The sequence below is a fragment of the Electrophorus electricus genome, chromosome 19, assembly GCF_041902795.1.
Source record: "Electrophorus electricus isolate QZ-2024a chromosome 19, ASM4190279v1, whole genome shotgun sequence".
Lineage (NCBI taxonomy): Eukaryota > Metazoa > Chordata > Actinopteri > Gymnotiformes > Gymnotidae > Electrophorus > Electrophorus electricus.
Genome location: NC_137515.1, coordinates 17,540,001 through 17,597,500, shown reverse-complemented (window position 1 = coordinate 17,597,500; position 57,500 = coordinate 17,540,001). Strand labels below are relative to the sequence as shown.

The 57,500-nt window shown below is 41.4% G+C and overlaps 5 protein-coding genes across 11 annotated transcripts in view; 3 read left to right on the top strand and 2 right to left on the bottom strand.

Annotated features, from left to right (window-relative positions):
- The first annotated feature begins 3,058 nt into the window (after positions 1 to 3,058).
- ovca2 (OVCA2 serine hydrolase domain containing) lies at positions 3,059 to 4,642 on the top strand. Its single transcript, XM_027006495.3, has 2 exons — positions 3,059 to 3,434; positions 3,936 to 4,642. Exons 1-2 carry the CDS (start codon positions 3,266 to 3,268, stop codon positions 4,454 to 4,456), a joined length of 690 nt encoding a protein of 229 aa, XP_026862296.2. The 5' UTR covers positions 3,059 to 3,265; the 3' UTR covers positions 4,457 to 4,642.
- A 10,466-nt stretch (positions 4,643 to 15,108) lies between these two features.
- Positions 15,109 to 31,515, top strand: smg6 (SMG6 nonsense mediated mRNA decay factor). Of its 2 annotated transcripts, none has more exons than XM_027006434.3 (19): positions 15,109 to 18,187; positions 19,101 to 21,441; positions 21,712 to 21,904; positions 22,078 to 22,188; positions 23,000 to 23,106; positions 23,203 to 23,281; positions 23,771 to 23,881; positions 24,186 to 24,398; positions 25,968 to 26,029; positions 26,422 to 26,567; positions 26,666 to 26,782; positions 27,002 to 27,173; positions 27,345 to 27,561; positions 27,807 to 27,986; positions 28,088 to 28,243; positions 28,444 to 28,588; positions 28,718 to 28,932; positions 29,565 to 29,646; positions 29,858 to 31,515. In XM_027006434.3, exons 1-19 carry the CDS (start codon positions 18,028 to 18,030, stop codon positions 29,986 to 29,988), a joined length of 4,938 nt encoding a protein of 1,645 aa, XP_026862235.3. In that variant the 5' UTR covers positions 15,109 to 18,027; the 3' UTR covers positions 29,989 to 31,515. The 2 variants fall into 2 exon arrangements, with proteins under 2 accessions (XP_026862235.3, XP_026862234.3); XM_027006433.3 differs by having other exon boundaries at positions 15,110 to 18,187; positions 28,085 to 28,243.
- Positions 31,516 to 32,227: 712 nt separating this feature from the next.
- On the bottom strand, positions 32,228 to 43,794 carry zdhhc20a (zDHHC palmitoyltransferase 20a). 2 transcript variants are annotated; one of them, XM_027006435.3, is made up of 14 exons: positions 43,672 to 43,794; positions 43,342 to 43,511; positions 42,243 to 42,269; positions 41,937 to 42,031; positions 41,265 to 41,385; positions 41,056 to 41,125; positions 40,921 to 40,953; positions 38,469 to 38,589; positions 37,495 to 37,627; positions 36,880 to 37,006; positions 36,392 to 36,475; positions 36,082 to 36,188; positions 35,759 to 35,806; positions 32,228 to 34,973 (listed from the first exon to the last, which is right to left on the bottom strand). In XM_027006435.3, the coding sequence occupies exons 2-13, from the start codon at positions 43,457 to 43,459 to the stop codon at positions 35,763 to 35,765; spliced, it is 1,080 nt and encodes a 359-aa protein (XP_026862236.1). In that variant the 5' UTR covers positions 43,460 to 43,511; positions 43,672 to 43,794; the 3' UTR covers positions 32,228 to 34,973; positions 35,759 to 35,762. The 2 variants fall into 2 exon arrangements, with proteins under 2 accessions (XP_026862236.1, XP_081558004.1); XM_081701878.1 differs by having other exon boundaries at positions 32,228 to 34,842.
- A 2,615-nt stretch (positions 43,795 to 46,409) lies between these two features.
- On the top strand, positions 46,410 to 50,426 carry si:ch211-244c8.4 (uncharacterized). Its single transcript, XM_027006426.3, has one exon. The coding sequence runs from the start codon at positions 46,642 to 46,644 to the stop codon at positions 49,153 to 49,155; it is 2,514 nt and encodes an 837-aa protein (XP_026862227.2). The 5' UTR covers positions 46,410 to 46,641; the 3' UTR covers positions 49,156 to 50,426.
- Positions 50,427 to 53,758: 3,332 nt separating this feature from the next.
- Positions 53,759 to 57,500, bottom strand: part of phldb2a (pleckstrin homology-like domain, family B, member 2a) — a 22,580-nt gene continuing 18,838 nt past the window's right edge. For all 5 annotated transcript variants that reach the window (XM_027006469.3, XM_027006471.3, XM_027006470.3 and 2 more), the window contains 2 exons: positions 55,759 to 55,844; positions 53,759 to 55,514 (listed from right to left, as the gene is read on the bottom strand). In XM_027006469.3, coding sequence (XP_026862270.2) covers positions 55,374 to 55,514; positions 55,759 to 55,844 — 227 coding nt within the window. In that variant the 3' untranslated portion in view covers positions 53,759 to 55,373. The remainder of the gene's footprint in view (positions 55,515 to 55,758; positions 55,845 to 57,500) is intronic.

The following is a 57,500-nucleotide window of genomic DNA, read 5'->3' as shown; positions in this document are numbered from 1 at the left end:
TTAAGAGCAGCTCATAAACTCTGTTTGAAATAGCATGCTTCATACTGTATACTGCATATTGCAGTCAGTATATACTGGATACTGGTCTCCGTAGTAGTATGCAGTATATCCAGTATGAGACAAATGTAAACCATACAATGAGTTTGTGTGAACATATGAAGGTTCCACCCACTTGAGGAAGGTTTTCTGCCACCATTGCATGAGGGGATGCAGGTTTCTTTTGCATACTGGAAAATGTTATTTTGGTCACATACTGCATATTGTATATTGATTTGTGGCTCAAATAGTATGTGTGTACAATGTAGGAGACTATTTCAAACACAGTCTTAGGCCTCCATGTGCTCAGTCTTTGATCAGTGTTCTAGCAAAAGAAAAGGTAGAGAGCTCAAGAGCTGTCTCCCAGGTCTCTTTCTCTCTTGCTCTTCAAGCTTCTCCAAAAAGCTTTGAGGTGCAACTTTCCCTGTTCAAGTTCCCTCAACCCATTGTCAGAGTTTTCCAAGCATTTGGGAGTTACCCAAGTCCAGCTAGTGCTAGTTCTGGGTTGGACCTTGTGTTTTTCCTGGTTTTGTTTCCTTTTAGTTTTTTGAGCCTCACACCTGAAGACCCGGGGGGAATTTGACCCCACCTTGGGGTGAGTCCCCCCTTGATTTTTTATATGAAATATGAGAGTGAATCCAGGTTCTAGCAGTAATTATAATGCATGTTTTTTTGTTTTCAATGAGCATGCTGATTTGCTTCAAAACTGTACTTAATTATTGCTAAGAGCATATGTTCAGTGTCAATCTCTCTCTCTCTCTCTCACACACACACACACACACACACACACACACACACACACACATGCATGCACTTGCATGCATCTCAAGCAGCCCTAATACTTGGATTTTGTATATGGTCTGAACACCTAAATGCAGAAGCCCTTCTGAATGGAAAGCTTAAATGCTATTTGGCAGCAGTTGTGTCATATGGAGCAAGAGATAGCTCTGTCAAAGCTGGAAGAAAGATTCCATCTAGGGGTTGGCTTCTATCAGTCATTTACAGGCAGCATGCCTACCAATATCCTTGTCTCATCTATAACAAGAAAATGTAAAAAAAAAAAAAAAAAAAAAAAGGGAGACCAGCTCTCAGACCAGCACCAGTGCACTTAGTCTCTTAGTCATCCTGCAATGGAAAACATCTTGAATCATACAAACTTTGTTATACTGGGATTAGCAGCATCCATCCTTCAGGGTACTTATATATTTTTAGCTTAATTCTAAAGTGCTCAAGAAGCAGAATCATACTGGGAAACTCAACAACAATGTCAACATGAAAAAGTAATCCGAAAAACGGAATTATGAGCTCTTCCCTTAGGAAAGCTTGCAACTGGGATGCATGCAGATGTAATGATGCATGCAAATGTAAAGATTTTTACCTTCACATTGCCTCTAGTCCTCCTTTTTCTTATGCAAACATTCTGAACTGTACATAAAGCATATCCCTCACATTTCCTTGAGTAATTATGAAAAGCTTTCTGACACCATTTCTGCTTGAAAGACTTTAGCATTTACATTTAAGTTATTCCTTTTATTTTTCATCCAGTAGGCTCAAGCCCACACACCTTCACAGCTCAGTTGCTTTCCAGGGCAACTGCAAATTTTCAGTCTAGATACTAATTAGTAAGTTTGTCCTTCCACCTTTAGCCTCAATCTCTCTCAATTCTACAACTACTCTCCTTCCTCCTTTCCTCTTCTGTCCACCAAGCTGATATGTGGGGTAGGTCCTCTGAGACTGGCCAGTATTTGCAACCAGCTCTCCTTAACTCATCTGCATTCACTTTTTCTGGTTTATGAGAAGCAGACTGCCCTTCTACTGCTTTATTTCTCCCTCATTCCTTTAAACTTGCCATTTCTTGTTGTTCGGCCTACTTTGATACATTTTTTGAATGCAAGCCAACACATATTTAAAGACATCAATGACTCTGTAAGGCTCTTCATAAAGATAACATATTCCTGCTGCCTGATGCAACCTTCACATGTGTGACAAATATAACATGTGTATCAGGAAAACATTAGTGATTTTAAAGTGACAGGCCATTTTAGTATATAATGCAACTAACATTTAAAGGTATGGGATGCACCCTAGTGAATTAATAATGTAAGTGCAAGGGGTTTTTTTGTTTGTTTGTTTTGGGTTTTTTTTGTTTTGTTTTGTTTTTTTGTTTGTTTTTTGTTTGTTTTTTTTGTTGTGTGTGTGTTTTGTTTTGGTTTCTTTTTTTTGGGTGGTTAGGTTTCTTTAGCCACACAATAATAAAAAGTTCATTCTCACAAAAGCATAGTTTACAGAGTGAATTTTAAATAATTCTGCTAAATGACTGCTATTTTAGGTGTTTTTCTTTTAATTTGACAGTATAGCATAACATTGCACATTGCTATAGGCTCTAGAGCTATAGCCTGTATTATTACTTTGACTAAGACCACTAACAATTAGGTTGACTTATTTACAAGCTGAAAACATCTGACCAATAACTGTGATTTCATTTTATAGATTAAATTATGGATCTTTAAACCTAAAAGGCAATTACATTTTTCTTGTTAGCATTAGTAATGTATCGAGGATGATAACTGCTTGTTGCCTATATACGTAATTAATTAGATGGATAGCCAATTTAACACATGCTAAAATAAACTCCTTTCTGTCAACCAGTAGACATGTAGCTAAATGAACTAGGCCCCATTCCAAACAAAAAAAAAATCTACATGTAGTATACTGGCTCCCTCAGTCTAGGTTGCCAGTTTCCCTATCGGACTAACTCCCGCAACTCCAGCAAATCATGGTGGAAACAGCAGCATTTGACTAAGTGGGAAGCTACACTTGTGGCATTGCTATGTAAAACAACGCAGATAAATGTATTGGTAGAGACGTGACGTTCCTATAAAAAACAAAATATATGCCTACACTTAAAATCTAAATTAGAAAGTCTGATCTGTTAGGCTCTAGCTAGTAAGGCTCTCACAAAGGAACTTTGTAAGAGGAACCTTATCACTTATCAATGTTTTCTCACGGGTCCAGAAACCAAACGTACATATAGGAAACGCGAGCTATTTTACCTGTATTAGAAAATATCGGAAACGATTCCTTTTGGCTAAGATTTTTGGACTTTGTTTATTCGGTGAATTATTTGCACTTTATAGGCTATGTGCTGTGCGTCTTAGCTGAAACTTTATATTGAGTCGTAGTTCATATAACGATTATTAGGAGTCAACACAACAAAGCAGCGTCTTTGATGATCATGTCCAAAGACGCTGTACTACCGCTAAGAATCCTCTGTATTCACGGTTATCGGCAGAACAGCAGCTCTTTCCGAGAGAAAACTGGAGCTTTGCGAAAACTTCTCAAAAAACAAGTCGAATTTTTGTATATTAATGCTCCACATCAACTTCCCCCTATTAGCAGTAAGTAATTTTACTAACGTTTTGGCCGTGACCGCCTCTGTCCTGGCAGCATACTTGCTTTTCTTTACTCTCTAGCGAACTAATGATGAAGCAGAGTTAGAAATTTGTTAGCTTAATGAATTTCCCAATACAATGTTACACTCTTAACTCTTTCAAAGTCTTGTAAATGTAAAGCAATTACGCTACTAGCTATATATTTTATGTAAGTAGCAAGGCGGTTTAACCTAAGTTGTTGGCTAAAAGATATCAGTTTGAATCAGTTAGTTCATTTTAAATATACATTAAGCTTCCAAGACAAGCCTGTGCCTTCTATCAGATAAGCCATTCCCACACAACAGCTTTTGTGTATTAAATGAGCAGTCTTTTTTAACATAACTATCCAAATGTTGCTTTAATAAAACTTAAGGTCAATAAGCTTGGATATTTTGCAGCTTTCACACTTGTTTCCTGTTCTGGTAGTATTGTGCAGCACCTCACTCACTAATACAATGGTTCCACTAGACTCACAGGAGCAAGAGAAACCCGCCAGTGCAGGTGATGAAGATCAGAGGGGCTGGTGGTTTTCCAATGTCCAGGCACGCAGTTTTGACGCCAGGCAGGAGTGTGAGAGCAGCTTGGGCCTGGAGGAGAGTGTGGAGGCCGTCCGAGTGGCTCTGAAGGACCAGGGCCCCTTTGACGGCATTCTGGGCTTCAGTCAAGGCGCTGCTCTGGTGGCCATGCTGTGTGCTCTGCAGGAACGGAAACTGGAGCCTATATTTAACTTCCGCTTCGCTGTCCTTGTGGCAGGCTTCCTCAGTGCCTGCGCCCAGCACCAACACTTCTATGAGAACCTGAACATCACCTTGCCTTCTCTGCATGTATTCGGACAGGAAGACAAAGTAATTCCAGAGCAAATGAGCCGAGAACTGCTGCCCATGTTCCCCAGAGCACATGTCCTCTCCCACCCAGGTGGACATTTTATCCCTGCAGCCTCAGCACACAGACCGATCTACCAAGAGTTCCTACAAAGGTTCCAGCAGTAGGGAGACAATTAAGAAGAGGCCATTTACCTTATATTCACCATTTTTCTCGAATTTATATACAGTACAGTTGCAAATCTTCTATGATGCATTTAAAATGTTACATGACTACAAGTCTGGAACAGTGAATACTATATTGTACTACACTTCTCAGGGTACATATACTTGAATAAAGAAAGTTTTAATTGATCATATGTTTTATTTCTGTCTTTTTAAATAAATAATATGAACACGAACAGAATCCCTTCTGTCTGCATGGATTAGCACATGCAGTATTCATTAGGTGTTTATAAAGTGAAAAGTGCAATACTAATGTTGAACACTTGGGGTATTGGTGAGCCAAAAATAAGTTTTCTGGCAGAAACACTGAGTTTGCTAATGCACAAGCATGTGGGAACTTTGTGTTCTTTTGTAGTTTATGTGAGCTTGAGTTCCAGTGCTGCAGTCGTGACCGCTTCCAGATGTTTGAGGATTGTGCCCTTTTTTCTTTCTCCTTTTTCTGTAGCCAGTGTCCCCTCACCTTCTCTAATTTTCTATCTCTACCTCCCTTCATCCCCAAGCATTGTAACTCTGGTGGCCAGCTGTGAAACCGTTAGGAAGGGCCTTTATGTCTGGGTGGAATACAGGGCCCTGAGCACCACGCTTGGTTACATTATATCCTTGTTCATGTTTGCGGATCGTTGTGTGTTAGTTGGGATGGATTGTTTGCTTGGTTGTTCTGAGGCTGCCTTCCAGATGAGCGGTTTGAATGAAGCAAGGCCGGCTGCGTGATGTGGTCGGCGATTTATTTTTCGGCTGGAGGAAATGCTCCACCACAAACCCACATCCCTGCACTCAACCTCTTCCCTCCCGTTCTGTTTGTTCTTTGTGGAAACAGACTGTCATCAGTCCGCGTTATTGTCATACTAGTGCTTATCTTTGGATGTTTGTTGTTGTTTTTTTAAGGTAGCTATAGCTTCCTTGTTAAACAATAATTCCTGCTTTAATAATAATCTGGCCAGTCTCTGCACTGATCTGTTGGAGTCTTCGTTCTCTTTTTTGACCATCTGGTTCCTCGGAGTTGCCCTTCTCCATCCTTCCCAGAGCTCTCTCACTGTGTTTGCTTTTCTTACCTTTCCTCTCATCTGTGGCATGGCTGTCCTTCTCCACACAAACACATGGTTTTGATAAGAGTCAGAGAGCTAGTGGAGAGAGTAGAAGAGAAAAAGAAAGCCCCTCTTGCCAATAAGTTTTACAACAGGGTCGTGACTCCCTTTCTCAGGAATCTTTCCTATTGCACAACAGCATCTAGGCAGGGAGTGAGTGACTGGGAGAGAGAGGCTGATGGGAAGAGTTGGGTAAGTTTGGGGAACTGTCGCTCTGGAGGAGGGAGAGGGGAAAGTGCGTCACTGGGTCTGTTTTGATTCAAGGAGAGCTGAAACAGACGGCATAAAGGTGCTGTAGACTCATCTAGGATGGAGGCCTCTGGAGGTGGAGTTTCAAGACTTGAGGTGGAGTTTTAAGACGTGGTGGGAGGTATAACTTCCATCTGTCTGTATAAGAGTAGTGGAGACTTCAAAGTCTCATCTGGGTTTTTAGAACTATATTCTGGCATATTACATTTTTTTTCTTTTCTTTATTCTCACAGTTGGATTGTGTCTTGATCATCACCATTACTGATGACTGGAATTACTGAACTATTCAGATTTCATGTCTTTTTGAACGAGTCTGGTTTGTGCTGGTGTTTCGGTTTGTATTGTACCTTGAAGTGCTGCCTAAACATAAGGTATGAGCAGGTGATGTTTGCATCTCTTGAACTTTTTATTGCCAATATCTGAACACTTTTGCAGATCTTGTGTATGTTTTGTACTTTTTGTTCTTTTCCCGAAATGCAACTAGCCTAACACAACTAATGGTTTGTCAAGAGAGACAAAGAGAGAGTCGCGCCAGCTGTTTTAACTGAACTAAGCTGTTCACTTCAGACTCCTTATGCTGGATTCATAGAAAGAAGGCAGGGTGGGCCTCATCATCATCAGGAACGTGATGCTGACCCAGCGGAGCTCCCGAGAGGACGCATCTCAAACAGTGAGCCAATAACAGAGGCTGGAGAGGCAAGGGGACCACTCTAGATCCTGTGGCAAGCAGACGTTCTCTATTGGAACATCTCCATTGTCCTCTGACACACATGTTCGGTATTTACCAACAGAGGGAGAGGCGGAGGCGAGAGTCAGAGGATGGAATGGGTGGTGAGCTCTGTGAACCACAGTGAAAAAAAAACGTAGTGGAACATATGAATGAAGTAAGTAGAGAACTGGGAACTACATAAGGACACCAAGAGTAGAGATTAGAGTATGAGGGAGGCACAGGTTAATTAAATTATTATGGAATGCAATTTGATGCTAGATATGGAAAAGGGATTTGACTTAATCACTTTATGATGAAAGGCTATGTATCTGTTGCGCAATCATGTTCAATTGTGTTTATTTGTCTCCTGTGTATCTTTTCATAGACCAGATTTCCAGTAGGTTAGCTGGATTAAGGTAAGAAATCTGTTAGCCTATTTGTGAGGTTTTTGGTTATTTTTACTGTCTTAAAAATATATTGCTGTGGGTGCAGAAGGCAATGAAATACAACTTTGTTTATGAAAGAAATTTCTCTGAGTGTGGCTAGAGATGCCCATTATTCAATTCCAGGCCAAACACTCGCAGACGGACACACTCCTACTTGGTGGTTTTCCTGTTTATGTGGACTGGGCATACCGTTGCCAGAGCCAGGACTCGCACATCCTGTCTCCTCTCATTCTCTTCAGCAGGTTTCTTGACATCTGTTTGAAATGTTGACTCCCATACTTTCATCTCTCCTTTATAAATAACTCTCATTCTCTGTCTTTCACTGTTTGTGTGTGCATCCGACTCTTTGTATCCCTTGCTCACAATATTTAATAACTGAAACGTTTTTGAGGTGTGGTCGAAAAATTTCTTGTGGGTTGGCTGGCCTTACAGGTGTCTTTTTGAGAGTGCAGATTTGAGTCACTTGAAAGGAAAGTGGGTCTGCTCTCTGACTCAGTTAAATTCCATTCTGTTCCCAAACTCATGTCAGTATTCTTCATGCAAATGAGTTTCTCAGATAGAGGGCACTGTCAGTTGCTTACTTCTAACTATAACAGCTGGTCCTACTAATATTTGTTTGCTCCATCATATGCTCTCTACCCTAAACAGTAAGAGTTTATGTGCTGGCAGTGCAATATCAGCACATATTCTCTTACAGTGTAGGGAGGGGAGACTCCATCTCCCAGTGGCAGTACACATGCTAAAAAAGGCACTGTTTTAAATCTGGCTCTGTTTGTCTTTGGAAAGGAATGTGATAAATTCATGAGTCAGCAAAGGCTCATTTTAGGCAGATTTTTTTAACTTTATTATTTCTTTAACAGACATGTCAAATCCATGAAATGTTAAGTTGCCTGTAAAAGAACTTTCATTGGAAACTGGGCCTGGTCCCCAAATGTGTAGCAAAAAGTTGATATGGTTACAAGAATGAAACAAGGGTTAGGATAATCACAACACTGATGCTTTTGGTAGTTCTAACAATTTACTTTCACAAACCTCATTACATTGAAATCTGCAGATATATTCTTTCACCTCCAGAGGGCAGTATGTTACCACATAACACTGAGACACCTGCTGTATAACTTGTTTTCCCATGATCTGGGGCATGTCCTGGAAGATAGAGGGGGAAATTATAGGGTGTATCATCCAAAGCATTTTCTAAAGATTGATTTTTTAAAAAAATAAATAATAGAATGCTTTTTTTCTTGGTATTCCTCTCAAAGTTTTGTCATATTAATGACAACAATCACTTCATTTTCACTATCACACATTTTCTTTCATGAGATTTTTCTTTCTTTCTTCAGTGGCAGGTGTGTTATATGCTGAAATACACTTAACTGTGTTACCACTTTAATCAGGTTGTTACAGGAGTTATAGCCAGACAGACAGACTCATTAGCATTGTTTCAGTGTAACACAGAACTGTTATTGTCCTCACTGCAATGAATTCCTCCAACGGAGATGTTCCTGCTTCATCAGGTAGTATGTAAGATCTGCTGCATACTCAGTGATATGTTACACAGAAAAATAAAAAATGAAAAATTAATGGACAGTTTCAGGATTGGAGTCTTAATAACAATGTGGTGGACACACTATAGACAGATTAGCATTCTTGTTCTTGTAACGGATCTGCTAGCCCGAGTGCCGATGGGCGTGGAGCAGGACACACAGAATCCCTCCATACAATGAAACATTTAATGAAAGTCACAAACAACACTGGTGGCACTCATACACAATACTAACAAAAGGCATGACTTCCATAGTCAACACAACACATTACACAATAACACTTATCAATGACTACATACGTGTTTAACATATAACAGCAGACTATCAATAACCAACACCATACACACACTAGCGGAGATTTAAATAGACACGACATTAAACCCCGTGCAGCTGCACGGAATCACAAAGGGCATAGCCACAAACAAGGTGAACCCCCGTGCACGCGGCAGGCCGCACCACGGGACTCGTGGGGGGGAGCATCCTGTGACAGTTCTGCAGTGCTTGCTAAACATGGATCAATATATTAAATGCACATTTTTCAGTTTGATGTGGATAATTACTTTTTTAACTTGGCAGTGCTTTCTGTTCTATAGATTTCATTATCCGTACTATGTTTAAGCTGTTGTAAGAGAATTTAATTCTATTCATGTGAATAAAAGTGACAGATGAAAATGTCTTTTTCTTGATTTTTTTTATAAATTAAATACCTGTTAATATTTCCCATTATATCCAAAGAATTGGCTATACAATTTTCAATGAGTATTATATCCTAATCATATTTTTTTTTAAACTAAATTGTCCTAAATTATGTGGCCTATTGTCCTATCTATGAATAAAATACAAGTCAGATTCAGCTGGGAGGGAAGGTTAGGGGAGAAAAAAAGTGCGAATAAAAAACAAGGACTTTGGCCTACTTTGAAGCATCAGCTGATTCCGTTCAAAACAAGTTTTAGTAAACCTAATAAGTGCTGCTCCAGCAGTTATAAATTAAGTCAGATGAAAAATTAGCTCCTCATTTAAAACATGTCGTTCACCATGCTGTTATTACACCTGCCCCTTAGCGACCATGGCTGTAGACTGTTACCACGTGCCGTTGCTACAGTAACAATCTAAAGCCACGGTCACCACGGAGACAGCAGAGGCAGGGAGGAGAGAGAGTTGGCATGGTAACTGCACATAGTGCAGTCTGATTGGCTAGCTAGATGAAACGCCAAACTTCCATAGCTCAGGACTCCCCCAATACAGTCCCACTCATACAGTTCTGTTTTCTGTCACACTACAGCAATCTGATCTAGTGCATGCACATGCATGTGGGTGTCCACCATCACACTGTTCACCTGGCAGTCACTGATCTTTGTGCATTTTAAAGTACTTGATCACTTTTAACTTAAATTAGAATGATTCCTTACAGCATTACAATGAGGAGAAATCTGAGAACAAATACATAAACATTTGAACATAACTTTGATTTCTGAGCAGGAGAATTTGACTTGGCAATCTGATCATCCTGCGTCACACCTATAAACCAGTATGATTATATACAATTATCTTGCCTTTCACAGACTGATTTCAGAGTCTTAATTAGGTCAATCACACATTTCAGAAGCAGAGAGAGAGAGAGAGAGATGAGGACTGTAACCAGACTTCAGTAGCCATGACTGTAGACTGTTACTGTGCTGTTAGACTCCATAAGCAGTAAGCAGTCTAGAGCCAAGGTCATGATGTACTGGCTCACAAGGCATCGGCTCCCAGTACTGCCCTATTGGGACAGTCAAGACTGTGCTGAGTTCCTCGGCTACTAAGGAGTTCTAAGGGCAACAGTGAAAAGCATGATACGTTGTTTTCACCTGCAATCGGACATAAATATAGAGATCTCCATAGCGACTTAGATTATATTTCTGCTAGTTCTGTTATCTACTAAATAAAGACATACGAGGCAAGAAAAATACTGTTTAGTCCCCATAACTTATCAGAACTCTTAATTCCTGATATGTACTATTTTAAGATTCATGTAACTGTTATCAGGACATTGCTCACTGGGTTCAGTGCTTACAGGCAACGTGCTCGCGGAATAGCGATTCCCACGAGTCCGGTGTGGTTGACTCGATGACGTGGGGACTAGATATCCGCTTACGTAATTCAGAAGTAGAACGAGTCCAAAGTTTTCATCTCCTTGCATATATCGCCATGTTTTCTCTGTGCCTTATTGGAACGGCTACCACGGACAGCTCGCTTTGCACATCACAGCTTTGCTAAGTTTTAAGATGATTAGTTCGTGAGTGTAGGTTTGAGGAAGAAGAGCGCGCGACCGCCGCTGTCCGTGGTGCTGAAGAGGTGCTCGGTTTCATTTGGACAATTATTCTAAACGTATATAACAATACTACAGAAGGGGGAAAAAAAACATTATTGCTGAAAATTTAGTAGGATTGTAACATAACCCACGTAATGGGTGTGTCGAAGTTCCATAGGTTTTCAATGTAGCTGTCTTGATTTCAGGTTTACAGGCTGGTATACATCGAAAAGATGACTCACGAGGGGGCAGCATGCTCTTTCCGATCTCTGAACTGTGATCATGGTTTAAGGCTGTAAAATTGCGTTTGGTGCCATTCAAAAGTAAGTCACAGATTTAATAAAAATTTCATTACACTTGACTGAAAGACTAACGCCCACTCCCACTAAGAACACCCACACTCGATGAAAATTAACTAGAGGGGTATACCGCAGTCAGTGTGTGTAGTCGACACGCGCTGTCTCTTTAAAGGGTTACAGTGGGTGACTGCGAATCATCTGCAAAGTGCGCAAGAGTGACGCAGAACTGACTTCAATGCTTGAAGCACGTCACAGAATTTGTATAGAAAAAAAATGCCAAACGGAAACGGCAGGTGGGAAAGTCGCACGCTCAAGAGGAGATGGAAACGGAGGTGATCAGAATTTCTAATGTGTATCAGTATCAGTATTAGTAATCAAAGGACAGTGGCGGTAGGGCAAAGCAGGTAACGGCCGGAAAGAAATGAAATTATATCCACCGCAAATCTATCGGTATCGCGAATTGGCAGGAGTAGGCTACAGTTAAAAGCGGCGGGGTGGGGTGCTTCGTATAATAAAACGCTAGCATATAAACCAATAAAATGACAATTAATGAACATGACTACTCCTTTTATCCTTTTTAAAAAGATTAAGGGCACAACCACTCATCTCACAAATTTCCAATATCAAAAATGCTATAGGTAAGATCGTTAATATTGCATGCATCATATAACAAAGACATCAGTTTCTCCATCATGGTAAGCTACCAATCTGGCATTTGGGAACGAAGTCGTTACTATTCTGTGTAGTGTCACTGGCGAACGAAAAAAAAAACAAAACTGCTGTACGGACACACAGATGTAAATTGCACTGGACCCTAGTCACCTATTCACCGTCCTGTTTAAAGAGACTACATGCTGCCCACGTGCGAGAAAAGTGACTCACACTGCAGTAACTTTTAAGTCATCCGCAATATGCCGTAAAATCCATAAAAGACACGCATGAAAAAACAGCAGGGTTGAAATACATAGAAGTTTGCGTTTTTAAGTTCATGCTTTTTTTGCTTGGAAACAGTAAAGACAATTCACAAAATCCTTTTTAGCACCTTTGGCAACATTTCTATTCTATCAAGGTAAAAATACACTTACCTCGGAACACCCCATTCCTGCCACAAACGTGTTCAGTTACTGGAGATGACAGTTCCTCTTGGATTTCTTCATTCCTCCGAGAGGGGACAGGCGCATTTATTATTGGGACACAAACTGTGCGTGGTGAAGTTAAGCACGACGGATGTCTCTTACCTAAATGTCTCCATATGGGCCACTGTCTACTGTTGTTATCCTCGTCTCCTTTTCCTCGTGGAAACTAGCAGCTCTCCGATCTAGCCATCTACAGTGCGCTTTTTATAGAGATCTCATAGTACTAGTAAGCTGGGGAGGGAGGAGTACTCATTCACTAAAAAGCATCACCTACACAACTACGTGTATGTACTACGTCATTGACGGAATGTTGTCAGCGGGACTTCTATTTATAAAGGCCAGACTTGTGTCTGGCATGGAATGGACTCCGCGTTCTCGTGTGCGGACGCACATCTGATTTTCTGATAGTAACAATAACCACTATAAGAATAAATAGATACTAAATATAATTTCTAACATTTTGTCATTTGGTACTTATCAGTTTTATTTTGTTGATTTACTTAAGTGTCATGATTTCCGTTTCAGGATTGACTTTGTTTTACATTAATTCGTCTCGAGCCATGATCAACAACCGCAAACAATTTCGCACAGGCAAAAAGAACGATCACGATACTGATGGGTGACATTAATGAACCAAACAGGTCTGATGACATATTTGCCTACTATTTGCCATTATAATATTTCTATAGCTTTGTCGTTACATAGAGTATAGACTACCTATTGACCGTTGATGTCCTGTTTAGAAAACTAAAGCAAAGGCTGTTTTATTATCAGTGCAATTTGTTATCGATGCAGTTAAAGGTTCTCGAAGCGTACTCGGTAACTTTACCTCACCCGTGATTAAGATCAACTTTTCAGTGTAAAGAATAGCAGTTCACACGATCAGATCACTCATCTGATCATTTCCCTGATTAATCAAGCAGGATAGTTCGCCTTAGTTATTTAGTGGTAAGCGTCACTGGTACGTTGACTAGGTAGATGTATTAAAGCAATCCGTTTCGGAGGGATGGGGTGGGGTGGGGGGACACGTAGGGGCACAGGGATGTAAACCGGTAGTTTACGTCTTCATGCCCATTTCTAGCTCATGATTGGGGGAACCCAATAACGTAATACACGTGTCAGGGCTGGCGGACAGCCTGCTCGTAGTCCCTTCTCCTAAAAGTGTTAGTACGGAGACCACGGAATGCACCGCAGGCGTCCGCAAAGGGCACGTCCCCAGCAAATCTAGAGGATTCCAATTTTTCGTGGATTCTTAACTGTCGTCTGTCGCATTCAAAAAAGCTGTTTAATTCAGTGGAGCATTTATGAATGTTTTGCGAACTGCGGAAAAATGAAAAGTAGGGGAAGTATTCCACCTGGCTTTAAACCTATATATTTCCAAGCGCTTATTATGTATACAGCTAAATTATTTTTCAAAGTATCAAAGAGTCCTGTAATCGGCCAGAGTATTTGTTTTATATTGTTTTCTTAGTCATTAGTAGTTTGCTGTGAATTACTTGATCGGTTAAAAACTTTCATTGTATCAAATATCATGAGCTTATGCAGAATTTTTTTTTTTTCCTATAGGTGCTGTAAAGGGCAATGGAGTCCTAAGCCCTAAATGAAGAAAAAAGGCCATTTGCTTCACAACACACAAGTTTCTCTCTGTTTTTCCCTGTTCAATCCTCATATTCTAAAGCCAGTAGACCGCCGGTGTCCTGACACAGCCATATCAGTCTGTACTGCAAATCTGTGCTGGTATCCCAAGCTTTTCAAACACCATGCAATATAGATCTTTCCTAAAGAGTAAGACAGAGGATGTTCTCCCTGCTGAGACCAGAGAGAGGATGTGGAAACAGCTGCCACAGGGGCTGAGTGGGTGCCATCTCGCCCAGGGTTCGTTCACTTCCGCTTCTATTTTCAGATGCCCGTCTCCTCATCAGGGGTTCCACGTTTTTAGAGATGCAAAAATATGTTTGTCTTCTCTTCCCACTCTGGCTGGGATGGCATCTTCTCTTTCCTCATTTTGTTTCTTATTTGTTTGACATTTTCATCATCTAAAAAGACAATGCACTATACTGTGCTAATAAGTGGTATTTATTATTCTTAAAATGAATCTTAAAATAGAGATATCCATATATATATATATATATATATAAATTATATTTTATATAAATATATATACAGAAATGCAAACATTAATACATTCTAATCATACAATTTTAAGTCATTACATTTTAGAATTAAAGTGAAGACATCAAATCTTGCATATCTGTTGTTGGTTCATTATATGTGCTACTTTGTCATATCATAAGCATAGCTGCTAAATGTCATTACCCCTATGCTCCCTCCCTCCCTCCCTCCCTCCCTCCCCTGTCACTTCCGCCCACTCCTCTCATCCTACTCTCTTCCTCCCTCTCCGATACAATCGCCCCCACAGTCGCTGTCACCTGCCTCCCACTCCCTCCCTTTCTCTCATGTCTCTCCACCTTGTCATTGCTTGCACTGTTTCACATCACTTGTCTCTACCCAACGAGACTGGTGGTAATTGCCCCATTTCGTTACACATATATTATTATCTGAATGTTATATGGTGAGTCACAGTAAAAAGACTTTTGTCTACATTCTATAGCATTTGCTAACCGAGTCCTCCCTTTCTCTCTCTTTCCACGGCTGTCCCTGTTTCTCCTTTTCTTTTCCTGTATTCTGCGCACAGAATGCAGTCAGATCAATATAAACCCCCTCATCCTTTGCTTATTCCCTCTCTACCCTCTTATGCTCCCACCCACCTTGCCTCCCTGCCTCCTGCTCTCTCCCTCCCGCTCCCTCCTCTGTCTCTGACTCATGCAGAAATCCCTGCTTGCCTGAGTCTCATTTGTGTTTTCTCGCTCTGATTGCCAGGCTGACTTGCATGTAATGAGATTGGCTAGAGAGATAGGAAGAAGGAGACTGGGAAGAAAAAAAAAGGAGGATGAGAAGCAAGTGGATGCTGATTGGTAAAATCCCCTCCACCCCCGCATGATCATTTTCACACACCTTTTTTTTTCTCCTCCTTCCACCATCACACATGCATACACACAAATGCAGAATTTTCTTACTCTGTATATTAGGCCTCATACTCCATTAGCATTAGTTGTGCCTTTACCTAAGAGAAGTATGTATATATGTAACATCTAGGCATATGCATTGTTCCTGCACTGAGTATGTACTGTACATATACATTATAACCCAAGACAAGCTTGGAATTTATTATTCCATAATTTCATTGATTTGAAATGAATATGCGCTTTTGAGTAGGTGTCTGAACAGCCCTTGATTAAACAAACTTTTGCACTGATTCATGGGAGGTGGAGATAGATTTATCACTCTAGTCCTTCTCTTTCTCTCTGGCAGAGCTAGTGTGAATTAAACATTAAAAGATGTACAGCAGAGGGGTTTTTTTTTCATTTAACCGCAGTCACGCTACATGCGTCACAGACCCCGAAAGCCCTCATTAGCTGCCCCTCTCCATACAGTCAGCCTCTTTCACTTTGTTTCGCATGCTCTCTCTCTAACTTACTGTCTCGGGTTCTGCACACACACTTTGCCTCTGAATTGTTTCTTCATTGCACATTGTGCTACCCACCTTATTCTCCATTTCATTCTTTTCTTTTAATCCCATCCCATCATTTCAATCAAAATCGCTCATTCTTGTCAAGTGGTCTACAGTTGCTCTCAGGTGGTCAATGTTATGATTCGGGTGGATGCTCGGAGATCGGTTTTAGGGGATGACTTCCGAGTTAATTCTGAGTCAGTTCCTCTGTCTCTCCCTCTCCTTTCACCATCATCCACCTCCTCTCTCATTGCAAAAGTCAGCTTCTCTCTCCCACCACCCTGTGACTTCCCAGGGGAGAGTGGGAAAGAGAGGGAGAGAGAGAGGGAGAGAGAGAATAATGAGGGGGCAGGAGAAACCCCCTGGTGTTCAGAATTCACCTGCAGAAAACTCCCTGCCTTTGCCGCCTCCGCACAGCTCATCTGTATTCTGAGTCCTTGTTCTCACCCTCCCTCTCTCCTGTCTCCCAGCATGACTTTACCAGCGGCACTAGCACACGATTGCCAGAATGTCCTCGAAAACAGCGTGGTCAACTAGCATCAGTATTTATCCACATAACAGTCAAATCCATTGCTTTCAGAACTGCATAAAACAAATCCAACATCCTCCTGCAGTAATTAGGTGGCATGTTAAGGAGAGGCGATGCAGACTGGTCACTGTCATTTTTAGCAACTTCTAATAAGAATTAATGCTGTACAGCCATTTAATCGAGTCTAGGATGGTGAAGCGGGTGAATGGGAGGAATGCAGACAAAGGGTAAAGTGTGGGCCTGTATCTTTAAATCTGTAAGTGATGCCATGTTGCTAGGGAAATGAAGCTGTTTACTCCACCAGTGTGAGCTGGTTGACTCTCCTGTCCTTAACACATTCTCTCTTTGTCTTCCTTCCTTCCTTTTCCCTTCTCCACCAGTTCCTTCTTGATCTCTGCCTCTGTCTCCCAATGTTTTTCCTTTCTCTCCTTAGTATGACTGGCTTTCATATCCTTGTAAACTGACTCTCATTTCCTTACATTCTCTCTCTTATCTTCCTTCCTCTCGCCCTGATTTTTCTTCTTCACTTTACTGCATTTTCATCTTCTTAGTATATCTTGGAAGGTCAAATTAGTTAAAGAGAGTCAGCTAATTAACAAAGTTTGGAGCAGGGATCTATATTAGGGCAGTGCCAAAACTGCCCAGGGCAAAGAAGAAGGTGGGCAAAACCCTGACAAATGTGCTGTTGACCCACATTTTAATAAAGTAATGTAGTAAAGATCTTCCACACAGCTAAATGTCACATTTCAACAAGTGCATTTTTTACCACTCCAATTTTAAGCATACAGTTTATTTTAAAAAAATAGTAAAAAAATAAAATAAAATAAAAAAGAACCGGTTAGAGAGACGAACTGAAATGTTGACCCTAGCCATGATTTTCTATATCTGAAAATGCCACAACGCTGACACCTGGAGGTCAATATTCGAACTGCACTTAAGTACTGAAAAATATTAAATCCATATTGTATTAAACAAACAAAAAGAAAAACTTATGGCAAGGTTGCTTCATCCCTACTTGTGGTTAAATGTATTGTATTCCTTTCATATATTCCTCTTCTATTCCTTTAATTTTTGTTTTTGTATAATTTCCCCATCAATCTGTGCCTCGCTCTCCATCTCCGGCAGTCTTCATGCCTCACTAAGATGACTCACCCTCATTCACACATAGCGACGCCTTCTTCAGAGGAAAAAGAGATTCGATTATTCATTTAATTAAAAATGTCTTGTCAGGATATGATATGCTATCTGATGCGGGCTGTGAGTGTCAAAGCAATATCAAGCGCTGTGATAACATTGACTAATATCATACTATTGATAGAAATGAACGTAAACCACTGACTCTACAGTGAACTTAAATATTTGGAGCTTAGGCAAGCTTTGCCATGTGCACAGGGTCGGTAAATCTATGTTATAAAGTTGTAAAAGGTTAGCATATACGATGTTTCCATAGTAACGTAATAACCAGCTATGAAAAATAAATCGAGAAATTATATGATTTAGTAGGCTAATATAGCTGCCTAATTCTGTGAGGGGTATGTGAAATCTAATATGCTCCGTTTAAAATGAATTTAACAAATACTCTGCATTACTTTAAACGTACAAAGTTTAGAAGACAGTTCGTTCCCTTGTATTGTTGCGTTTTCTAACGCGTCCTCGATGGCAACGGAACGGTTTGGTCTCAATGAGACGCCGTATGTTTGTGTTTTGTGTTTGATGGTGACGAAAATGGCGGACGAGCTGGACAGAGTACGAATTTCGGCCGCTGAACTACGAGTAGAGGCGTCGAGTTTTGTCACACAAAAGGGCAACTTAAAAGGTTAGTACCGACGTTAGCATTAGCGGAGGACTGTGGATACAGATGGTTAGATGTAAACACGCGAAAACTAACTTAAACGGATCGGTTCGCGCTATGATAGCTAGCTGGCTACTAGCTTTAGCTAACGTTAGCTAACAGTTTGTTAATCTCTTCGCTTGTGGTAGTTTATTTTGTAGGGTAATCTGGGACACACATGGTGGCAATTGTATCAGTAAGTGGGTTGCTTCTTGGTGTTTTTCAAAAGTAATCATGTAGCTAGCTACTCAATACCGTTGTTGGTTAGTTAGCCAGCTAACTGTCTTCTCAGCGACCTAGCTAGCCTCCTCTAACTTGGTGGAACACGATAACCTTATTTGACTGACGTGAGAGAACAAGACTTAAATTAAGTAGCTAGTGAAGACTGGCTAGTATATGTCATCTTAAGGCAACAGTACAGACGTAGGCGGTAACTTTAGCTAGCCGGTGGACGCAGCGGGGTCAATTAATCTTAGTAGCTTTGCATTTCATCAACCTAGCTAGCTAGGATATCTAGCTAGTTATCTAACTAGCTAGCTCTATTGTCGATCTTGTCAGTTGACTGTTGTCCCGTATACATTTAAGTCGGTCTAAAATTTTAAAGGTATCTTGCTACGAGTGGACATTTCAGGTGCAACAGGTAGCTAGCTAGCTAATTTGCTGTCACAATGAATATAGTAAGCCTGCTACCGAGCTACCAGTTTAACATCCTTTAGCTTGTGTTCTAAAGCGAGACTCCGGTTCTCTATAGTCCTCTTTGTGTTTATCAGAAGTGGGTAACGGTTACTTAAGTTTTGAACAGGGAAATGACAACAAAGCAAATAAACAAAGAAGCAACTTACAATATAGTGCAGTGCGTATTCAGCCTAATGCCTTCAGCGTCTCTCGTTTCTGCCAGAGGTAGAAGAGAACACCAGTAAGAAGCAGCTACAGCGAGAGGTGAGACGGCCGGATCTGCAGCGCTATCAGCCTGGAGCAGGGCAGTCGCGCAGACGCAAAGACAGCGCGGAGGGAGAAGCGCGGGCGCTTTCCAGTGAGCGTGCACACACATCGGGCGAGCGCGTGTCAGATCCGGACATCAAAATGCCTGACAGCTCTCCAAGTTCTGATCTGAATCTCCTCAGTGGAGACTGTCCATCAGGGACAAGCAACTTCAATACGGACAGAACTAAAGACTCTTCCAACCATCTGCATGCTGGAAGGAGCCCTGTTAAAGATAAGATATCAAGAACTGGTACATCTGGGTCTCCGAAACTGTCTCGGAAAATACGCAAACCTGATCGTGAGATATATCAGCCAGGTGGACGAAGGTCCAAAGGTGGTAGAGGCTCTGGTTTAAACAAGGAGTTGGAGCAACTATCCAAAGAAAAGGAAGAAAAAACAACAGCTGGTAGCTGTGGATGTGTGGGATTAGTGGAAGAAGGTAAGGATATGCTGGAGGAGGACGTAAAAGAAAGAGAGGAGAAAGAAAAGGTGAAAAAAAGCAAAGAAGGCAGAAGAAAACAGGAGCCAGGAAAAGAGCAGAAGAGTTCAGACTCGCCATCTACACACAACGGCCTGACCAGTGTTGAAAATGTAACCGATAAAGTGACGAACCTCAACATTAGCAGCCCCGCAACTTTGGAGTCACAAGGAAAGAAAGGAGCCCGAGCTGAAGATGGGGGTGATAGGAGAAAAAAGTTGAGCAGTGAGGGCCGCAGGAACAGAGCAGGAGGGGCAGAGAGAGGCTCGTGTGATGTGGATGGAAAGAAGAAGGAGAGGGGGACCCAAAGGTCCAGAGGGGGCAGAGAGAGGGGTTCCAACCATGCTTCAGGGAGGAGGGAAGAAGGGGAGGGAGTGGAGAAAAGCTCCGCCACACACCAGTGGGAGAAAAACTATGACCAAACAACAGAAGAACGGTGGCAGCGCGATGTGCAAGCAAAAGATGTTGGTCAAGACCAAAACTTACAAGGAAAACATAGAAATAACCACACAAAAGACAGGAACGGAGAGAGACACCGGCTGTCTGAAGAATCGGGCAATAACAAAGTGAGCTCTGCTTCCAAACGCTATTCCAAGTCAGACATCCGGCGTCCTCGAAACCGGACCTATAGCACGAGCTCAGCCAGCAGTGGAGCCAGCATCGATGCACCAAGAGGCTCTCAGAGACGTAAGGCTAATGCAGCTTTCGGGGGAAGGGAGAGGGGAGAGGGGAGACTTGCACCCAGGTCTCATGAAATGATGATGGCGTTAAAAGAAGGGACCACAGAGAAGCAGCCCAGACAGAAGAGGTGGACAGCTAGAGAGATGTCCTCCACGGATTCCCTTGAGGAGGGTGAGGTATGGGAACGGGATGATGAGAGAAGAGGCCTGCGAGACAGAGAGGCTGAGGATGACAGCAGTGCTTTCATAGCCTCCAAACGGAACAACAGGGGCTTAAGAGGATCTTTGGGCAGTGGTCGAGGAGGAATTTTAAGAGTTTCTTTAGACAAGCAATCTAGTTCTTCCACAGGAGCTGGTGAGGACCAGACAAAGCGAAAAAATCAGGGTCCCAGAGGTAGAGGACGAGGTATCCTGGTCCTCCCAGCACACACTGAGCTAACTGCATCCCCAGAGCCTGGACCTCGTCTGATGGGTGGGATGAGAGGTGGTATGGGCCTGGCCAGAGGAAGAGGGGGTCGTGGAGGAAGTACAAGGAGGCTCTGGGACCCAAATAACCCTGATAAGAAACCTGCCCTGGCAGGCAACCAACAGTCTCAGCGTTCTCCTCTCCAGCAGTCGTTATACCTACAGCATCAAGGAGGATATGGCCCGCTGCACTTCCTGGACACTGATGATGAAACTGCAGGGAGCCCTCCAATCCCCCAGGGGGATCACTTCCAAAGTCAGCAGGCTGCTGCCATGGCTTACTACAAATTCCAGAACTCTGACAATCCTTACTGCTACCCATTGCCAGCCAATGCTCCAAACACCCCTCCACGCTATGCATATCCCTATCAGTTTTCATACCAAATGTCTGCCTCTAATGGGATTTACCCCAGCCCTGCTCTGGCACCTTTCTATGGAACATATGGTCAGGGTGGTCAGGGTTACCCCATTACAGGTGGCACCACAATTAGCCAGGAGGAGGCAGAGGTACAGACCAGGGGGGAGTTAGGAAAACTGCTGCGAGTGGCTGACAGTCAGGAGCTCCAGCTCAGCAACCTACTGTCCAGGGAACGACTGAGCCCAGATGGACTGGACAGGATGGCCCAGCTGAGGTAAGCAAGGTCTGATTAGTCCTAAAGCAGAAAGAGGCATTTGTGGAAATCAGTTCATAGGAAGAACGTAAAGAGTTCAGAAGCTTGGTTTAAGTCTGTTAGGCTATTCGTTCTTTGTAGGTTCTTAAAGGCCTGCAGTGGCATTGTTGCTTCCTAGAGAATTCACTTTAATACTGCATGATGAGTATCGTACATTTGTTAGCACTTTTTTGTGGTTCTTATTGTTTTGATGTATTATTAATCTCACTGACATTTCCGTTTCCCTCTCAGGGCAGAGCTCTTGACATTGTATGAGCGAGTGATTCTAACGGATATTGAGTTCTCAGACTCTCAGAACTTGGACCAAGTGCTGTGGAAGAATGTGTTTTATCAGGTCATTGAGAGATTCAGACAACTTCTGAAAGACCAGGACTCTGATACAGCTGTTCAGATCAGAGCCATGCTTTTAACAATACTAGAAGAGGTAAAACATGCACTGCATGTCCTGTCCTGTAAGATCTTAATGAGACACTTTTTTTTTTGTGGCGCAAAAATAATAATCCACCAATATGCAATTCTACTGCGTGTTTGGACTCATTGGCCCATATGAAACAACTGTGAGAAGTGAGAATCAGTGTCGACACATCTGTTTTCTAGGGGGCAGTGTTCTTTGATTCACTGCTGCAGAAGCTGCAAACTGTTTTCCAGTTTAAGCTTGAAGACTACATGGATGGAATGGCAGTACGCTCAAGACCTCTGCGCAAAACGGTAAACAGATCTGTTCCTAGTAAACAAGCCTATGTTGCCTCTGTTTGCTCCTTGTTTTAATCCAGCTAGCAATGATGAGGACTCGGAAATACATCTTTATTTGATTTCAACACTGACGGTGGAGTATTTGATGACCTGTGATATAAATTGAACCTTTGCACCCAAGGAAGGGGCGAAGCACAGGTGTGCGCTCTCCGAAGGGGAAGGCAGTGTGGTGACAGAGACCCTCACCCCCTGAGGAAGAGAGGGTGATGTGATGAAAATTGTCACTTGAGGCGGAACGGGTGCTCCGGCTGCTGTTCCAGAGAGCTGGCTATTAGGTCCAGTGGTCAGGGCATGTGTTTATCGTCTGTAGTACCTGGGTTCAAGACCCTAACCTGCTGCCCTCCACCTTTACCACAGGTGCACGTTAAACCTGAGCTTAAAATCATTTAGGTCTTACAACACATTGTGTTTTGATCACATGCCACAGTCTTTTTACAGCTAATAGGGTGTTTTTGTCAGAGTTCTGGGAATTGAAAGCGGCATTCCCCTTTGACTCTACTCTTTGAGTCTTTCGGCAGTATTTGATGAACAACCAACTTTCTTGCACGTTCTTCAGCAGAAAGAAGTATCATATTAAGAAGTACCCTAATTGTGGACTTGTGTAAAACGGTTCAGTATCTTTACAACTGTATTGCAAAATGTGCTGCTGTTATTTTATGAACTTTAAGTTTTTTAAATTGATGTATTTATTTAGTGGATTAGTTCATTTTGTGCTGTCTTTTTATGTGTAGTTACTGCTCTGAGTTGAATTTGCTTTTCACTGCAGGTGAAATACGCTCTGATCAGTGCTCAGCGCTGTATGATCTGTCAGGGAGATATTGCAAGATACAGAGAACAAGCCAGTGATTCTGCCAACTATGGTAAAGCACGCAGGTCAGTGCTTGTGTAGCAAGAAATTGTTCAGTAAGCTACAATGTTACCCTTTATTACACTGGATTCAGTATTTTTTAATGTTTTTCTTTTTCACAGTTGGTACCTAAAAGCTCAGCAAATTGCACCAAAAAATGGAAGACCCTACAATCAGCTGGCTTTGCTGGCAGTGTACACAGTAAGATGACATTTATTTACTATTAAATGTTTACTTACTTAAAGAAGTGTAACTGATAACGAATAACCAGTCAGCAATTATTCAAACGTAAACCCTGACTAGGTGCTCAGGTCCTTTTGAGGAATTACCCTGTTTATTACATGGCAGCTTATATAGTACGTGACCCAATTTATTTATTTGATTTATAATGAACAAAAACTAATGTCATCATGTATGATTTATAATGACAATATTGACTGAAATGATGTGAAACAGTAGCAGGGCCGTATGATCATTTCTGCAGATTCAGTGATCAGGTGTTGAAAAAGCACTGACCTTTTGAATGCCATGACTGACCAATCATAATCAAGTATTTCACAGCTTTCTGTCAAATTTGGTATGAGGCCCTCATATTTTCATCTATAAGACAGCTATAATACCACATTTCACTTGCCTGTCTGTCTCTTCCTCCTTCATACTCTCCTGCCTGTCCTCCCTTTCCCCGTGCAGAAGCGAAAGCTGGATGCTGTGTATTACTACATGCGTAGTCTGGCTGCCAGCAACCCAATTCTCACAGCCAAGGAGAGCCTGATGAGTCTGTTTGAGGAAGCCAAGCGCAAGGTAAGTGTCTGACATACACTTTTGCTCACTCTCCTACCTCTTTGTGGGACTATGGGACTATATTATAACTGGTCAGTCACATGCTATTGTCTGAAATGTAGGACGTCATCTTAAGACATGTGAAGCACAAGCTACTCCAGCTAGCTCTGAAGGCTGTACAACCTTTAGTTCCAATGTGCTTGGGAAGCTATATATATGTACTAGCTGTCCGTGGTGTTGGAACGTTACACCTGGTTTCCAGGAATAGCAAAAAAAAATAATAAAAAAACATTAAAAAAAAACCTTTGTGCCTCCCTCTCCCTAGGCTGAGCAGATCGAGCGCAGGCGTAAGCAAGATCTGGAGGCTGGCACACGGGGCCTGCGGGGGCGTGGAGGGGGTCGGGGTGAGGATGCCACCCGCGTGGAAATCTGGATACGTCCCAGCGGGCATCCGGGAGTAGCATCTCGCTCAGCGGGCAGCGAGTCGAGCAAAGAGCCGGAGCAGGACGCAGGGCTGAGCGCACTGACCGCCAGTGATGTGAGTGTGGCGACACCACCACTGCACATCATCTTTGCTCCTCCGTTACCACCTCCAAGTCTGTGCAGGAGTGCAGAATCTATTTATAAACCAATGCTGTACCTTTTATACAGCCAGTGTACAGCTGCCCCTACCTGGGAGCTTATTTTTGTTTGTATGAGTAATTGGCTAGAACTGTGGACGTGCAGTACCTGTAGTATTCTTGTGACCTCACCTGTGTTTTTAAGGAAAAAAATCCCGGTTGTTTAGTAGTGTTTGGTTCCTTACACATGCATCTGTGTGTGGCTGAGGGTGCATTTGATGTCGCGGCCCTTGCTTTCCTCCTGAGGGGAGCGTCACAGCCATTCTTTTTGCACATTAGTACAAGCCCCCAACACTCCCACTGCACCAAGTGACTGAGATTGTGGATGTATGTGTGTTCTCTGAGTATGCGCACAGACACCTAAGTATGCACCCCCCCCCCCCCCCCCCACCATATCGCGCTCGCGCTCTCGCTCTCCCGTGCACATGCGCATACAGAGAACCTTGAGCTGAATAACACCTCCTACACAGCTCAGCAGAGTGTAAAAACAGACACACTTGAACTCAGTCCCCTTATTCTACCTTCCTTTTCACCGATTTCTTCCAAGTCCTTTAAGCGCCTTCATTCTCTCTTCTTTTTTTGCTCTTTTATTTGCCCAACTTTATAATATCTTTAAAATTCCTTTGTCTTTAATTCTTGTTCCCAGTTATGTTCACTGTGCTGTTGAAGTGTTCCTGGGAGATGAATAAGAGACAGGAAGTGTTACTCATATGTTTTTCCTCCCATATCCATTGTAGGGAACCTGTTGTGTTGTTGAATGTCTGTCTATGTGTATGGCAATTATCTTGTAATTGCGTGTCATGACACAGAACTACTTAATGCAAAGCACTTGGGCGAGTCTTTCCAGATAAGTGCATCTGCCAAATGCCCTGTGTGTAATGCAAATGTCACAATTCAACGATGCCTATGGACAGATGTCTGGGGGGAGGGGGATTCTAACAAATGCACACTTGAGTGCACACATTTTGAACAATAAAGAGGTAGGCCTGAGTTGTTTATGAGCCTTGCACAGGATGTAGCCACACATGACTCACCATCCATGGCAGAGAAGGGCGTCAGTGGGCCGTGATGCAGCCATCATCTCCGTTGCCTTGGATATTCGCCCACGTCAGCATAAACAAACACACACACAGTTCCAATTTTTCCACCCTCTGCCACATTATGGATACGAGCTTTTATTCTATTTGGGGGGGCCCCCCCATATCTGGCTTTAGGATATACAGTAATTTAATGTTATAGCATTGCCACGGTTACCCTTTTTTTAATTGGAAAAAAAAAAATTCTGTCATTGGCTTAGTTGTCTTTCGGGTTTTCTTTATATTAGGTAATCTTCTATTAAAACATTGCCTTGATAAGACATTACAGTGGTAAGTCGGTATTCAGAGTATTATGAGAATGATTTTTTTTTTTTTTGGAGTGAGGCAGGGAGCATGAGCACTTAAATTATGTGATCTCTTATTTTAACCACTGCCCTCTGTTTTTTGTAGCTCAACAAGAGATTTATCTTGAGTTTTCTCCACACTCATGGAAAGCTCTTCACTAAAGTAGGGTAAGTGGCTACTAAGGTACAGAATTTGACGTCTAAGGCTTACTGCTGAGTGGGAGCACTATGCAGACAGAGAAACCGATATTCTTATCATAAACTTAGACATTGATGACAAGCGCTCAGCTAAAAGTGCTACTTCTGGGTGAAGCAACTAGTGAATAAATTCATGCTGGGGCAGGTTCTGATTTGTGGTTAGAAGGAAAGATCTGTTCATAGTTTGTAGTTTTGTTTTCTAGAGTTTCTTTGTTGGTTTTTGGTGATTTGCCATAGTTGGCTCATCACTCTTCAGTTTTGTTAACTGTTACCTTCTGAATGCAGGTTGATGTTTCAGTGTGAGTTCTGTGTTGAGACCTAAAAATCCCACTTGTCAGTTATGAGTTCTGATTGGTCCTCAGGATGGAGAGCTTCCCAGCTGTGGCCAGTCATGTGTTGCGGGAGTTCCGGGCCCTCCTCCGGCATAGCCCCTCCCCTCTTGGTACTGCACGCATGTTGCAGATCGTCACAATCAACATGTTCACTATCCACTACGCACAGACCAGAGGTAGAGTGACACAATTCTTTCGCTACGGAGCTTTTAACCGGATGCTTCAGTACACACCTTTTAATCTGCTTTTAAATGATTAAATCCTGTATCTGTAGCCGGAGGACAGGGAGAAACCCGTTCAGTGTTGGAGGAACAGGCCACCTCTCTGGGTTTGGCTATGTTTGGGCTGCTAGTGCAACGTTGTACAGAAATCCTGAAAGAAACCCCCGCAGGTGAGTGAACATGCATGCTGTGAAATCCTTGTCAGATGAGCCACTCCAAAATGACAAAAAATGTGTGTAGTTGTGAAATGCTGGGAAAGATAATTTTTTAAACATTTTTAATTTTTTTCAACTGGAAGTGCTTGTGTAGCAAGTAAGAAAAGATGAACTAACCAGACGCAGTGCAGAGGTGAAGGCAGAATGTAATGCCGGTTTCCCCCTGTGCATCAGAGCTCATCCCAGCGGAGGAGCTTGGAGATTGTGATGCAGAGGAAGAAGAGCCCATGGTGCGAGTGTCCATGTTTCCGACTGACCTGCGGGAGCTTCTTCCCAGCGTTAAAGTCTGGTCTGACTGGATGCTGGGCCACCCGGAACAGTGGAACCCTCCCCCATGCAGTGTCGAGTGAGCCATGCTACAAGCACAATTACAATTATACGGTCACGATTAGAATTGACCACGTTGTTCCCATTTGGCCGAATCTGACGGATGTGTAGCTTGCACGTGATTCTGTTGTTACATGACTCGTCTGTATTGGATGTTGAAGTAAACTGCAGTGTGGGTGTCTGCCTGCAGCGGCAGCCCAGACGTCTGGCAGTTCCTGGCAGAGCTGTGCAATGCACTGGCGTGTGTCTACCATGGCGAGACGCCGCTCTACAAGGCAGACGCTGACAGCCAGGGGGAAGAGGACATGCGTCTGCTGGTGCTGGAGGAGGACCGAATGCTGGCCGGGTTCATCCCCCTGCTGGCTGCTCCGCAGGAGCCCTGCTACATCGACCCGCAGACAGACGCTGTGAGTCATATGCACCACACACAGGTGGGGGGTCCTATCACATGGTCCTATCAGTTGCACCATGTTTACTATAAGTATTAGCACACAAATACACACACACACACACACACACACACGTGCAGTGTGTCTCATCCCTGTCATACATGTGTGTACGCACACACACACACACACACAGACACACACACACACCAGCGACTACCTCAGTAGTGATGCATGTGTAAACATTTGAGTGTTTGGTATTGTAGGCCATGGCAGCAGACTGTAAGCGAGTGACTGTACTGAAGTACTTTCTGGAGGCTCTGTGTGGTCAGGAGGAGCCACTGCTGGCCTTTAAAGGAGGGAAGTACATCTCAGTAGCAGCACCTCCCGCTCCCAGCCAGCAAAGGGAGGGCAAGAGCCAGTCACAGACTCCCGAGCAGAGCCAGGTCATTGCACCCCTCTTCCTGACTTTCATGCACGGTACCTGTGCTGAACACGATGACAACTAACATGTTTGTGCATGCGTGTGTTTGTGTGTTTAAAGCAGGAGGATGATGTGATATTAGAGGACTCCTCCCTGTCTGCATCGGAGGGAGAGGTGGATGGGGATGTAAGCGAGGATGACATTCGAGAGCTGAGAGCTCGGCGCCACGCGCTAGCTCATAAACTAGCCCAGCAGCAGAAGAGGAGAGACAAAATACAGGTACCACACACACACACACACCATGATTACATCAGCAGTAAAAATTCAGACACACACACACACACACACACACACACACACGCACGCGCCCTTGTGTATCCTCACTCTAGGGTGCATGTACAGGGGCCGCTTGATAAGCATTATATTGCACGAGTGTGTGTGTGTGTGTGTGTGTGTGTGTGTGTGTGTGTTCTCTCTAGGCTGTGCTGCAGACAGGAGGGCAACTGGAGCTAGAGATCAGGCCCTTCTACCTTGTCCCTGATACCAATTGCTTCATCGACCACTTAGATGGCCTGAGGAAGCTACTGGCCTGTGGGACCTACATACTGGTGGTCCCTCTGATTGGTGAGACACCTGTAACACAACTAACCTGGTGTGGATGACTACTCCGCCAACTGTCTAAAAAACCAAGGCAAAACTGCTACAGGGTGTGTTTACGTTCTCCCTTTTTCTTCCTTGCTGTGCATCTCCCAGTGATCACAGAGCTGGATGGCTTGGCTAAGGGCCTCGAGTGCCGTGACGGGGAGCCGGCAGCCCACGCCAGGCTGGTGCAGGAGCAGGCTAAAGCAGCCGTGGCCTTCCTGGAGAAGGGCTTTGAGGCCCGCGAGCCAGGCTTGAGGGCACTCACAAGCAGGGGGAGCCAGCTGGAGTCAATTGCCTTCCGCAGTGAGGACACCTCTGGACAAAAGGTGAGTAGATGCCGCTATGGTAACTGTGGTAATTTAAGATAATATTAGAGCTACACGCTATGCACATTAGATTGTGATTATTCTGCTTATGTGTTGTAATTAGGATGTTTGTTTTTTAAAAACATGTTGGTGAAACATCATGATGGGAAATTGTTGAAGATTTGGTCTGCATTATTTTGACTAAAATTAATTATGCTTGTTCTGTCATTTGAATTTGATGTAACAGAACACCCACACAACCGCTCATTTGAAGTGTCTGAGATTTGGTCAGGATGCTCATAGCACACAATTTTAATAAATAAATACATTTTTCTGGGGATAATTTCTGTATTGCTGCTTTCTGCCGTATCAGTATTCCAAATGCCAATATTACAATCATGACCGAATACATTGTGAAGCTCCAGTTAGTATCTATAGTTTTTAAATGTATGCATAGCAAAGCTTCTCCTAGTCTTCAGGGGGTACATATTGGTTCTGTCAGGTAATCAGACTATGCCATTTCATTATCTGGCTCGGGAGGGTTTGAAAAGGGTTTGAGTCCAAATGACTGGCTGTGGGCCCCCAGGGACTGAATTGAGAATCCCTGCTATATAATATATGGAATGTGTGCCAAATCAATATTTCTTCTTCAGGGCAACAATGATGATGTGATTTTGTCATGCTGTCTGCATTACTGTCAAGACAAGGCCAAGGACTTCATGCCTGTTCAAAGAGGTGAGGGTTCAGGTTCTGTTTAGCTCAGCCAACGAGCTCTGTGCAGACTGGAGTACTGGGCTTGACAGTGTTTATTTACACTTTTACTTAGTTTTCAGGGGTTTTGAGCTTTTTCTAACCTTTCTGTTGGAGTGGGGTTTTTTTTGAAGATCTTTTTTATTTTAATTTTTTAATTTGTCAGTGAATTGCTGGTCATTGTCTTCCCTCTCAGATAGGCCAGTTCGCTTGCGCAGGGAAGTGGTTCTGTTAACGGATGACCGGAACCTGCGTGTGAAGGCCCTGACCAAGAATGTTCCCGTTCGAGACATCCCCGCCTTCCTGAGCTGGGCTAAAGTGGGCTGAAGAAAGGGACCAAACTTCCTACTGTATAAACCGCTCAACCTCCACTGCAACTGTGGGTGGAAGGCAAGAACATGGCACAGAGGGAGTGAGATGGGGTGTGTGTGAGAGAGAGAGAGAGAGGGGGGGGGGAGAAGGTGCTTCATTTTTGTTAGACCAACAAAAAAAGCATAGAATGAAAAAAGACGTCATTTTAAAGAAATGAGGAGAAGAGTTTCTTTATCCCCTTAACAGCAGAACATGTGAAGAGTGGCAGGAGGGCGTTTGAGGGTAAGACAGGCTGAGTTGAATAAGGGCTCGCACCGCTTAGGTGCACGGGATGGTTTTGCAGCCGCAGGCCTGTGTATGTATGAGTGGGGAGAAAAACATCGAGAGGCCATTCTCTGCTGTGCTGTTTAGTCTGCAGTGCCAGCCTGCAATATCAAACACAAGGGTTCAGAGAGGGGCGAAGAGAGTGAACGAGCACGAGTGAGCTGGAGGATTGGGCTGACATCAGACCACAGAGGCAGACATGCCTGACTACTTTGGCATCCCACAGGGAGCTTGTAAAGAGCTCAAAGCCCCAGGAGTGAGGTGAGAGACCCGGGGCAGCATTTTCTCTCGTTCCTGTTTTATGGCCTACAAGACTATTTGCAATGCCTTGCTTCAGTCTGATTGATCACTTGCAGTCTTTTTTGTTTGTTGTTTTTTTTTTGTGTGCATGTTTTGTTTTGGGTTTTTTTTTTTGGTTTTTTAAGAAGAACCTCCCCATCCTAGCTTACATTGCAACATAATACAACTTCAACATCCAAATAATACTCATTGTGGTACATTTTATATCAGTTACGGTGCTCCATCTAAATATTTGGTAGAATTCTTACGTTGTGCACCAAATTCCTCAGAACAAAAGTGTGGGCACTGCACTACTAAGCAGTGTATAATTTTGGGACATATCAATCAAGGTTAACAAATATGAAATATTGATTACTATACCATTCACAAAGTAACACCCTTTTTTTAAAATTCTCAACTAATTCTTTAATTCAGTTTCTACTAAGATACATTACACAAGCTTTTGCCATACACCATTTTAAAAAGAAAGGTCATATTCCTTCAGAATAATTTAAATGATTAAAAATATATTTAGCAAATCCTTTGTGTTTTAACAGCTTTACAACAGTGGTTTCAAGCTCATCTTAAAATGTGTGTAAATGAGTTTTTTCCTTTTCTTTTGTGGGTGATTATTTTATTTGCAGGCATATTGTAATTTTTCATAAAATGCTTGTAGCACAAACAGCATGGTTTGCTCTGGAAGTTAATATTTTGCAACACCACCACTTTAGACAAATTTAATGGAACCTGATATTTCAGCTTGGTGAAATGTTTTTAAAAGCATCATCTGCTGTGGCATGATAACATTTAAAAAAGGCTTAAAAATGAAGCAACACAGCTTTTGGTTTAGCAGTGCACTGTTAATGGGCAGCTAATGCCAGCTTCTAACGCCATGGAGAATTTTCTTTTGGTTTAATTAATAAAACTTTGGTTTCCTCATTGCTGTTGTGTAGTATGCCAAAATTTGCAATTTGCTATTATGGCCACGAGGTGGCTCCCTTCCCTTACGAACATACAGTATTTGTTCAGAGCCAGGCCGCTTCCTATTACTCCCGAGAATCTAAAATAAAATTCAAAACGCTAGAGGGAGCCCAAGAGTTCAGTGAATGGGGGTGAATAGAGCCACGTCTAAAATGAAAAATTTAAATAGTTTCTCACTACTTGGCCCGGATCTTCCTTTTATTTCGAAAAGTAGAAATGTGTATTACAATAAAATAAAGAAAACGTACCTGTACATTTCCTTTTTTGTACAGCAAACAGGTTTTGGGCAGTAGGATGCTACAATTTCTGCCAGTGAGTGCTGATTGATTAGAGAGCTAATCCTGAAGCAGCAGAGATAATGGCATTTAACAACTAGTTTAAATAACTACTGTTTAGCTGTTTTCACCCCTATTTGTTTGCTCTAGCTTGGGAACGCCTCTAGCAAGCAAACGCAGACGTTAGAGTGGCAATTCTCTCTACAGACTGATTTGTTCACATTGAAACAAGGTTAGATTAACTTTAGCCTTATCATCTGCATCCCAGTAAATACAAGAAAAGCACTTCATCAAAAAGTTTTTACATACATATTTGAAGTGCATGCAAAGGAAATAGCCAAACACTTTGAAGCATTCTAAACAGTAAAGGACATTAGACACGAAAAGCACAGTAATACTGAGCAACAAAAAAGCTGTTTATTACAGTCATCAGAATGACACCTATACAAGAAATTTCTTGTGTAATCTACAAAATACAAACCTTCAATTAGACATGGAAAAAAACTGTTTAGACTTATGAAATATTTCTTTAAATATTACATTATAAACCCAAACTGCCCTGCAGGTAAGTAAAAAAAAATAAATTGCATGCAAACATAAATATACATTTTTTTTTATATATAAAATACCCATGCTTAATACTTAACAGCAAAATGGTCCTTGATACAAGTTTGGTATTTGATCCTAGTAACATCTAAAATGTTACTAGGTTATCAATAATTAGTGAAATTCATTGTTCTACAAAGAATTTGTTTTTGGTGTAGATCACAGTCCTGATAAACTTGGCTACTTTAACATGTAAACCCTCTGTAGCAACATGGTTAATACTCAGGCCTCACAAAATGCAAAAACAAATTCAGTGTTGATTTAAAGTTGAATTAAATTCATAAGGCCTGTAATTGCTTAAAATATTGTTAGCATTCTTTCTAAAGCAGTATGCCGTGTTAAAAATTGCTATGATAGCAAATGATTTAAATTTCTGCAGGTCACCATGTGGCTTCATGTTGATTTAGAATATTGAGGGGAGGATATCAGGGGAGTGGTTGGGGGGGGGGGGGGTTTCAAAAAACTTTTTTTTGAAATATCTCATGCCTGTCTGTAGCTGAACTAGAGGCTCCATGCACTGAACCAAAAACTGTATAGGAGAGGAAAGTGATTTGGTTTGAAGCACTTGCTTACAGATATTTTAATTCTATCACCAGTAGACATTTTACTTCATGCTATAATAAAATCGATCAAATGGGGATGCAAAGGGTCGGAGGGATGACAGTTTTACAAAGAGGATCAAATTTTTATTTTATTTTTTTTATCTGGCATCCACTGTCAAGCCCTGATCATTTCCATTTTTTAAATGTTGTTTTGCACAATGGGTGTGGAAAACTAAAGGCAAAGTGTAAAACTAGTGTGAAGCCATTATTTACACGATATCTTGAACCTTTGTAAAAAGTTGCAGTCTAAAAGAATGTAGTTTTTACCCTGTCACTGCCATTGCTTTTATGAATATAAAAGTATGCATTTTATGCAGCAGAGTTGTATAAAGTGACCACGTGGTACTACAAGAAACAATCAGTAACCCCCAGCTCCTCCTCTCCAAGACCATACAAAGAAAAGAATACTACCATTGTAAACAAAACTCTACTTCTCTTTACAAAAAAACACCCACATGAAAAATACTGACAGTAAACGAAGGGAAGCACCTGTCACAAACCTTAAATGAGCAATTTCTAAAGCACATGATTTGTGAATGAACAGTGGTCTATGTAAGATCATGGATTAAATGTGTTAATGGAAATATACTTCTTTTCAGTTTGCTACAAAATAAGTGTGGTTAGAAAATTGCTAAATGATAAATACAAAGGGTTTTTTTTTTAATACCCTTTTACCAGATAAGCTCTTCTTGAGCAGGTGTTCTCAGCCTGGGTGCAGTGCCACATACAAGCCCAACACTTGTTCCTGAACTGAAGGCACAAAGCCGACTTTATAACATCCATTTTATAACGTCTGCTTCCTTAAATATTCTTGACCTCAAATTTTGGCTTTCATTTTTTGATGAGTAGTTATTTATAGCCAGGGAAGCTGATTTTTTTTAACTTATAAATACATATTCGTTCCTGGGTGGGGGAGTGATGCTTTATGAATACTAAAACTGATGATCAAGGAGATTTTGTACACTTATTCACGATGTACCCAAAGCAGAACCTGATCCAGAAATAGTACTCCTATTTTCAGAAACTCCAAGAACACCCTGATGAACAAGACAATGATCTGTGCTGCTGAAACAATTCTGAGGTGGTTCATGTCACTCAACAGTAATGAAGGTGAAATGGAAGGAAGCTTTAGTGCTATTCAGCAAACATCTCCTGGAATGTACATATTAAGTGTACTACCTTCTCAAATGCACTTCTTCAAAACAGTGGCACCATGCTTTTAACAAGAGCTCAATTGTTTATACTAATAGAAAAGTAGTATAAATACTACATTGTATTCAACAAATTAAACGTATCATCATCTGAGCACTGATAACATCCAGTCTCCAGTATAGTGTACATCTTGTTCTTGTGCAGGTTTGGAGGTACAGTTGGTTCATGCCCTGTAGTGCCTAGGTAGTGTTTGTTATTTATTATTCCAATCAGCCTGAGTGCCAACATTGTTTGAACATAAAGTTCTGCTACCTACACAGTGCAAAATGGTAGAGGGGGGGGGGAAGAATCACAGCTACCAAAGTTCAGCAAAATGATACCATCAATGGTTCAAGTACCATACGTTTCCAGTTTTTACCTTAAAAGGTCCCAGTTAAATGTATAGTTAGTCCACATATAAATACAAGAAACAAAATAGAACGGGAATATTTGGTAAAAAAAAAAAGTTGGTGTGTGTATTCATGTGACTTATGACAAACAGAAATGACCAAGTCCCATTAGTACACAGGAAGCAGTAGCGTGATCAAAAGTCCACATTGACACGGATGCTGTTTGACATTTGTGGATGCATTTTCATTGGTTCCCAGTTTCTATGGAGATGACAGGAAGTTGCTAAGCTTAAGGCAGAGTGGATGGCTCTATGGTCTTTTGAGTGAAGTCTTAAAAGTTCAGCACAAGGCTCTCAAGTGATCAGACTGGCTTGTGACAGTCATGTTAAGCCCTATAGATGAAGGTAATAATTAAAATACAGTCAATATCTCTGGCATTGTGAACACCACACTGATAATATATTATCTGCAAGTCTAGTTTTAAAGGTTCATTTTTCCCCTTTAGCCACAATCATATCACATTTATGCCTGATTACGCATCTTAGCATTTCCTGAAATGCATATATAGAGATTCAAATCAGTACTTAAGAAAAGATTAAATTCGGTGCCTACAGAGCACAAGAAAACTGGAGCGCAATGGTGATTTCCATTCTGGTATTAAGTGCAGAAAGCAGCTGTGTTGTAGAGGGTATGCACTGATGTCACTTTACAGTTGGAAAACACACCCTCATTTGGACCAAGTGGCAAAACATTCTGCAACATGACTGTTTATTAGGGGAATGGAATGAAAAAGGATTTTATGCTGAAATTAAAGGCTCTTAAGACTTGACATCAATCTATCCAAATTACCAATGAACCGATGGGGTCATGTGTATCCACAGGAATCTGGTTTCCTGACATTTATATGTATAGTTAGCTAACTAGCTACCTGCTTTCAACACTGGGAAATACACCAAGCAAAGTCTATAAAAGCCTCAACACTTAGTCATAATACAATGATTTGTTCCTGGAATTAAAGCGACGGGGACACCAATGCATGTGGACACGTTTGTACAAATATTTCCATTTTACTACAACTCCAATTGTAAAAACGAAGCTAGCTAGCTATCGTAGACACTCAATTACATTATACATGTATATAGATGAAAAGTCTAAAATCCCATCTCAATGTGTTTACCTGTTTAGGGCTCACTTTCTATGCAGACTGCCACTGTCTGTCCATTATCTGCAACACAGAAAGCTTCACATGAGAGTTCACACAGCTCCAAGAGGTTTATGCTCATTGGTTAACTCAATAACACATTCCTGTATCAAAAGTACTGATGAAGTGGTTACAAGGATAATAGCCAATTTTCTTTCAACATGGGAGTATTTACTGTTACTGGGCAGCACACAATGAATATTCTAACATTTGAAATTATTTTATTTCATCTTACTCTTTAATATAATTTAGCAAGAATTTGCAGTTGCGTGATCAGTGAAAGCAGTTTTTCATCCTACCAGTCTTTGTTCTGCAGTCCTTCTGTTCATCAGAGTGCATGTCATTGGTCAGAAGCTGGTTAGTTGACTCACTCAGAGGCCGACTGTTTGTTTGGCCATCAATAGCACTGTACATTACACACACTTAGTCGGCAAGAGGAGCTTAATTTATGCCCTGTCAAACACTTCATGGATTTGTTTCTATACAGTAGAATTAAATCATATTTGCATTACTTTTATGATTAGATTACATGTACAAAAATAATGTAAATGCATTTAATTTAACACCATTCACGGAGTGGAATAAAAAGGAAAAATAACTGGAGATTACCATTTTGAGTTAGCCTGGTTCACAGTTCCCTGTTCAGCATCCGTGTTGACTAACCGAGTAGGGAATGTATAACCGTCTCCCAAACTTCAAGAAAATACAGTGAGAGACAACAGAACTTACTGAATCCATCTTGACCAACATACTTTAACACAATTTACCGTGAGCCGTCATAAGAGGCTTTTGACTCCTCATGCAGTTTTTTCAGATCATTTCTTTTTCAGTGACTGATCAGAACAATTGCTCAGCACATCTTTCCCTACTAGTCCACTGGTAAAAAGACTTCACTCTATTTTAAAATAATACTATACTGACATGACATCACAGACAAGTGTTCTGAATTTAAGAATGCTATTAATTACAGGTTTCATTAATGAATACAATGAGAAGAGCATGATGCATTTCCATTGAAATTTCCCAACAAAGAACAGAAATATTAAGAAATACACTAATGAAATGGTCAGGAGGACAGCTATGGTTTTTTTCCTTACCTTGAGTAAATGGGCAAGATCCAGGATTTCTTTTGGTCTCCAAAAACCTCAGTGAAGTTTTTACGGAAACCCAGAGTAAAGCCGTTTTTATCTGGGCCGTGTCTGAACACTGGGGCTCTGAAAGCCTCTGGTGGGGAATGAGGCACAGGCAGGCATCAGCAAGTACTTCAGCCTTGTCCTGAACGCCTTTCCTATCAGAAGTGTTACCACAACTCAACACAATGGTCACGGTGCTTAAAATATTTTAGCCACCACTCAGCAATATCAGACTCTAGACAGTCTATAGACAGCCCATGGTGGTTACCAGTCCTCAGCATGGCAAGATGTAAAGATCAAATCACCTTTCTGATCTGCACCAGCTGCCTTAAATGTCTGTTACTGAAATTGTCTCAAAGGTTCCATGAATGAATGAAAGAAAGAAACATACTAATATCACCAGTGAGAGGTATACAGATCAGGGCAGAAAGAGAAACGGAAGCAGGAAGGAAACCCAGAAAGGAAGACGGTTATAACGTTATAAAAAGAAACCAAATGCCACACAGCTTCGTCATAGGTAGGTTAAATAAAATTGCTATTCATTGTCCATTGTAGTGTGGGTGAGATGAAGCAGGTCACCTATAGTAGTCCTGTTCTTGGCCACAAGCCAGATGTGGTACGTGAACAGGGACAGTATGCTGATGAAGAACATGGCCGCCACGAAGAAGAGGAACAGCACGTGGAACTTGGCAGGAGTATCCGGCAGCTGATTCTGAGCAGAGGGGATGGTGGTGAGCCCCATTTTCAAAACACACATGACTTCAGAACTTCTTTACATGCAACATGTCTGGCATTATCTTAAACATAGCTCACTATGGAGGAGACTAACTCATTAGTTCATAACAACTATTTTAGAATGTGTTAAAACAAAACAACAGATGGTATGGTCTTGTACCAGAGCCACCATTATGCACTCATTTAATCCTAGCCAAAACAGACCAGGAAAATATATTTCTTTTTAGAAAGCTAAAAAGGCACCCAATAAAAAAATGTTTTTATACCCTTTCTAGATGTCTAAACCTTTAAATGATATAGAAATGTTTGCTCCAGAGTTTTACAAGGCTTTCTAAATACAGATGGCAGTACCAAAATGCTAAAACTTATATGCCTTGTATGTAAAGACTCTACATCAGCTCTGATGTTTTTCCTTTAGGTAAATAGGTCTATCAGAGACTTAACACATCGATGATCACATACCATAGTGAGTTCAAGCGCAAAGCAAAGCAAGCACGCATAGTTTACCTCTGGACAGTGCTCTATAGCTCTCCTTTGGCAAAGCTTCAAGCATTAGAGACATTGACAGAATGTTAGATTCAAAAACAAGATTGCGCTCTCTCTCTCACATATACACTCACATACATCTGCAAGCACACACCAGTGTCCACAACAGAGCTGTTTGTATATGCTTTTTTAAGTATGGGTCAAGAACAAAGCTCCGTCTGACGTATAACAAGGTTGGACTGCTTGAGCCACGTCAAAGCTGAAGCTATTGCTTATTATGTTCATACAGGCTCATTTATGGTGTCAGTATATTAGTGTGCATGTGTACTCACTGTCCAGAACTTGATGAAATACTGCAGAACGGTGGCAGCAATAAACACACAATACAGCATGGAGTAGGCCAGAAACAGTACAAAGAACTTGTAGTTTGAGAAGCCCACACAGTTATTGACCCTAAGAGATACAGGGAAAGACAGAGGCATGTGAGGTATACAGGAGACGGATGGGGAAAAATTCACCAAATTACAATGTCAGGCTAGTGCTGGATGATAAAACTCTCAATACAGGATCTCGATAAAATGCCTAATCATTTTAGACATTTTATCGAGATCCTGTATTGAGAGTTTTATCATCCAGCACTGGGGGGGGGGGGGGGGGGGGGTAAAATGTTTGCAACATTTTACCCCAAAATGGATTTTAAAAAAAACAGCCCATCACAGAAGAAACACAACAACAGCCAGTCAGTCTGCAGTTCTTGGCTTGGAAGTCAAAGTACCTTTTCCTATCGCAAAGCATATGTTTGAGCTAGCGAACACTGAAGAATGCTCCGGACACTGAATGAAAATAAGTGGAACCAGTGAGGGGCATGGAAGTGAAGATGAATTCCCAATTTCCTCCAAGGCTTGTCAAATTGTTGACAAAAAAATTACATCATCAGTTATACGGAAGTGGTCTGGATATCTGAAATGTAATGAAGCACAGATTAAGATGGCCCGCAAAATATTGGGTCAGCGCAAATCAAGATGAGAAAAGATTTGTTGTGTTTCCATCACCGAAAAGTGGTGCCATCCCAGCCAGCACACCGTATGAAAATACGGGCACGTTAGTCCATTTAAGTTTGATCAGGCCTAGTGCTGGTGTATCACAACAACAACACATCGTGTAGCCATGAGCCCCTATGAAAAGTGATTCAAAAGCAGCAAGGACACAAACACACAGATTTCTACCTTTAAAGCATTTGGGAGATGTAACCTAGTACATAATTAATATTACTTTATTTTGTTAAATTTGTTACATTAAATGTGCCTTTTGATCCATTTTTGTCCTCGGGTGTCCCTTTACATTTGAGATATTTACTGCCATGCCAAACGAATTTGTACTAGTAGTCACAGCTTTTTAGAGCTTCCGAGCTTTATTTGCATTGCTTTTATACATTACAAGACAAGCTAACTTGTATTGTCCTGTTAAGGCAGATACAGCATGTTTGCACAGTTCAATGTTTGTTAGTCTATTTTTGCAAAGAAGCTATTTTCTAGCCTTATGAATCCTCTGGTTTCCTCGGGCTTCTGTCATTATTAGAATACTCTTCTAACTGTGAGCAAATTATCGCGATATTGTTTTCCACATTGACCAATATTAATAATCACACAGCCCTAGACAAAGCTGCTGACGACGGACACGTCTGGAACGTAGCTCATGCCAAGGGTGTCGTTATAGGGGGAGCTGACGGGGCTCAAGACTCCGATGTTTCGATGCAACGACCCCGAATGAATTTTTCCACTGCTGACACTTTGAAAGTTATGTTACAGTATCGGTCAGGCCCGGCTCCCTCCCCCTACAAACGCACAGCATCGGCATGCTTTCTTCCGAAAGCGAGATAAAAAAAAAAAAAAAAAGAATGTGATGGGAATTTCACACAATTCCAGTAAATGAAGGACAAGCAACGCGACTAACTTACAGATAGGTGATGACTAAAAAGGTCTTTTTACTGGTGATGAGCGAGAACACGTGAACTGATCACGATATGATGCTGTCTGCTCACAGCAGTGCCAACTCTACGTAATAAGCGGTAAACTTCCCAATATACTGCTTTAATAATTCATCAACAAAGCATTTACCTAGCATAATCTGCTTGTTTTGTGTTATTGTTAATATGTGACAAAGTAGCTTTTAAAAAACATTACGTTTTTATTTTTATAAAGTATAGGTCTGGGTGGTAGGGGGCGATAGAGAGTCCCAAATTATGTGTAAGGCCCCTAAAGCGTAGAAGCTACCCTGGCTAATAAACTAAAATGTGTTATGTGCTCTCTTCAATGTGAGACAAACATGGTGCCTGGTGATCTTATAAAAGCAGCTATATTATCAAAAAATTGATGACTCCCCTTAAGTAACATTAATGTTTTCAATCAGATATCCAAAGACATTTTTTCCCCTCTTTAAGCTAGCGTTGTACTTACTGCAGATAAAATGGTTAACTAATACCAAGATCAGCTCTAGCTGTTCTAGAGGAAAAACATTTTGTGGATATGCTTAAACCATTGGGGACTCAAGCCCTTCATGTGTACATGTACACACACACACACACACACACACACACACACACACACACACACTCTCTCACACATACATACACACACACATACATAAATTCAGTGCCACCTCAACACAGTGACATTCAGCTGTCTTGTTTCACAGCTCTCTACCTGTTAATCATCAAGGGTTATAAAGCATAGCTTGTGTTTGCCAGAAACCTGCTCTAATTAGAGTCTGGTAAAAGTTACACACCATGGGCAATGATGATCCATCTTTAGTACACACCTAAAAGAAACAACAGAGAACACATAGCGGAAGTGAATCTTTTTTTTTTTTAATGATAATGCAAGAAGTGGCAATATTTGAGGGGAAGAGGAATTTGCTTACTGGTCACATGTTGAACAGTGATGACATCTATCTGGTTTGATCACCTGACAGGGGTCACAGTAGCGAATGGCTAGAGGGAGAGGAGAGCCAGCCTTAGCAGAATCATAAATACAAATGTGTAATGCTACATGCAAAATAGCAGAACCAGCCACCCAAAACCATTTTATGGAGAGTTTCAGAGCAGAATATTTGCCGTGCAGAACCCTGACCTCCAGAAGCAGTACGGGTGTACATGGGTAACTCTCTGGCCGCGTTCTTCAGGATCTCCTGCTGGGCGTCTGGCATCTCCTCTCTTTCATACCGTTCCTTCTCTGCTTTTGGTAAACAGAACTACAGCCAACAGTGGAACAGTGTTGAAAGTGAGAGCCTGTGCACCCGTGCATGTACATTTGTGTTTAAGACTAAAGTTTTCAACTGTGACTCTAAATGCCTATGCCTCGTAACATAAGAGAATGAGTCTATTATTATTCTGTAGTGTTATTCTGTACTTTCATACAGCATGTTTAGTGTATCAAAAAAAAAAAAATTTTAAAAAGCATCTTTTGCAGAAATAAACCTCCACATTATGCACCTAAACAGCAATACATGGCAAAATAAAAAAGAATTAAATACATTTTCCAAGCCCACAAAATAAAGACTTCTTTGAAGTTCTCCTTGCTCTGGTCATCTTGTCTGTTATTATGGTTTGTGGTAATGTAACTACAGACTAGCCAGTCAGCCACCCAGCAATGACATGGCCTCCGACAGGCTTGGTACGACTACACAAATAAGCAGAATCCTTTTCACTTAAACTACAAAAATCTGCTGGGTAACATTCTGTTCCATGTGTGGATCTTTGAAAAGAAGGGGAAGACAGAGTTGCAGAAATGCCGCAGGCCTACCTCTTTTGAGGGGCTGATGGGTTTGGAAATGATCGTTTTCCAGTATGACCACATAAACATTATGAAGCAGACATGAAAGACTACCAGATAAATAACTGCAAAAGAGAAAGATATAGAGATATGAGCTATTTTTCACTTCAACCTGTACAGCCCCAAACATCTCGTTTACATCCTCTCCAAACCACGAGGGAACAGCACTGCAGTAAAATGTATTACATCACCCAATGAAAAATATATATACTCATGTAACAAACTCAAGCATTGAGAAGATGTAGTGTTGCGTTCTACCAGAAGCCCCATTCTTACCTTGTTCTTCAGTGTTAGGGATTGTGTCTGGACACAGAACGAGAGAAAGACAGACAAAGAGAGAACCAGCATTAGAGAGCCTTCCATCGATTAACTGGCAGCCGTCCTCCATTCAGAGCCAGCAGCAGAACGGAGATGGACCGTTGTCTTCCTATCGTTCACCTCCTGTCCCTATAGCCTGCCTGTAATGCAGGGGCACCGGAGGCTGGCACTGCCGTCTAGCAGGGAGAAAGCCTGCTTTGTGTCCAGCAGGAACAGACTACTTCTGCAACACTTAATACTGCCTGACAGGTGCCAGTGTTTTGTATGAGTCTTAGCTAAATGTGAAGCACTAGACTGTTCTGTACTGTACGCTTATTCATTAACATGGGGGGCGGGGGGGGATTATGGGTCTAAATCAAGGAACTTGATAAAAGGTACTGCACTTTGCTTTATTAAAGCAGTATAATTTGGATGAATGCCACGAGGAAGACAACAGTTACAAGTAATGTGTATGTTTAATAGGAAGGAACAGAAGGCATGAGGTGATATATGAGGGTAAAATAAAGTTGTCATGTTCCTTGAAAAGACGTAATACCGAAAATTGAAAAAAAAAGAAAAAGAAAAGAAAAATGCATATATATATATATATATATATATATATATATATATATATATATATATATGCCTTCAAAGCTGATACAAGCTGAAATAAATGAGAATGAGAGAGAGCGAGAGAAAAATCTAACACCAACAATCCCAGACTATTTGTTGAACTCTGTTATCTTAATTGTATTCAGCGCATTAGTCGGTTCTGGCAGCTGGGTAACATAGCCTAATTAGGAGTTAACGTCAGTGCTTACAGCTAAGTTTTTACACACAAGACAACGAATTAAATTAGGCCGTTGTCACAAACACAGAAAAAGCTTCAAGCTGCATTTGGCAATATATATGCCATGAAGATGCATCATTTCTAAATTAGCCCTGATCTCACGAATATTGGTACCAGGCAGTTACAGTCACTTTTACCGACGCTTCGTTTTGCCGGCCGTGACTGCAAACTACCCTCCAACTTTCAGTGAACAACGGAGACATAATTCAAGTTTACACTTGTACTCACAAATGCAGAGCTCCAATACGTAGGCATAATACGACCAGCATACGACCAGGTTGATGAAAATAACAGGTATCCAAGATAAACCCCTTTGACAGTATTTTACTACATGAGAGGGCGCCATTTTATTCCGTCTTTGGAAAGGCTGTGACGTACAGAAGCGCGCTCGTCCTGCACTGGAGAATCAAACAAAGAGCGTTTCTTAACCGCAAGTGAATTCACAGTGAAATACATTTGAAAAAGAATTATTTTTTCTTTAAACACAATTTACATTTCTTAAACAAAAATTAAAACAATTATATAGATAAAATATGAAAAGACTTTTCAAAATCTTACTTCAATCAAACATTGTTAGATTCACAGCTACTAAGTAACTTTCAACTCTCGAAAGCTCTCCGAGTAAGATCCTTTTTCAGGGTTGTCGGTTATTTCAACATCTGGCCACATTCTCACTCTCACCACACGCCGTACTTTTCGGTGAAATACTACTTTCGTCCAGTAGATGGCAGCAACACAATGGGTGGATTAACTTTCCGACCTAGTCTGGAGCCTTCAGTGCTACTGATAGTGCTCAGACGTGAACCAATTGTTTTTGTTGGGCGTGGCTTCGCGCTTAACAATGAAATAAACGAACTAAAGGTTTAATAAGATTTAATGCACAGCCTATATTTTAGCAAATTATCACAGATTAAACTAGTACAACAAAAAGAGAGATTACTTGTGGTATGGTGATAGCAAGTGTCATTTTGAATGTGCATATTTCTTGATTTTGACTAAGACTTATATAGTCTATATTAAAATAGACACAAATACCTATTATAAAACCTTTAATAGGAGCTCTATTATGTCATAGGGACAAAGACAGTCTCCTATCATGCAAATTCCTTGAGTAATTAATTTAAATTCACATTTACCTGCTATATAATTTTTTTTTATGTTGGATTGTTTTGTCAGATGGTAAGATTTTGAATGCCTTAATTAGTTCATAATCTTGTTGAGCACTTGGGCAGTTTGCCATGAAGTTTAGTTAGTTCAGTAGTTCAGTACCAAATAGACCAGCTCAATTTCAGATTGCGGTAAGATGAATCCAAATTACTTTTGTTCAGCCAGTTGTGCCTTATACTGAGCAAACAGCAGAATCTAGATTTATTGTGTGCTATAGCACCCTGCATTCTAAAAATGTTTGGGTCAGCTTTGGACCGTTAACAAATAAAAGACATTTCTTCCCATGTATACCAATTAAATGATGTTTTAAATGCAATCAAGACATGAAACAGAATGCTGGTGAGTGTTACGGTGATCAACGGTTTTGTGAGCTATGAGTAAAACCCTGAGAAGTGGGTAAATGTGGATAATGAAACAGTGTGGAAAAGAAAATGAGAGAGAGAGAGTGTTTATGTTTGTATGTGTCTTGTGTTGTTTTAATGGATAACTCAAGCCTCACTAATACATGTGATGTGGTTGCAGTTTTCAATATAGAAACATTCTGACTTGCCACTAAGCTTCTTATACATCTCCCACCCCACCAAGCACATGCGCGCGCGCACACACACACACACTCACTCACTCAAACACACGTGCGCGCACACTCTCTCTCTTTGGAGTGTGCTAGATGTGAGTTTTGACTCATTGGAAAGGCCTCCCTCTGTGTGCTCACAGAATGGGATAGAGCACTGAGGCATGCACAGAGAGAGAGAGAGAGAGAGAGAGAGAGAGAGAGAGAGAGAGAGAGAGAGAGAGAGAAATTGTGCTCTCATAATCAAATTTCCTAAATTAGACTTCAAACTGGAACAGTACAATGGGCACATCATGACAAATGTAACTGATCTCATCTAGATTAAATGCTGTGACTATAGATATCTATATGTCATCATCTGCTTCATTTGCACCTCTCCTCTATACCTTGGTGGTTTCCATGTTTGTGTATATGCCTTGTGTGAGGTTGCGGTATATCTCTGTCTCTGGTGAGTAGCCCCTGTTTAGTAAGCCCCACTGAAAGCCCCACTTGAGGGATGAATGTACTTATTGTTTTGTGGCGATGAGCTAGAAACAAGGAAGAAAGAGCATTGCTTTAGAAAAGGGAACACTCTGCAGATATAGAATGGGATGGATGAACAAGGATATAAAGGGATAGGAGGTTTCAAGTGAGACTGGGGGATGAAGTGATTAAGTGAACAGAGAGAGGGTTAGACACAGAGCCTGAGATGCAAAGGCAGATAATGGGATGTACCTGGGAGAGGGTTACTCTCATATCACAGGGGACTCAGAGAAGCCATGTTTGACACCACTACAGAGGACAGGGAGGGTCATCACACGTTATGTAGCGCATGTACCACAATTCCTGGGAGTTTGTGAATATGTGTGCATGAAAGAGAGAGGGGGAGGTAGAGAGGCAGCCTGCATATTAAAATGGGAGGTAGGCAGAAAGGGAAGAAAATTACCTTGGGGGAAAATGTGCTTAAGTACAGACAGTGTGTGCAGCCATTAATACTTAATGCAAAATATTAACAGGTTGCCTTTAACAGCATTTTCACTTCGTTGTATTAAAGAATGCATGTCCTAATTTGGAAAATTTCCATAACCCCAATACATCAGTGCAGATTTATAAAGGGAGTCATGATGCTTCTTTTAATTTGATTAATGTTTTGGGGGGCTTGTTTGTAAATCTTTCAGGGGTTGAGTTTCACATGTGATGACAGAGCATGTGCTCCTTTGTTCTTTCTTTGCATGATAACTGTAATATTGATGCAAGAAGAATGCCATGAAGAAGCATATTGTAGAACATACAGGACTGATAGAGAGATGAGATAGAGGAGAATGAGAAGGTAGCAAACATAGAGAGAGAGAGAGAGAGAAAGGGTAAGATAGAAAGAAAGGGAGGGTGAGAGAAAGCGAGAGAGAGAGAGAGAGAGAGAGAGAGAGAGGTGTCTGGAGTAGGATGATGACAGCCCTTGGCTCCGCTCCATTGCTGACGAAAGCTGCTTAGACCCTCAGTTGCCATGGAAACCAACTGGAGCAGCCAGACAGAAAGAGAGAGCGGGAGGGCGGAGGCAAAGGAGGGAGGAACAGACAGAGAGAGAAAGAGAGAGAGAGCGAGAGAAAGAGAGAGAGAGCGAGCGCTGTAATAGACGGAAGGAGCACGAACAGAAACAGAGATACGCATAACACAAGCCATTCTGCATAAGCAGACGAAGGTAAAGAGATATTTATTTATTCATTCTCCAATGCATCATATGTAATTAATTTGTGGTAAAGACAGGCTAAGACAGAACAATAGACAGAGACACGCTGCAGTGGAGTACAGATATGGATGCCCAATCGGAGAGCTGCGAGCCCCCACTATGCGATCCTCAGCCTCCAGGTAAAATCAGAAAGGCCCTCAAGCTATTCAGCAAGCGCAGGCCAGGCAGTGGGATGGCCAACATCTTTTCGATGCGCAGCAAATGTGAAGGGGGACCCAAATCACCACCTTCGAGGAGCAAAACCCTGGATGGTTTAACAGAGGCTGTGGCTCCAGAAGCTGAGGCAGAGTCAATGGATCTGGACCAGGAGGCCTGCCAAAAGGAGGACTCTCCAACGGATGAGCCCACCAGCAGGGAGGGGAACCTGGGTTCGACCCCAACCAGACAGTCCATCTCCTCCATCACTTCTGCTAAATCGCTGAGCTTCCTAAATATGCTTCGTTGGAGTCGGAAAGGAGGTGAGGGGGAACGGCAGACCCAGACTGAGTCACAGAGAGCTGGTCGCCAGAGAAAAGGTCTGAAGGGTCTCTTTGGAAGTGTACGCTGGCATGGAAAAGACAGCGATGGGAGTGATCAGGTGGCACCAGGTCCACCACTTCTGGCCTCCCGCTCCAACAGTGTAGAAATCATTAAGGAGAACCTGACTCTCACCCCCAGACCGCCGCCTCGCTCTCCGGATGGATCGGAGTCTGAGCAACAACCCCCAGTATCGCAGGATGTGCCCACTTGCTCTGAGGACACTACAAAGGTGAGCGAAACTGCAAAACTACCAATTAATGATAGGTTGAGCACACTGCTTGGAGATATCTCATCTATCTTGAGCTTTGATTCCCTGACGGGTGGTGGAGATATTGTCGCGGACGTAGAAGCAGAATGGATGAAAGTCAGCAGTAGAGTGGAGGGAAGAGCAGGCACAGATGAAGCTGTGAGGAAGGACAAGGCTTTGTCAGCTGCTATTTCAGCTAAACTTAAACCTACCCTTTCTCCCACATCTACGTCCTTTAGCAAACCCTCTTCTACATCTACAGCAAAACCCATTTCATCCTTTACCACACCACCCAAACCCATACCTAGCCCTACCACAAAACCCAGGGTTTCCCCACCATCTTCACCAAGCCCTTCTACTTCAACTAAACCTGTCCCATTCTCTACATGTTCGCCTACACATATTCCCACAAAAAAACCCGACCAACCCTCTGAAACTTCTCCATTCCCTTCTTCTAGCCCATCAATGAAACCCATGTCCATTGCTATCACAAAATCCCCTCCAACGACCCCAACTTATTCAGCTGAACCTTCCCTTACCCATACATTTATACTCACTCCTGAACCATCAACCACACCAACCCCTACCCCTACCCCTACATCTACCCCTACCCCTACGTATACCCCTACCCCTAGCCCTGTTCCTGCTGTTGATTCTGCCTCTGCTGCTACAACTGAAACTTCCATCTCACCAACAGTTGAATCTCCTGCAGAACCTAGTCCTGCTGCTGTCATAACTGAGCCCACTCCCACCCCAACTGCTGCAACAAAACCCACCCCAACTCCTGCTCCCCCACCCATAACAAAACCCATTCATTCTGCAGCCCAGGAAACAAGGCACAGTAGTGCTTCCGCATCCAAATATCCGCCATTCAACACATCAATCAAACCTGTCTCCACCGGTCCGATAAACAGACCCAAAATCATCACCACCTTTGGATTATCGACAAGCCGCAACACTGCACCTATCGTTAAACCTGAGACAAAGCAGTCCGCTCCGCAGCCAAAATTAAGTCCCCCTCTATTGCAAACTGACAAAGGTGGGTCAGTGTCAGCTATGACAAAAGCATCAACTTCGGAATCCGGACCTCCTCATTATGCTCCAAAACCTCCACCTGCAACTAGTCCTCCATCTTATGCCCCATCCATGACAAAACCCCAAGCTCTAGCGGCTGCCCCTGCAAGTTCATCTGCTACCTCTGTGAAGCCTACTCATAAAGTGGAACACACTTCTCTCCCCTATGGGCCTCCTTCAACACTCATACCTTTCCCAGATTCTTCTGCCACTGCTCCAAAAAGAGACAGAGAGCAGGAGGATGTGGCAAGTCGAAGAGGAATGGAAGAGACAGGCGTGCACATTCGACCTCAGAAGTTAAAGACGTCAGGCCTCAGTAAAATCCCTGTAAGTGGTGGTGGCCGACCTAAACAATACCACAGAGATGCCCATTCCAATGGCGATGAGGGCCACTGGAACCTCCCTACTCCTGTGCATGAAGAGGAGAGCCCAATTTCTCTCTCACGAGAGAGTAGTAGCAAGGAAGCCCTGAGCGACTTCTCCACTGGTTCAGGGGCTGTTACTCCTACCCTGTCCCACAACCTGGAGGATATCCTGGACTCTGCAGTGCATCCCACAGTGGAGGCAACCAGCTTACCCAGGGAGTCTAAGATCCCCATCAAACATGGCTCCACTGCAACATACCACCCTCTGCAGGGGAAAACGGAGACAACACGGTCCAAGATCCCTGTCTCTAAAGTGCCCGTTCGCCGAACCAGCAATAAGCCTGCACCCTCTGCTGCAGCCGTTCGAAAATAACGGACGGTTTCACTTAAGAATGCAAAACACAAAACATTCCACTTGCAGCTGTTTGGAATCTTCTATTGTTTTCCTAAGCAGATGTCCTCACAGGAACAACGCAGGATTGTTGTTATTATTTTTTCAACTGAAATGCATTTGTGTTGACCACTCTAAATGTACTGGGTGTATCTATTCATATTGTGTCACTGTAAAAGGCACCAATGCTATGGATTTAAACCCTGTGCATCACCAGGGAGAGAGATCACATAAAAGCCCAGATAGAATTATCTCCATGGTAACTTATAATGTAAACACTAAGGCAGACGTTGCATCACAACACCCCTCACCTGGGAACCAAAGCCATGTAGACCAAGCTGTGCATCTCTTCAGTTCATTAACCTTTGGATTTGAGCACATCACCAAGACCAAGTACAGCCAGCAGCTTACTAGATGAAGGTGTTTGGCACTTATGAGAGCTCTCCATAAGCGATCTAAGATGGAGTCTTATTTGTCCAGGTCATGTGGTTTTTACTCAGGTCTGAACCATCAGAGGGGTTTGTGTCACCACTTATTGGTGCTTTTGTCCTGCCACAGTGAAGCAAATCTTTTCTAATGGAGAATTTTTGTAGCCCTTGTTACTTCCATTTTTGTAGACCTTTTTGTGTCTAATGTCCTCGGTCCTTTTTTAATATATATATATTTAAGCAAACATTGTGGATCCATGTTTTTCTCAGTTGGAACTCTATGCTTATGTGAAAAGAGGCTGAATCTCTCTCTCTCACTACATACATGAACACCACGACAGGATTTTTCGCCGTATCTCTGAATGTATGTAGCAGAACGCATGCCCTGTTTTTGAGCCGGAGCAGTCGTCATGCTCCCCATGCTTCAGCAGCTCTCTTCCCGTGTTCCCCTTTCTCTCTTTTTTTTTACACTGTGTTGGACAATACAAGCATCTGAATACTTGTCAGTGAAAAACACTTTGACTTATGGATCTAACACTCGGGACATATTGGATGGCCTGTCAATATGACTGGAGTACAGTTTGGATAAGTTTTGATGACATAAGGCCTTGGGGCATTGCTAGAGCTGTTTCATGGACAATCAGAATAATAGGTAAGGCTATATGTTTGCTGAGGGTGTCAGTCCGGCGCGAGATGGTTAGATCCTTTTGCCAATGTCAAATGCTTTGTGCACATGGCTAGTAGAAGACTATTTTTGTGTCTGTATATCTTAATGTCAATCTGTTTCCTATTTAATCAATAAAACATGACTATACTTAGAACTTATTACATTTTGCACAAGGTGCTTTTAAATTGAAAAGAGGATACTATTCCTAATTGAACAGGAATAGAACAGAGAATAACAAAATAGTGAACAGATTCACAACATTATATATGAATACCAACAGTACCTGAGATTAAACATATTCACAGACTTGTATACACATGCACATCATTCCCACACACTCATAAGGGATGGTAGTAGGGGCTGCTTAATCTGTGTAGCAAGATGTTTTTTCCCTGCCTAGTCTTTAATCCATTTGAATGATGTCACAGTACAGCCTGGACTGAGGCAGGGAAATACGTCACTGAAAGACCGATGGTAACTAAGAGCAAATGAGTGTAATCACCAATATGTCTGTTTCTCTCTCTCTCTCTCTCTCTCTCTCTCTGTATATATATATATATATATATATATATATATATATATATATATATATATATATATATAGTAAATTTCACTTATGCGTCTGTCTGGTTAGTAGTCTTTCCACATTAGGCTGTAAAGGATCTTCTAGTGTACTGGCACTGTGGTGAAACTCCTCTAAGCTCCTGCTGTAGGAGCATGGAACCCTGGAGGAGTGCAGAGGCACAATGTGGCGTGTCATCTGCTCTGTGCATCACTGTCCTGATTCTCTTATCGGTTCTGTAGGAGTTGCGTTTGCATTTAGCTTTTGTCACCAGTCGGTAACAGGCAGATGGCCAAGCCATGGCCGTGCCAGCATCGCTAAAGGCAAATACAGAACGAAAGAAAGAAATGCAGGGCAGCTGAGAAGGCAAGGATGGAGAGAGAGAGCAAAGAGCCTTCACTGTAACAGACCACTGCTTTTAACTAGCCACAGCATAACTGGATACAGTCCAGGCCTCATTCATGGCTCGTTCAAAAATGTTTTATTGTGTTTGTGTTTATTCCTTTGATCAATCAAAATGAGAGCGGCTGGTTCTAAGAGACAAACAAGTGCATGGATGAAGCCACATGCCATGTAAAACCCATGATAAAGCTAGTCACATAAATAAATGCTATATGAGATGATGATATACCAAGAGACAGACAGAGCTAATACCACATGAGGCTCAGAACCGTTTTGAATCTTTGAAGTCTGATATAACCACAATTGACAAGTGAATCCTAAAAGATTTATGTAGACAGGAATATTCAGGCAGTCAAACATTTGTTTTGAATGATGCATCTAAAAATGGCAATGTTTTTCTTTTGTGAAACCCATCATATTGTAATGTGTTCCATAGAAAGCAGATGCAATATGAAAGACAGGTTATAGGAGTTAGAGGAGAAGTCTCATGCCACACATTTGGGGTCTAATTGCAGTCATGGGGCGGACCAGGGGGGAATGTAAATTTTCTCAAAGCAGAATGAGAAACAAAGAATTGATATTTATAGATGGGGCTCCACAGTGGCAGAGCACAAACAAGACTCTGTTCATTTAATGAAGCCCATGGCTCTGGAACTGCAAAGAGAACAGTGTGTTTTGCTGGAAGACCACGTGGTGCTCCCTGCTTGGCAGAGTGAATCGGCCCAGTAAGAGCAGGCCAATGTTAATGCAAGCCTGCTCTGTTTACGGATGAGCCTGTGCCTGGGGTCTGTATGAAAGATAAAATACTTTTTTTAACAGATCCAGGAGCAGTAGATCCCCCTCCTTAAAACACATAAGAGACAAGGGTAGAGTGGTCTTGAATCAGTGTTGTGCATTAGCAGGGGTAGATAAAGGTAGTCTGTAACCTTGGTTCTGGTGCAAGTTCGAGGTCACATGTCAATGTGGGATTGCAGGACAACATGGGCTACCTGATTCACCAGAATAAGTGACTTACTTAAAACACACTGAAAGCTTGGAGTTTGCTCTAGTATATGATATTGTGGGAGTTTATTCTATTACTATTAATATATATTCCATTATTATTGTATTTTGTATGTGGTGCATAGTAGGTGTTACTTTCTACAGCTGATTTTGAATGTGATCACTGTGATAGCAAACAGGTTTCAGATCCAGCCTGATGTCAAACCTATTCCACCTACTGTAAAATTAATTAATTTTACAGATTTGGATAGATACTCCTCCAATGACTGAACTGAAATCCATATTCACACTGTACAATATGTGTATGGTGCTATGGTGGTATTTTGAGGGAAATTTAAAATAGTCTTCTTCATTGTGCACCCCATATATGGTGGTAGATATCTGCAAAGCCTTGTGATGTCTGAAACTGAGACAAGTTGGGAGATGCTAGGAGTCAATTTCATGTATGCATATTAATGACGTTTTGCAGTGAATTAATTAAAGCATATATTTAAAATTTCCAAGCATAATAGATAGAGACCTAAAATACGATTAACTACCAACACAGACAGCAATCAGGATTAAAACTGAGTGATCATTATATGCTCAATATCATGATACAGTAAAATGCATATTACTGTGAACTGAGCAAAATTTTAAACCACAAACCAAGTTGCACAAATCCAATTTTTTTCTGAATTCAATGATTTTTTTAAATAATTCATAATAATTCATTTTTTTAAATAATTCAAGTTGTTTTCGTCCTTCAACCACAGAACCAACAAACAATTTTTACATAATCAGAGCACTGTTGTGTTAATTACATTCAGAATATTGTGTCTGCATTAATCTGCATTTTCCAGATCTAAAAAGGTCAGGAGGTCATTGTGAGTGAGTCAAGGGCACCAAGCACTGTCTGTGCACATATATGTGTGTGTCTGGACGGCCTGCAGCGAAAATATGCCCTATTACCAGAATGTTTTTCTAATGACCTATGCTTCACTGGCAAACGATCTGCATGGCAACCTCACCATGTCAGCCAATGGGAGGCTGAGAAAGAAAATGGGTGTAGTCATGATGTGAGGAAAACTAAAAGATACCCAAACATGCACAAACTAACTAGTTACATTATTTCAAAAGCTTTCATTTTTCTATATATTTCCAAGGCTGAGCAAGAGAAATAGGGTTTATTAGCATGTATGACAGATGGGATACACCTGTTATTGTGATTCTAATGAATTAATTGGGTCAAAGTTTTGCATGAGGTCACTGCTCAGTTAGTGAGGGTGCGTGTGGAAACTACAACCAAACAGGATATCACACCACCAGACACAGCCAAGCAACAAATTTAGCCACACAGCAATGTGACATTACTCAGCACACACATGCACACTCCCCTAAGATTAAACAATGGACACATTCAAGTTTAATTTATATATGTACTCTCATTTATCTAGTTATTAATGTAATGCAAAGTAAGTATTTGAGCAAGATTCAAATTCGAAATAATGTACAATACAATGAACAAAGTCTATGCTCGCTTCATTTGAATAAAAGGATTTTATTGTTATGGATTATATTTCAATTATGCAAAGACCATATTAGATTTGTTTAAAAATAATGAACTATTGAAACATAGGTACAAAAATTGATCACAATACTGTAATACATTTTAAATATTGTAATAATACATTTTAAATAATTAAGAAAGCTATGAAACCATTGTCTATGCAAAACCTCTCTCAGACTAGTGAATATGTGATTTAAACTTTGAGAAAGCCTAAGGTAGCACCCTGGACCATGGAAGTGTGTTCAAACATCACTCACAGGCATTTTGCACACATTGTTTAGAGCACAGTAAGATCTGTTTGCTCACAATACTGTCTTGTGTACTGTGCCTATAGCTTCCATCATTATTAAACTTTAAATAACATCAGTCCAAGTCTAATCAATATTACAAGCTAAGGCACATACTATCTTATTTTTTCTTAACCAAACAACATCCTTGTAAACTTCTAAACCTAATGTTTTCTGTATATAAATAAACAAGTCACATAGCTTGGACATATAGCTTTGAGATTAATATTGAAATTGGACTGTAAATTATCTAGACACTTTTGTTGCTATTGACAACAAGTGCCCAACTACCTTCTCGTACCATGAAATGACACATTTCTACTGATTTATTACTGTTATGAAAACCCTGGCAAGCACATAGCCCTCAAAACCTGATAATTTTGTTCATGTATAAAGATGACCATCTTTAAAAAAATCTCTTAGTTAACATGCATATCAAATGTTTCACAATAATTAAAATACAGAAGGCTAATGCTGAGTTTTTATAAATGGCAACTTGTCAACGTCAAATGTAGTTTTCCACAGCACTTCAGATTAAACACAGGTCTATGATTAAAAAAAAAAAAAAAGAATTAAAGAAAAAGCACTGTGCAAACAGCCCTTTAGCTTAACCCACTACTGGTGAAATTCTTCAGCTTCAACAATAACAGAAAAGACTCATGCTATTCTGTGCTAAATAAAACTCAATTTCCTGCTTTTAGTTTTACCCAATCAGGAGATCAGAGAAAAAAAGGCAACCCAGTTAATGGGATTTTAAGAATGCCCACGAGTGTAATATACATTTACAGCATACAGATATTGAACTAAATCAGACCTTGGCTATGCCACACCCTGCTGTTAGTGCGCTCTCATGTTCATCTGCACACCTCTCCATGGCATTCAAGCAGAGCAGTGCTGTCCATGTCGTTGGTTTTTGCCATACATGAAGACATGAAGACAAGGGTGTAGATCCAGTTCACAAAGTCATACTGAAGGGTACTAAATATCCCTAAAAATCAAGACAATGCAACAACAACAGGCAAAATATAGTGGCAAAAATTGGTCTGGACATCTATGATAATGGGTCTTTCCCAAGGGAAGCATGTACCAAAAGAGAGAAAGCAACAATATTCCAGTATGCTTCAGTGGCTGCCCTGGCCCTCCCTGGGGAATTACAATGTCAGTGTATACGTGAAGGACTTCCTTAAAAGTACAAGGGGCAAAACATTTCTGTCCATGGGCAGATGTAGGTCCTTCTCACTGGCCAGACCGGACCGTGCTGGACATTGATGGCAGCAGTGTGAGGGTGCTGTACAGCTGCTGCTCACACCAGGAAGTGGATGTAACCCTCAGCACCCGTGACAATCACATCCATCCATATGCGCATGGCTTCAGGAGATGGAGCCACCATGTAGTATACACGATCGTGTGTCTTCACACTGAATGTCAGTGAGGGGTTTGGGCTCTGAGTGTGTGTGTGTGTGTGTGTGTGTGTGTGTGTGTGTGTGTGTGTGTGTGTGTGTGTGTGTGTGTGTGTGTGTGTGTGTGTGTGTGTGTGTGAGAGAGAGTAGGGGAGGAGTGGAAGAGTGGAGGCAGTGGATAAGAAATCATGTTAATACAATGTTAATCTCTGTAGCCAAACTTTAATTATATATTTTAATTTTTATAAGTTTTACACTGATATTTAATAATGGCTAAGTGAAGCTCACCTTATGTGCGTTCTTAAGATGATCATAATACACTTCCTCTATGGCCTGGAAGTAAATTACTCCTTTCATTTTTGCTTCATGTTTATCTAGTAGAAAGGAAAAATCAGACCACAATATTTGAACAAGAACTGACATGCAGATTTTTTTATATATGCAAAGCTGCATAACTGATGTAGCCTCTGTCCAAGATGTCCTCTTTCTCTGGAACTTTACTGTACTTCACTGCAGTTTTGATTACCTCTACATCTTTTCCTGGAGTACACTGCAGTAACTCCTGGGTATCTATATATAAACAGACCAGCCCAGTCCATAGCTTAAGGCAGTGCCTTTAGTGTGCACAGCAGGGGGGCCGTATATACCTGATTCCTTATATGTACACAAAACTACTTAAACATACTTAAGAGGGCAGCCACAGTTGTGTGTCCACTTGTGTGTCCACACATTTACAAAAACGTTTTTAAGAATATCACTCCAATCATGCTCTTTTTTTTCTCCTGTTGGTTTTAGTTTGCATTATATGAGCCGTTCAGGTCCAGAGGCTGCGAGATACTGAGGTGACCTGTCGTAAGGTGACTCAAGGTGATATTGGTTACGTATGTGAGAATAAACACCATAATTATTCATTTATAAAAGCAACACAGCTTGTTACCTACATTAAGATGATGTGCCTTAAGAATGACAAAATGTTGTGGCATTCTAAGTTAATGCTCCTGTAAGGCTGAAAGCTAACACTGGAAAGATGAGACTAGAGTAGACAATACAGACCAGCAGAGGTTAAACCAGACTAACTAGCAAAGGACAGAGGCTAAAAACAGAAAGCGTGACACAAGCAAAATAATGGTTGGATCAATTGTTTTAATTGTATTTAATATGACATTTATTAGGATCCGGTGTAATAATAAGGATTAGGTTTCTGGTTAACACAGGAAAAAAAAAAATCACTTGCATAAATTAGATTTTTTTAGACATTAACATGTTTGTCTATATGTATGTATGTTTGTATTTTCATATACTTAAAAATATTTATGCATATTCTACCATACGTGTCCTCAGCCCTGCCTTTGCACACCACTGGCTTTAAAGGCACCTCTGCAGTATCCTCTTTTCTTCTTTTAAGAGGCAAAGCTCAATGCTGACCTCTAGTGCTTCAGTCTAGTTTCAGTCTGGATGATATGGGTACTAGGTAGCAACACTGGGTCAGACTGATTGCATGCAAGATGGCTCCTGATTGCAGACCAATGTGGTCAAAGCAAAGGTATCCTATGTTACAATGCTAAGTTGCTAAAAAAAAGCAGACACTGTATGTGTGTGTGTTTGTAGACACAGACTCTTTTTTCACATTAGACTTGGGAGTTTAGTGAAAGGAGTTCACTACATTCACTGCTTTTATGGCAGATCATTTGTCTGTGTTCTCCTATGCTCATTATGTTGTGAGGACTCTGTGATGGATACATCTGTGACATCTGTGTCCAAACTTTCATTCAAAACTGACTTTTTCTTTATTGTTTTTATAAACTTTAGAGGTTTTTAAATTATTGCATTAATAATTGTGGCTAAGAGAAGTTCTATTGTCTATGGTACAAATTCATTTCAAATACATTCAACATTGTATAATACACATATACAACAGTGTATGATACACTAATGTTTATTTTATATTTTTATATTTGGCAGATGTCTTACCCAGAGCAAATTAAAAAAAAAAATTCTAATACGTAGCTGCATACAAACATGCCTATATG

Coding starts and splice junctions, on each gene's coding strand:
- ovca2 (XM_027006495.3), top strand. CDS start 3,266: ATGATCATGTCCAAAGACGCTGTACTACCGCTAAGAATCCTCTGTATT. Junction 3,435..3,935: donor TCAACTTCCCCCTATTAGCA/GTAAGTAATTTT, acceptor TGGTTCCACTAG/ACTCACAGGAGCAAGAGAAA.
- smg6 (XM_027006433.3), top strand. CDS start 18,028: ATGGCAACGGAACGGTTTGGTCTCAATGAGACGCCGTATGTTTGTGTT. Junction 18,188..19,100: donor ACAAAAGGGCAACTTAAAAG/GTTAGTACCGAC, acceptor CGTTTCTGCCAG/AGGTAGAAGAGAACACCAGT. Junction 21,442..21,711: donor GACAGGATGGCCCAGCTGAG/GTAAGCAAGGTC, acceptor TTTCCCTCTCAG/GGCAGAGCTCTTGACATTGT.
- zdhhc20a (XM_027006435.3), bottom strand. CDS start 43,459: ATGGCGCCCTCTCATGTAGTAAAATACTGTCAAAGGGGTTTATCTTGG. Junction 42,270..43,341: donor CGTATTGGAGCTCTGCATTT/GTGAGTACAAGT, acceptor TTCTGTGTCCAG/ACACAATCCCTAACACTGAA. Junction 36,189..36,391: donor AACCAGGCTAACTCAAAATG/GTAATCTCCAGT, acceptor TGTAATGTACAG/TGCTATTGATGGCCAAACAA.
- si:ch211-244c8.4 (XM_027006426.3), top strand. CDS start 46,642: ATGGATGCCCAATCGGAGAGCTGCGAGCCCCCACTATGCGATCCTCAG.